Source organism: Mobula birostris, chromosome 4, assembly GCF_030028105.1.
Source record: "Mobula birostris isolate sMobBir1 chromosome 4, sMobBir1.hap1, whole genome shotgun sequence".
NCBI classification, from domain to species: Eukaryota; Metazoa; Chordata; class Chondrichthyes; order Myliobatiformes; family Myliobatidae; genus Mobula; species Mobula birostris.
The window spans coordinates 210,691,404-210,763,492 of NC_092373.1; the positions used below are offsets into that span (position 1 = coordinate 210,691,404).

The window sequence follows — 72,089 nt, forward strand, 5'->3', positions numbered from 1 at the left end:
TCTGACGCCATTATCAGCTCCTTTACTCGGGTTGCTCGGGTTATCCAATTTATACTCCATTAGGTGGGCGATTTCTGCTCTTTTCAATTTTGTGTCTTCATTTCTTCTGCCATTTCCATCTCCGCGTTTCATTTCTCAAAGTTTGATTTCTATAATTGAACGCCTCTAATTTTCAGTCAAGGCACTTCACCGCTGTTAAGGCTGCGCAGAATTTTGTTGTGTGAATTTCTTCGTGTCAAGTTTTCCTAAAAATTGTGTTAATATAATATAGATTAGAGTATTATTTGTTTTCCAATTTTATGACATAATTCGCTTTGGCATGTAAGGTCATTTTCGTGGTCAATGCCCATATTTAGTGTACTGTTTGTGCGGTGTTAAATATTTGGATGATTTTGTCTAGAAGTTCAGCTTCGACATTAGCATTCTGTGAACGCTCTGCATCTGTGTTATTGCTGTAACCGTCCAGTAATGAAGCAGTTCAAATAAATGCTAATTTTTATAATAATTATTGATATCATTAATATTGTTCTCTCTTTTGTATTTACACGGTTTTTCATTTGCACATTGCTTATTTCTCCGTCCTGTTGGATATGGGCTTTAAATGATTTTATTACGGTTCTTGGATATACTGAATGTACTGACGAGAAAAGTGATCTCACGGTTACATAAAGTGGTGCATGTGTACTGCGATAATAATTGCACATAGTGTTTCAAATATTGTACTATACCGTGAATGTTGTTTTTTTTTCATTCCGATGCCATGCAACACCCCTACAGTTTCTGAAAATGGCTTAGCAATTTGTGCGCTCCACGTTGATCTTCCGTTCGTTCACGTCCCTATGCTTAGAGAATATTGATGCAGTGTTCATTTACTACTTCAGTCATCATCGGACCCAAACACAATGCTAATTATTTAGTTGCCGGAGCCGACAAAATGCTTGCCATTTCCTATACTCACTCACACACACACTCACTCTCACTCTCTCTCACTCTCACTCTCACTCTCACTCACTCTCACTCTCTCTCTCTCTCTCTCTCTCTCTCTCTCTCTCTCTCTCTCTCTCTCTCTATATATATATATATATATATATATATATATATATGTCACAGCTAATTTGTGTACTTGCTCATTTCAGGTACTGGGCAACTTCCTTGCCCCATTCAAGTAATGAACATGTAAACAGATTGGGTGTGACATATATATATATGAATAGGGCTTCTTATAATGTCAAGCACTAAACTAAGATGAAAGAAATATATGAATCCCAGAGCTCCACAGAAATTTAGTGACAGTTAAAACATTAACAAGATTATAGCCTATCACTATATTTCAGTGTATAATTGGTACAATAAAACATATAATACTTAATTTAATAATATGACAAAGTATTGCACGGTTGCACTCACTAATTATAAATAAATAAAAATATCAAGCAAGTAAAGAAAAAGACGGTAATCATGTATTTTACCAATTTAAAAGTAATTACCTACTTACCAAATGCCACCAATAAGAAGTTTCACAATACTTTCCACAAAGGGTCAGGCGTAATACATGTTCGGGTGTCTGAAGCTACTCTTGTACTGGTGTTATCTGCTGATCTGTGGTACCGCAGCCATGATTCAGGATTCCACTGAATTAGAGGAGGTCTGTGTAGCTTAACAAACATAAGTGCTGATATATGACTTATGAGAATTCTTGAACGTGTTTTTGATATTATCAAGTTCATGTGACTGAATCCTCTCTCACACTCAGCAGTACTAATAGGAATGACCTGTGAACAGCTCAGTGTTGGACGTAAATCTTGGGGGATGCGGCGTCCACGATCCTCCACATAATATCTGGATTATGATATTGCAGCTTATCCATAATTAGATGGTATTTCAGCAGGCCAGTTGTCTTTATCAAGGACACACATTTCATTTAGCAGGGATTTGGAAGTTTGAGAACCTTTGAAGGATGTTGCCGTGAACATACTGTGCTGCCACTCGTTTATACAACTAGTAAGAAACTGTAGATATTTAATGAAGACAATTTTGTTTTTGCTTGTTAAGGTAATTTCTTCAAACTTCCTCTTTTCAACTGCCTCTTGAGCTTCTAGAGATTTTGTACCACATTGCTCTTTCAGTCCACGCAGTGATCTTATGCTCCATTGGATTTGTTTTTTTTTTCTGCATACACAATCGTAGTAGTGCGTTTCCATAAACACTCTGACAGTAAACCAAGTTCATGAAACGTGTCATACATGAGACTCCAGAGCTAAGTCCAATACAAGCTGTTCTGAAGAAAGTCTTTTCAACAACTCGCGGATACCTCCTCTTATTTACCCCTCGATTGTGACCCCACTAAGGAGCACCAGGCCATTGTCTCCCACACCATCACCGACTTTATCTGCTCAGGGGATCTCCCATCCACTGCTACCAACCTTATAGTTCCCACACCTCACACTTCCCATTTCTGCCTCCCACCCAAGATCCACAAACCTGCCTGTCCTGGCAGACCTATTGTCTCAGCTTCCTCCTGCCACGCTGAACTCATTTCTGCATACCTCAACAGGGTTTTATCCCCCCTTGTTCAATCCCTTCCTACCTATGTTCGTGACACTTCTCACGCTCTTAAACTTTTCGATGATTTTAAGTTCCCTGGCCCCCACCGCTTTATTTTCACCATGGATGTCCAGCCCCTATATACTTCCATCTCCCATCAGGAAGATCTCAAAGCTCTCCGCTTCTTTATGGATTCCAGACCTAATCAGTTTCCCCCTACCACCACTCTGCTCCATCTAGCGAAATTAGTCCTTACTCTTAATAATTTCTCCTTTGGCTCCTCCCACTTCCTCCAAACTAAAGGGTAGCTATGGGCATCCGTATGGGTCCTAACTATGCCTGCCTTTTTGTTGGCTTTGTGGAACAAGCTATGTTCCAAACCTATTCTGGTATCCCCCACTTTTCCTTCGCTACATCGACGACTGCATTGGCACTGCTTCCTTCACATGTGCTGAGCTTGTTGACTTCATTAACTTTGCCTCCAACGTTCACCCTGCCCTCAAGGTTGCCTGGTCCATTTCCGACACCTCCCTCCCCTTTCTAGATCTTTCTGTCTCTATCTCTGGAGACAGCTTATCTACTGATGGCTACTATAAGCCTACTGACTCTCACAGCTATCTGGACTATTCCTCTTCTCACCCTGTCTCTTGCAAAAATGCCATCCCCTTCTCGCAATTCCTCTGTCTCCGCCGCATCTGCTCTCAGGATGAGGCTTTTCATTCCAGGACGAGGGAGATGTCCTCCTTTTTTAAAGAAAGGGGCTTCCCTTCCTCCACCATCATCTATGCCCTCAAACGCATCTCCCCCATTTCACGCACATCTGCTCTCACTCCATCCTCCCGCCACCCCACTAGGAATAGGGTTGCCCTGGTCTTCACCTGCCAGCCCACCAGCCTCCGGGTCCAACATATTATTCTCCGTAACTTCCTCCACCTCCAACGGGATCCCACCACTAAGCACATCTTTCCCTCTGCCCCGCCCCCGCTTTCCGCAGGGATCGCTCCCTACGTGACTCCCTTGTCCATTCATCCCCCCCATCCCTCCCCACTGACCTCCCTCCTGGCACTTATCGTTGTAGGCGGAACAAGTGCTACACATGCCTACACTTCCTCCCTTACCACCATTCAGGGCCCCAGACAGTCCTTCCAGGTGAGGCGACACTTCACCTGTGAGTCGACTGGGGTGATATACTGCGTCCGGTGCTCCCGATGTGGCCTTCTATATATTGGCGAGACCCGACAAAGACTGGGAGATCATTTTGCTGAACACCCACGCTCTGTCTGCCACAGAAAGCAGGATCTCCCAGTGGCCACACATTTTAATTCCACATCCCATTCCCATTCTGATATGTCTATCCACGGCCTCCTCTACTGTAAAGGTGAAGTCACACCCAGGTTGGAGGAACAACACCTTATATTCCGTCTGGGTAGCCTCCAACCTGATGGCATGAACATTGAGTTCTCTAACTTCCGCTAATGCCCCACCTCCCCCTCGTACCCCATCCATTATAGATTTATATACACACATTCTTTCTCTCTCTCTCCTTTTTCTCCCTCTGTCCCTCTGACTATACCCCTTGCTCATCCTCTGGGTTTGCCCCCCCCTTTCCTTCTCCCTGGGCCTCCTGTCCCATGATCCTCTCATATCCCCATTGCCAATCACCTGTCCAGCTCTTGGCTTCATCCCTCCCCCTCCTGCCTTCTCCTATCATTTTGGATCTCCCCCTCCCCCTTTCACTTTCAAATCTCTTACTCGCTCTTCCTTCAGTTAGTCCTGACGAAGGGTCTCGGCCCGAAACGTCGACTGTACCGCTTACTAGAGATGTTGCCTGGCCTGCTGCGTTCACCAGCAACTTTGGTATGTGTGGCTTGAATTTCCAGCATCTGCAGAATTCCTCGTGTTTGCGTTCAACAGACCTTCTTCGGTTTTTCTGTCACTTCCAGATCTTGTTTCACCCTTTATTGCTTTCTCAAAATTAAAACACAGTGTTTCATAATCTTGCCATGCCGCTGAAACTGTTCGAAACGAGCTGGCAACCCACCTGGTGCCCAGAACACGCCCTATTTTGCAAATTTGTTGTTCTTGTTGAGAGGCATATTCAGACAGTTCCTTTTAATTTAGAGGTGATCTACTGTAAACAGAGTACAATTTGTCCATAAATGATTGAAAATGATTTATTCCATCGGCGACTCTCACCGAATCACCTACTGCAAGTTCTAATCTGTGATTAAGACAATGCCAATTATCACATCAAGGTAATGTTCCTTGAGAATTGTAGCAACACCAGATTTGACACCAAGCATTACACTTGCCCCATCGCTAGCAAATACTACAAGGTTCTGTTTCAAGTAAGAATCATTAAACCTATGGTGATTGAGACATTTCAATAGATGCTTAGCAATAGTTGCAGCTTTCTGATCAGGCAGTTCAATTAGATCTAAAAACATAAAATGGCGATCACCTTTCTTATCACTTTTATATTTCAAATAAACTATTCGGACAGTCTTAATGCTCAGGCTTTTTGATTCATCAATAAAAACAGAATATTTGCCATTTATCTGCTTGATACGCTAGCAAATTTTATTTTCATATTAATGGCTCTGTGATTAATTATCTTTGTAGCACTAGTATAGGAATGCAGTCCAATTCCAATGTCAATACCATTTTTTTGAAGTTACAATCAGCTAAAGTGATCAGAGTATGGTCTGTCATTCTGAGCTAAATAATATGCAGAATGAAAAATTGAACAAGTTGCCTTTAGATGTGAAGCATTCATGGTGTTACATAATTTTCCAAGAGCATCTTAACTAGCTATATTTTCAACACTTAGAGCAGCAGTGTGAGGTTTTGATAGTTTGTGATCAACATTTATTTTTCTGAGAGACTTCAGGAGTGTACTTCGATCAGCTCCATAATAGGATACTTGGTACATCTGCCCTGCCGATTCTCCCATGATCTTTAAGTTCGTGAGGCTGTAGCGCTTTACATAGCTAGCCAGCCATCCCTTACTAGCCGTAAATTCCTTCCTCTCGCTCTCCTCAAACCTCTCACAATAGTGCTCATTGAGGCTAAGTGCTTTTACACGCATAATTTTGCCATCAATAGGGATATCCTTCTGTGACATGTCCTCTTGCCACACACTTAATGCTTTCTCAGTCTTTGCCAGCACTTTATCAGGAACCAGAGAGACCATTTTTGCCGTTGTAGGGGTAGCACTAACACTTCCACGAGTTTCAGCTTCTTTCTGCTTTATTGTGTGAATACTTGATTCGTTCTTGCCGACTTCGGCAAGGGACATGCTGCTTACCAAAATATTGATTGGTGCGTGGAATACACTGCCTGAGTCAGTGGTGGAGGCAGATACACTAGTGAAGTTTAAGAGACTACTAGACAGGTATATGGAGGAATTTAAGGTGGGGGCTTATATGGGAGGCAGGGTTGAGGGTCGGCACAACATTGTGGGCCAAAGGGCCTGTACTGTGCTGTACTATTCTATGTTCTATGTTCAATGTTTTCCTTTACCCTACCCGCCAAGACCTTCTCGTGCCCCTTTCTTGCTCTTCTCAGCCCCTTCTTAAGCTCCTTTCTTGCTTCCCTATATTCCTCAATAGACCCATCTGATCGCTGCTTCCTAAACCTCATGTATGCTGCCTTCTTCCACCTGACTAGATTTTCCACCTCACTTGTCACCCATGGTTCCTTCACCTTACCATTCTTTATCTTCCTCACTGGGACAAATTTATCACTAACATCCTGCAAGAGATCTCTAAACATCGACCACATGTCCATAGCACATTTCTTTGCAAAAACATCATCCCAATTCACAACCGCAAGTTCTAGCCTTATAGCCTCATAATTTGCCCTTCCCCAATTAAAAACTTTCCTGTCCTTTCTGATTCTATCCTTTTCCATGATAATGCTAAAGGCCAGGGAGCGGTGGTCACTGTCTCCAGGTGCTCACCCACTGAGAGATCTGTGACCTGACTCAGTTCATTACCTAGTACTAGATCTAGTATGGCATTACCCCTACTCGGCCTGTCCACATACTGTGACAGGAATTCATCCTGGACACACTTAACAAACTCTGCCCCATCTAAACCCTTGGAACTAATCAGGTGCCAATCAATATTAGGGAAGTTAAAGTCACCCATGATAACAACCCTGTCATTTTTGCACCTTTCCAAAATCTGCCTCCCAATCTGCTCCTCTGTATCTCTGCTGCTACCAGGGGGCCTATAGAATACCCCCAATAGAGTAACTGCTCCCTTCCTGTTCCTGACTTCCACCCATACTGACTCAAAAGAGGATCCTGCTCCATTACCCGCCCTTTCTGTAGCTGTAATAGTATCCCTGACCAGTAATGCCACCCCTCCTCCCCTTTTTCACCCCTCTCTACCCCTTTTAAAGCACTGAAATCCGGGATATTGAGAATCCATTCCTGCCCTGGTGCCAGCCAAGTCTCTGTAATGGCCACTACATCATAATTCCATGTATGTATACAAGCTCTCAGTTCATCACTTTCCTCAAAGCCTCTCTATATGTTAGATATGGCTTTACTTCATGCATTTCTTTCATGGCTCTATCGCTCTGGGTCCCATCCCCCTTGAAAATTAGTTTAAACCCTCCCGAACCATGCCAGTGAACCTACCTGCAAGGATATTGCTCCCCCTCGAGTTCAGGTGCACCCATCCAATCTGTACAGGTCCCACCTTCCCCAGAAGAGATCCCAATGATCCAAAAATCTAAAACCCTGCTCCCTGCACCAACTCCTCAGCCACGCATTCAACTGCCATCTCCTCCAATTCTTACCATCACTGTCACGTAGCACTGGCAGCAATCCTGAGAACGCCACCCTTGAGGTCCTGTTCTTCAGCCTTCTGCCTAGTTCCTGAAACTCACACTTCAGGACCTCATCCCTCATCCTGCCTATGTCGTTGGTCCCAACATGTATCACAACTTCTGGTTGCTTTCCCCCTCGTACCAGGATGTCGTGCACCCAGTCAGAGACATCCCAGACCCTGGCACCCGGGAGGCAACAAACCATGCGGGTGTCCTTCTCACGTCCACAAAACCTCCTGTCTGCTCCCCTGACTATAGAGTCCCCACTGACGACAGCTCTCCTCTTCTCCATCCCACCCTTCTGCACCACAGGGTCAGACTCGGTGCCGGAGGCCCTGCCACCGAGGCTTACACCTGGTCGGTCGTCCCCGCCAACAGTATCCAGGACAGTAAACTTATTATTCAGGGGAATGGATACAGGGGTGCTCTGCACTGCCTGTCTGCTCACCTTCGCTTTCCTCCCTCTGACTGTCACGCAACGACCTGCTTCCAACAGCCTATGTGTGACTACCTCCCTGTAGCTCTCATCTATAGCTGCCTCATTCTCCCTTATGAGACGAAGGTCATCCAGCTGCTGCTCCAGATTCCTTACACGGTCTTCCAGATTGCCCAGCCGTATGCACTTCTGGCAGATGTGACTCTGTGGGAGAGGGGAGTTCCCCCAAGACTGCCACATCTCACATGAGAGGCACATCACCGTCTCAGGAGACATTGTAAAGACTAACTGCGCACAAGCTTGTCCTCCGCCTCCTCTTGTCGGAGCCTCTCGAGTCATGGCCTCAAAGCTCCACTCCTTCACTGGCCCACTCACTCACTGGCCGCTTTCCACAAGGGCTGTATAACTAATAATCTCCTTCTACCTTATACCTCCTCCAATCACCCATGCTGTGAACCACATTGTGGAGGTCCAAGACGGCGACTTCTACAAAGAAGGGATCCGTATGCTCCACGACTAACTGTGTAAATATAGGAGGGGACTATGTTGAAAAAAATAAAATAAATGTGCTAGGTTTCCTAAAATTGACTCCTTCTATCTTAGGCCATGAACTTATTAATCACCCCTCGTATCTCTCTTCATAAGTGCCGTGCTATAGCTTTGCATAGTCTGTTGATCGTTTGTGTTGGAAGGCGAATGGTGGGGTGTCCAGTGTACGTGGTTGCATGTTGAAAACTTAGACCTTGACTAGCCTCCAAAAGCATTTGTTTATGATTGAGGTAAGTGCGACAGGACGCCGATGGTCCAAACATGGTACTTTGGTGTTCAAATGTTGTGAAGCTGGAGGGCACGACACAGTGGGAGAGGGAAATATTGAAAATGTCTGTGAACACACCAGCCAGCTGTGCCACATGCACTTTGAGTTCTTGCCCTGAGTGCTGCACAATCATTCGCTAATGAGATGCATGGGATTCAGTGGGTGACTGTGAAACGACGGCGTTCCACAACGCGGTTCCATAGTCTACATTGGGTCTCACCAATGTGAAGGCTGCTGCGGATATAAGCGTCTGACCTGAATTTTACTGAAATTTCAATTAAAGTTTGTTGATAGATTTGGCCATAATACCAGAAGATATAGGGGCAGAATTCGGCCATTCCGTCTATTCCATCATGAATGATATATTATCCCTCTCAATGCCATTCTCCTGCCTTTTCGTTGTCACCTTTGACACACTTCATAATCAAAAACCCGTCAATCTCCGCTTAAAAATGGGATTGGGTTTAAGAGCCTAGAGGTAATGTTACAGCATTAAAGGACCCTGATCAGACCCCAGTTGGAGTACTGTACTCAGTTCTGGTCACCTCACTACAGAAAGGATGTGGAAACTACAGAAAGGGTGCAGATGAGATTTACAGGGAAGTTGCCTGGATTGGGGAGCATGCCTTATGAGAATAGGTTGAGTGAACTCAGCCTTTTCTCCTTGGAGCGACGGAGGATGAGAGGTGACCTGATAGAGGTGTATAAGATAATGACAGGCATTGATTATGAGACTCAGAGGCTTTTTCCCAGGGCTGAAATGGCTATCACAAGAGGGCATAGTTTTAATGTGCTTCGAGGTAGGTACAGAGGAGATGCCAGGTGTATGTTTTTTTTTTACGCAGAGAGTGGTGAGTGCGTGGAATGGGCTGCCGGCGGTGGTGGTGGAGGCAGATATGAAAGGGTCTTTTAAGAGACTCCTGGACAGGAACTTAGAAAAATAGAGGGTTATAGGTAACCCTGGGTAATTTCCAAAGTAGGCACATGTTTGACACAGCTTTGTGGGCTGAAGGGCCTGTATTGTGCTGTAGGTTTTCTACATTGCTAAAAAAAATACCCATTTACTTAGTTCCACAGATATCCTCGCAATGACCTCCACATATAAATAACCTCCTGATAACAAAACGTCCTCCTTATCCCTGTTCTAAAGGACGTCCGAATATTCTGATGTGCCTCCTTGATCCTAAACTCAACCACAATTGGAAACACCCCTCCATGTCCAGTCCTTTCAATATTCAATAGGTTTCAGAGAGAACCCCACCTCCTTCTTCTAAACTCCAACGAGTACAGGGGCAGAGTCACAAAACGATCCTCAGACACTAAAGCTTTCATTCCGGGATCATTCTCGTCACCGTGCTCTTGATCCTTTCCAATGACAGCACAACTGTTCTCAGATTAGGGACCAGACTGTTCATCTTGTTCCAAGCGTGGTCTGACCAATACTTTGTAAAGACTCACCATTACAGTCACGCTTTTGTATTCCAGTTCTCTCCAAATGAATGCTGACATTGTATTTATCGTCCTTACTACCAACTCAGCCTGCACATACTCTTTCGGAAATCCTGCACCGGGTCTTCCGATTCTCCTGGCACTTTGAATATTTGAATTTACTGCCTGTTTGGAACTTAGTCCACGCTTTCAACGAAGTGCACATTCATTCAAATCCCGACAATGACACTGTATTGAGTTAACCCACCTTATGATGCTCCAGTGAGCTCACAATAAATAGAGGCCACATTTCTGTTTGGAGTGAGCAAAGAGTTTTACTCAATCATCCCCGCTGCTGCAACACCAGCAACTTCACATCAGGGAGGAAGTTCAAATCAGCTCTGTGTTAAATGTTTAACCATCATGGCGACTGGAGGCAGCTGCAGGTTCATGGGGGACTGTTACTGTCAGAATCTGCAGTTCTTACGGCTGCTCATCGCACCCAGGACTGAACCCTAGTCACTGAGAATTGGAGGAGTCTGTTCTGCTGATGTTAGCCTTAAACTACACTGGTGTTTAATATCGTGGATCTGTGAAAGATAAATCAGTTCTGTATCAAATCCCGTGTCACAGGTACTTACTGTCTCTACCACACTCAGATTGTACACTAGAGAGGCCAATCGGCCCATCTGGTCCCTGCCCATGTTTCTGTTCCATATCAGTATTTTAAAATCTATCCCTGCTGCTCCCCTCTCACTCTCCCTGTGATGACAGGTTGGAACTAGTCACCATTCCATTGGAGAAGAGATTTCCCTTAAATTTCAAAGAATCATATAAATCTACGACACATTCAGGACCTTCGGCCCACAATGTTGTGCCAACCATGTAACCCACACTAGAAATTGTCTAGAATTACCCTACTGTATAGCCCTCTATTTTTCAAGGCTCCATGTAACAATCTAAGAGTCTCTTAAAATACCCAGTTGTATTCGCCTGCACCACCGTCACCAGCAGTGCATTCCGCACACCCACCACTCTTTGTGTAAAAAAACGTACCTCTGACATTTCCCTTGCAAATACATCTATGCACCTTAAAACCATGTCCGCTCATGTTAGCCATTTCCGTCCTGGGAAAAAAGCCTGTGGCTATCTACACGATCAAAGTCTCTCATCACCTTTTACACCTGATGAATTCCCCGCATGATTTTCTCTGGACTGAATAAGACGATGAGCTCACTGTGGTTTTGACGTTCCCCAGGGCTCTGGAGTAAGATGGTTAAACTCCTTCTTCCCTGCTCTTTTCAATGTTTTGGGTCATTTTCACTAATTTTTAAAGGACTGTGCCTCAGACAAGTGGGTTGTTGCAATGCACCTCCAAAGTCTGACAGCAGACTACCGAGTGAATCTTCGGTGGAGCAGAGTCAGAAACCAAAGAGTTGCCAGCCTGAGTCGGGGTTTTGGGGCTCCAGAAAGAGATAGGGCCTAGAGCAGGAAGAGGATTCAGACCAGCAAGATGTGGCTACAAATGAAAGATCAGAAACATTTGGAAACTGATTGATCCAAAAAAAGTTGGTTAATTTCTGCAAAATATTGGTGGAAATCAACAGATCAGGCAGCAAATGTGAAGAGGAATAAATAGACAACGTTTAGGCCGAGCCCCTTCAGCATGTCTAGACTGTGTACTCCTCTGCTTATTTGCTGCCCGAAATGCAGAGTTCTTGCAGCATTTTGTGTGTGTGCGTCTTTGTATTTCTAGCAGCTGCAGAATCTCTTGTGTTTTATACCTGCATGTGTAAGAGGATTGTACTTTGGCATTAGATAAACGGAATCTCTGTTGATATTGAGTATATTGTTTATGGAAGCCGCTTTCTGCATTAAAACAGCTGCTGAGTTTTCTACACATAAAAAAAAACTGCAGACATGGAACCGGTGCTTGCAGAAACTCTTAATGGCACGGTGATTACCATGAAAGCTCTGCATAACAATTTCCTCTGCCACTGAAGCACCGGTGAAATGCGCAGGCGTCAGGGTTGCGGATGCGCCTGAATATCGCACATGCGCAGTGTACTCAAAAGTTTTCCGGGCAATCGGCGGCAGGTAAGATCGCGTCTCCGGGTCTGATATTTCAACACCGACTGAAGTCAGTTGCCGTGAACCGCGGACACCGTGGCCCGCAATCCCGGGACAGTCCTGCCCTTTTCCCTCTCTCTCAGCCCCACGATCCTTACACGGGCCCCGAGGAGCTTCTGGCTGATGAGGGAATGGGACCCGATGGGTCTCTCAGACAGAGCTGAGCTCCAGCTGTCTAAATGCAAGGATTGGGAACTCGGAGAAAGGGAACAAAATCTTTTACGTCAGCATTTGAGAAAATCACCTTTGTTCTACCTCCAGTTACAAACAAGAGAAAATCTGCAGATGCTGGAAATCCAAGCAACACACACAAAATGCCGGAGGAACTCAGCATTAGTACTCTTTTGCATAGATGCTGCCTGGCCTGCTGAGTTCCTCCAGCATTTTGTGTGTGTTGCTTGTTCTACCTCCTCTTGTTCTGGTACATTCCTACCCATGAGAAAACGTTTTGACCCATTCTGTCTGGGTACATATGATATCAAACACCTTTGCCCTGGTCAACAAGTAGCTTTCACATCACAAATGTGTCAGACTCCAATGAGACAGACTACTGCCCTTCCCTTCATATTCATTGGCATTGCCATCAATGAGTTCACCACCGTTCGTCATATGGGGAGGTTTCAGGGGAAATATTTACGTACAATTCAGAAACTGGTGTTACCTGTGTGTATTGTGGTGATGCAAGAGTTGCTGGAGAATTTGCAAGTGGGAAGAAGTGGAGTGATATTTGGAAATCTGACTTTTTAAAGCATCACTTAGCAACCAAGTCACATATGGACAGTGTGCAATAGCTCTGGTGAGAAAATCCTTCATAACCCACTACAGGCCTGCTACAAAGGCTGTGTGAGAGTGCAGATGAACTCGATCAAACCCAGAGGAGATCGTTTCCTATTAACAATGATTTGCTAGCTGTTGAAATGAATTCCTCTCTATATAAAATTCAGCATGCACATGTTGTTGTCACCATGCAAAAAAAATGCATAGCACAAGATTCTTGTGCCCACGGTCATTACAAATTAGAGGGGACATTCATGGGAAGTTGGGGAGACCTCCAGTGTCCCTGATGCCCTCAACTACAAGATGTGCATCCATCTAGGAAGGATGTGGAAGCATTGGAAAGGGTACAGAGGAGATTTACCAGGATGCTGCCTGGTTTAGAAAGTATGCATTATGATCAGAGGTGAAGGGAGCTAGGGCTTTACTCTTTGGAGAGAAGGAGGATGAGAGGAGACATGATAGAGGTATACAAGATAATAAGAGGAATAGATAGAGTGTATACCCAGCGCCTCTTCCACGAGGCACCACTGCTCAATACAAGAGGACATAGCTTTAAGGTAAGGGGTGGGAAGTTCAAGGGGGATGTTAGAGCAAGGTTTTTTACTCAGAGAGTGGTTGGTGCGTGGAATGCACTGCCTGAGTCAGTGGTGGAGGCAGATGCACTAGTGAAGTTTAAGAGACTACTAGACTGGTATCTGGAGGAATTTAAGGTGGGGGCTTATATGGGAGGCAGGGTTTGAGGGTCGGCACAACATTGTGGGCCGAAGGGCCTGTACTGTGCTGTACTATTCTATGTTCTATGTTCAGCTGCAGCTTGTAACCCTTCACTTCAAGGAGTTGGAGCTGAAAATGGATGAGTTCCTGATCATATGGGAGTCAGAGGGGATGAGAGATATGACATGAAGAGAGGTGAGTTACACCCAAGGTGCAGGACACAGGAAACTAGGTGAGAGTCAGGAAGGGGAATGAGGTTAAATAGCCATCACAGAGTACTCTTGTGGCCATTCCCCACAACAACTGGTAGACCACTTTAGACACTGCTGGGGGTGGGGTTATTACCTGGCAGTAGAAAGTCAAAGGGGTAATACGTGATTCGTTCTTTAGGAGAACAGAACTAGAAGGGGACGAATATCCTTGTGGTAAGGCTTGCTAGTGCCACTCTCGTCATGAATTAATCAGTCTGATGGTCTGGTGGAATAAGCTGTCCCAGACCCTGGTGGTCCTAGCTTTTATGCTGCGGTACCACTTCCTGGATGGTAGCACCTGGAACAGTTTGTGGTTGGGGTGACTCAGGTCCCCAGTGATCCTTTGGGCTCTTTTTATACACCTGTCTTTGTAAATGTCCTGGATAGTGGTAAGTTCACATCTACAGATGTTTTGTTCCCAAAACTAACGAATACTCTATCATCCCTTTGGCTTTCCTCTTCCAGATCAAAAAACACAGAATCAGAATCAGGTTTATTATCACCAATGTGTCGTGAAACTTGTTAACTTAGCAGCAGCAGTTCAATCCAATACATAATATACGTTTGTAGAAAAAAAAATCTTGTTCATTATTCTTTACAGAGTATATGTATATATATTAAATCTCTTGTAAAAAAAAACCCAGAAATAATATACATTAAAAAAGTGAGGTAGTGTCCAGGGTTCAATGTCCATTTAGGAATCAGATGGCAGAGGGGAAGAAGCTGTTCCTGAATTGCTGAGTGTGTGCCGTCAGGCTTCTGTACCTCCTACCTGATGGTAACAGTGAGAAAGGGGCTTTCCCTGGGTGCTGGAGGTCCTTAATAAAGGATGCTGCCTTTCTGAGACACAGCTCCCTAAAGTTGTCCTGAGTACTTTGTAGGCTAGTACCCAAGATGGAGCTAACTAAATTTACAACCGTTTTTACAAACAAGGAGGTGCATACAAGTTACAGAGAGATAGGAATAAATGGGGTAGTTACAAAGTACATGAAATTCAAATGAACACTTATGAAAGAAATAAAAGAAGGCATGAGGTTGCCCCAGCAGACAAGGTGAAGGAGAATCCTCAGGGATTCTGCAGATATGTTAAGAGCAAAAAGATTGTAAGGGAGAAAATTAATCCTCTGGAAGATCAGAATGGTAATCCATACGAGGAGACAAAATAGATGGGGGAGATTTTAAATCCCCGGGGCCTGACAAGTTGTTCCCTGGGACCCTGCAGAAGACAAGTGCAGAATATGTCGAGGCACAAGCACAGACAGTTAAATCATCCTTAGTGACAGGTGAGGTACTGGAGGATTGGAGGACAGCTAATATTGTTCTGCTGTTCAATAAAGGTTCTAAAATAAACTAAGAAATTATACATTGGTGAGCTTGACAGCAGTAGGGAGAAAGTTATTGGAACATATGTGCAGAGACCAGATATATAAGTATTTGGATAGATGTGAACTGATTAAGAATAGACAGCTTGGCTTTGTGCATGGTAGGTCATGTCTAACAAATCTTATGAGTTTCTTGAAGAAGTTATAAGTAAAGTGGATGAAGGCAAGACAGTGGATTTTGTCTACATGGACTTTAGCAAGGCACTTGACAAAGTCTCAAATGGGAGGTTGGTCAAGAAGGTTCTGTCACTCAGCATTCAAGATGCGATAGTAAATTGGATGAGACACTGGCTTTGGGAGAAGCCAGAGTGTGGTAGCAGATGGTTGCCTCTCTGACTGCAGGCCGGTGACTAGTGGTTGCCACAGGGATCAGTGCCGGATCTGTTGTTGTTTGTCATCTGTATCAGTAATCTGGATGTTAACATGGTTAGCTGGATCAGCAAATTTGTGGATGACACCAAGATTGGTGGTGTAGTGGACAGTGAGGAAGACTGTCATGGCTTGCAGTGTGATCTGGACCAGCTGATGAGAAATGGAAAATGGAATTTAATGCAGACAAGTGCGAGGTGTTTCACTTTGGGAGGACCTACCAGGGTAAGTCTTACACAGTGACTAGTAGTGCACTGAGAAGTGTTGTTGAAGAAAGGGATCTGGGAATACAGGTCTATAATTCAATGGAAGTGGTGTTACAGTTAGATAGGGACAGATAGAAAGATTTTGGCACATTGGCCTTCATAAACCAAAGTACTGAGTACAGGAGATGGATGTTATGTTGCCTTTCTACAAGACATTGGTGAACCTAATTTGGAGTATTGTGTGCAGTTTTGGTCACCAACCTACAGGAAAGTTGTAAAAGTGGTTGAAAGAGTTCAGAGAAAATTCACAAGCATGTTGCCAGGTCTGGAGGACTTGGGTTATAAGGAGAGATTGAACTGGACTTTATTCCTTGGAATGTAGAAGATTGGGGAGAGATTTGATGGAGGTGTACCACAATTATGAGGGTTATAGATAAGGTCAATGTAAGCTGGCTTTTACCACTGAGATTGGGTGGGACTATAACCAGAGGCCATGGGTTAAGGGTGAAAGGTGAGACATTAAGGGGAACATGAGGTCTCTTCACACAGATGGTCTTCCGGGTATGGAACGAGCAGCCAGCATAACTGGTGCATGCAAGCTCAATTTCAACATTTAAGAGGTTCCGAAAGGTTCCTGAATGGTAGGGGTATGGGACAAGACAGTTTAAATAGCTCGGCACAAACTAGATGAGCCAAAGGGTCTGTTTCTGTGTTGTACTTTTCTATGACTGTGACAAGAACCTGAAATAAAACGAATATTCACTCAAATTCAATTTAACAGCTGTGCAGACCAATCTGAGTAGGAGATTGGCTATATTTAAGCGGGAGTTAGATATGGCCCTTGTGGCTAAAGGGATCAGGGGGTATGGAGAGAAGGCAGGTACAGGGTTCTGAGTTGGATGATCAACCATGATCATACTGAATGGTGGTGCAGGCTCAAAGGGCCAAATGACCTACTCCTGCACCTATCTTCTATGTTTCTATGAGATATTTACATGGCGTTAAAACTGTGGCACTTTAAATTAACAGTACATAAAAGAAAGTCCCAGCTGCACATTAACAAAGGCTATTTACTTGAGAGTGATTCAGTTACTGTGGGGCCAGGCACCCATGCAGCTCAGTGGGAACAGGGAATAATACTAATGGAGAGAGTCAAACTGAGCCAGGTCACAGATTGGAGATGGCAGAAATGTCCCATTCTTCCAGAGACAGGAAGAGCATCAGAGAGTTTGATGGTCATTTCAGATACCAGCACTTTGCCCAGTTACAGGATAATTTCTCTCTCTAACTTGGGTTGAACTTCACTGTAACAGTGTGATGCCAGATCACATCCTGGCAACTAAAGTGATCTCATCTGAAATGTTGTCCTTCACCCATTGATGGATTTTGTAAATCTTTTTACAGGTAAAAAATAACAAGGAATTTGTCTATGGGAATTCAAACACAACACACCAGTTTTGCTGTCTCTGTCTAGATATTTAAGAAGTGGAGCAAGAGATTCAATCAACCATCCTTCCTGCTCAGACTGTGGGGAGGGATTCACTCAATTATCTGATCGACTGGCACGCCCGTCATTTTACCCAGGGAAAAGGCCGTTCACCAGCTCAGACAGTGGGAATGGATTCACTCGGTCATCTCAACTGAACGTACATCAGCAAGTTCACTCTGGGCCAAGGCCATTCATCTGTTCTGTGTATGAGAAGCGATTCAGTTCATCTTCCCACCTGTGGTCACACCAGTCAGTTCACACTGGGCAGAGGGTGGTTATCTGCTGATTTGTGGGGAAGGATTCACTTGGTCATCTGACCTAATGGCTCACCAGCAAGTTCACACTGGGGAGCAGCCGTTCACCTGCTCAGACTGCGGAAAGGGATTCACTAAATCATCTAAATTGAAGGTACATCAGCGAGTTCATACTGGGGAGAGGCCGTTCACCTGCTCAGAGTGTGGGAAAGGATTCACTCAGTCATCCAACCTTCAAGCACACCGTTCAGTTCACACTGTGGAGAGGCCGTTCACCTGCTCAGACTGTGGCAAGGGATTCACTCGGTCATCATCCCTACAGAGACACCAGTCAGTTCACACTGGGGAGTTGCGGTTCACCTGCTCAGACTGTGGAAAGGGATTCAATCAGTCATCCTCCCTATTGGTACACCAGCAAGTTCACTCCGGGGAGCGGCCGTTCACCTGCTTAGTCTGTGGGAAGGGATTCATTTGCTCATCTAAACTGAAGGTACATCAGCGAGTTCACACCGGAGAGAGGCCGTTCGCCTGTTTAGACTGTGGGAAGGGATTCACTCGGTCATCTCAACTGAAGGAACATCAGCGAGTTCACAGTGGGGAGAGGCCGTTTAAATGCTCAGACTGTGGGATGGGATTCACTCGGTCATCCGACCTATTGGTACACCAGCGAGTTCACACTGGGGAGAGGCCATTCACCTGCTCACTCTGTGGGAAAGGATTCACTTTATTATCTCACCTACTGAGACACCAGTCAGTTCACACTGGGGAGAGGCCATTCACCTGCTCATTCTGCGGGAAGACTTTCACTCAGTCATCTGACCTGCAGAGTCACCAACGAGTTCACACTGGGGAGAAGCCATTCACCTGCTCAGACTGTGGGAAAGGATTCACTTTATTATCTTCTCTACGGAGACACCAGTTAATTCAGACCGGGGAGAGGCCGTTCACCTGCTCAGTCTGTGGGAAGGGCTTCACTCGGTCATCCGACCTACAGAGTCACCAACGAATTCACACTGGGGAGAGGCCATTCACCTGCTCAGTCTGTGGGAAGACTTTCACTCAGTCATCCACCCTACAGAGACATCAACGAGTTCACACTGGGGAGAAGCCATTCACCTGCTCAGACTGTGGAAAAGGATTCACTCAATCATCCAACCTATTGGCACACCAGTCACTTCACACTGGGGAGAGGCCATTCATCTGCTCAGAATGTGGAAAGGGATTCACTCAGTCATCTCATCTACTGAAACACCAGCGAGTTCACACTGGGTAGAGGCAGATCACCTGTTCAGACTTTGGGAAGAGATTCTCTCAGCCATCTCCACCAAATGTGCATCATTGGGTTCACAATGGGGAGAGGCCGTTGGCCTGCCATGAATGTGGGAAGGATTCACTTAGTAATCTAACCTTGTGACACATACCAGGTTCACAATGGGTAGAAAGTTTCAATAAGCTGCCTGCTAGATATTTGTCCATCACCATTGCTAAATGTAATTTCGAGAGTGACTGTCAGTGCTGAACTCTGCAATTATTACTGCTGTTCACCACACCCAGTTCTGGGAGGAATTTCTTCTGCTGCACATTCACCTTTAATGGGACTGGGTTTTAATATCCTGGTTCTGAGACAAATAAATCCGTTCTATTTTAAACTCTGTCTTCAGTACTTAGTGAATTTATAACACACCTAGTAGAGAGTCAACTCAGGCCGGCTGGACCCTGCCAGTGATTCTGTTCCACAACAATCCTTTAAAATCCTCCCCTGTTGTTTACCTCTTGCATTCCCTGTGGTGATGGATTCCATACAGTCACCACTCTGTGGGTGAAGAGGTTTCCCTTGAATTTTCTGCACACTGAAGAAGTTGATCTGACTGCAGTTCTGTCTGAGATGTTCTTCACCCCTCTAATCTCTGGGCTGAGGAAGAATGACATTGGCAGTTAACCTCCTTAATCACGACTCATTTCCACATTATGGGTCCTTTTCCCTGCTTCTAAATGGTTGTTAGAAAACACCACTGTTCTCTCAAGACTGAAAGCAGAATGGAAAACCATTAGTTAGATGTTCAGCAGAGCAGGGTCAGAAACCAGAGGTGGAAAACACAGGGCAGAGTTTGGGGCTCTGGATGATGGTCGAGGTAAGAACGTATGATGAGGAGAAGGAATCAGCTGCGAGACGTGGCAACGAATGACAGAGTAGCAATATTTGGAAGCTGATTGACAGAGAAAATCTTTCGGTTGTCTGACTGATGACACAAACAATACCTGTGGTGAGGTGCTCCACTGGTCGAGGAGCGTGTGTGTTGGGAATGGTTTTATCTATTGAGGGAGTTGTTCCCGCTTGTTTATCCTGTAATATTATATCCGGATGGTTATTATTGGTTGTCCTATCTGAACTAACATATTGCTTATCATATAAATTGTAATATTTTGACTCTGCAACTGTATCAGGCTTGAATTTATGGCGCCTTTATGAAGTGATGGAGGGCATTCATGAGTTTGTATTTTAAAGCAAGATTTGAGTTAAACTGCTGCAGGATCCTGGAATGTGTTGGATTGTGTCTGGTTTCTCTTGGCATTTTCTGCACATTGCCTTGTTTGTTTGTATTTCATGTATTTTTGATTTTTTTTCCCCTTTTGTTAACCACCTTGTCCTGTATTTCTGCAAGGAACCCTCTGTTTCTGGGAAGAGGTCTCCAACTCTTAGTCAGGTGCTCGATGCTTCCTTGTCACCATCTCATCTGCTCAGATCATTGGGATGTCTCCCATGGAGGGTCATACTCATTCCACTGGTTAATGTTTTCTTCCATAGTGATGATTCATTTTTCTGAGTTGGCCTCTCATTTAAGTTTTCTGGTCTGTATTTCTCATCACCATTGCATATACACATGGCGTGCTGAATCCTGTTCATTTTTGATGAAAATATATACTTCAAAACTTTATCTGACTGTTGTGATTTTTTTTCATGTCTGTTATTTCTCTTCCTCCTTCTGTCCAAGGTAGCGTTAATCTAAGTGGGTTTGAGTGTAAATAGTCTTTTCTAAAGTTTTCCAAAGTTCTTATTTATCTTTATAAATTTTACTGATTGTAATGGGACCAATATATTTTTATTTTAAAAAAGTCAATATCGGTATTGATGAAAGTGTTTCTTGCCTTTGTTGTATTTGTTAACTATTGAGGTCGGTTTGGCAAGTTTTTTTAAGACTTGAACTCAATTTTGTCAAAGGTTTCCCTATTTCACACTACTTTCTATTTTCTTTGCTTGTTGATATTCCAGATACGTGGATATCAAGATTCCCGATTAAGTGTCTTGGCCTGAAATGCTGATTCCCATCCATAGATGCTGCCTGACATGCTGAGCTCCTCCAGCACTTTGTGTGTAGTTCTCTAGATTTCTAGCGTCTGCAGGTGCTCTTGTCTCCCGGATACTTAGTTGTTTCTTGAAAGAACAAGCCAAGAACAAGCTGGTAGTGGGGTTGAAGCAACACTCACACCACGCTGGAGGAACTCAGCAGGTCGGGCAGCATCCATGGAAAAGATCGGTCAACGTTTCGGGCCGGAACCCTTCGTCAGGACTGTAGAGGGAAGGGGCAGAGACCCTATAAAGAAGGTGGGGGGAGGGTGGGAAGGAGAAGGCTGGTAGGTTCCAGGTGAAAAACCAGTAAGGGGAAAGATAAAGGAGTGGGGGAGGGGAAGCAGGGAGGTGATGGGCAGGAAAGGTGAAGAAAGAATGGTAGTGGGGTTGTGTGGCTCTGTTGGTAAAATATTAAATAAAATTATTAAATAGAGGTGGCATAAGGTTGGAAGGTGTAGAATGTGTTGGTAGAATTAAGGAACAGCAAATGTTAAAAAAAAATCCCTGATGGGAATTGTATAGAAACCTCCAAACAGTAGTAAGTATGTGGTCCACAAATTACGATGGAAGATAGAAAATGTGCCAAAAGGGCAATGTTACTATAGTCATGGGGGATTGTCATACTGGTGACTTGGAAAATTAGGATGGTGTTGGTCTCAAGAAGATGAATTCCCTGAGTGCCTGCAAGATGCTTTTTTAGAGCAGCTCGTGGTTGAGCCCAGTTGGGGATCAGCTAATCTGGATTGGGTGTTGTAATGAACCGGAATTAATTAGGTCACTTCAATTCAAAGATCCCTTCGGGGCAAGAGAAGCTAAAGTCAGATGTGGAATAAAGCAAATTAGAGAGACATGAGAGAAGAATTGGTCAAAATTGATTTGAAAAGAACACGGGCAGGGATGAAAACAGAGCAGCAATGGCTGGAATTTCTGGAACAATTCGGAAGGCACAGGATATAGACATCACAAAGAGGAATTAGTATTCTAAAGGTAAGGTGACAAAACCGTGGCTGATAAGAGAAACCAAAGACAACATAAAAACGAAAGAGAGGGCATAGAGCAAAAATTACTGGGAAGTTAGAGGATTGGGAAGCTTTTAAAAACCAATGGAATGCAACTAAAATAATTAAGAAGGAACAGATGGAATACGTAGGTGAGCTAGCCAGTAATATTAAAGAGGATACCAAATTTTTATTCAGGTAGATATAGTGTAAAAGAGGGGCAGAAGTGGATATCGGACCAGTGAAAAATGATGCTGGAGAGGTAGTAAGGGGGTGTTAGGGATCTGGAGCTGCAGCTTGATGACCTACTGCTTATCAGGGAAAGTGAAGAGGTGATAGACAGGAGCTCCAGGGAGGTAGTCATCCCTAGGCTACAGGGGTCAGAAAACTGGGTCACTGTCAAGAGAGGGAAGGGAAATCCCCGGATAGTGGAGAGCACATCTGTGGCTGCCCCCTCAGCAACAAATATCTTGTTCTGGATGCTGTTGAGGGGGTTGACCTGACGGGGAACACCCACGGTGACCAGGTCTCTGGCACTGAGCTTGGCGCTGTTGTGCAGGAGGGAAGGAGGGAGAAGTGGAATGCGGTACTCATAGGGGATTCCATAGTTAGGGGAATGGACAGGAGATTCTGTGAGCCTGATAGAGATACCTGCATGGTGTGTTGCCTCGCAGGTGCCAGGGTCAGGGATGTCTCGGATCTGGTCCAGAATATTCTGAAGGGAGAAGGTGAGCTGCCAGTTGTCTTGGGACATGTTGGCACCGATGACATAGATAGGAGAAGGGAAGAGGTCCTGTAGAGAGATTTCTGAGAGTTAGGAAGGAAGCTGAGAAGCAGGACCTCCAGGGTAGTGATCTCGGGATTGCTACCTGTGCCACAGGCTATCGAAGGCAAGAATAGTAGGATCAGGCAGACGAATGTGTGGCTGAGAGACTGGTGCAGGGGGCAGGGCTTCAGATTCTTGAATTATTGGGATCTCTTCTGGGGGAAGTATGACCTGAACCTGAAGGGGACCAATATCCTGGTGGGAAGGTTTAATAGAGCTGTTACGGAGGGTTTAAATTAATTTGGCAGGGGGATGGGAACAGGAATGATGGAACGGAGGAAGGGGAAAACAAACTGAAATAGTGAGCAGTAAAGATGTCAGGAAGACAGGCAGGTGATGGGGCAAATTTGTAGCCATTAGGATGAGTTGCAGTGCAATAAAGTTGCAGTGAAATCAGAGCGAAAAGTATCAAATACTGGTCTTAAGGTGTTGTACTTAAATGCACGCAGCATAAGGAATAAGGTGGATGATCTTGTTGTACAGCTACGGATTGGCAGGTATGATATTGTGGCCATCACTGAGACGTGGCTGAAGGATGCATGTCTCTGGGAGCTGAACGTCCAAGGTTACACGGTGTATCGGAAGGATAGGAAGGTAGGCAGAGGGGGAAGCATGGCTTTATTGGTAAGAAATGATATTAAATCATTAGAAAGAGGTGATATAGGATCGGAAGGTGCAGAATCTTTATGGGTTGAGCTAAGAAATCGCAGGGGTAAAAGGACCCTGATGGCAGTTATTTATAGGCCTGCAAACAGCTGGAGTGATGTGGACTACAAATTACAACAGGAAATAGAAAAGGCTTGTCAGAAGGGCAGTGTTATAATAATAGTGGGGGATTTTAACATGCGAGCGGATTAGGAAAATCAGGTCGGCACTGCATCTCATGAGAGAGAATTTGTAGAATGTCTACGAGATGGGTTTTTAGAACAGCTTGTTGTTGAGCCCACAAGGGGATCGGCTGTACTAGATTGGGTATTGTGTAATGAACCAGAGGTGATTATAGAGATTGAGGTGAAGGAACCCTTAGAAGGCAGTTATCATAACATAGATTGAGTTCACTGTGAAAATTGAAAAAGAGAAGCCAAAATCCGATGTGTTGGTATTTCAGTGGAGTAAAGGAAATTACAGTGGCATGAGAGAGGAACTGGCCAAAGTTGACTGGAAAGGGACACTAGTGGGAAGGACGGCAGAGCAGCAGTGGCTGGAGATTATGCAAGAAGTGAGGAAGGTGCAAGACAGGTATATTCCAAAAAAGAAGAAATTTTCAAATGGAGAAAGGATGCAACCATGGCTGACAGATGAAGTCAAAACCAAAGTTAAAGCAAAGGAGAGGGCATACAAGGAAGCAAAAATTAGTGTGAAGACAGAGGATTGGGAAGTTTTTAACAGCTTACAAAAGGAAACTAAGAAGGTCATTAAGATGGAAAAGATGAACTATGAAAGGAAGCTAGCAGATAATATCAAAGAGGATACTAAAAGGTTTTTCTAGTATATAAAGAGTAAAAGACAGGTGAAAGTAGATATAGGACCGATATAAAATGATGCTGGAGAAATTGTAATGGGAGATAAGGAGATGGCGGAGGAACTGAACGAGTATTTTGCATCAGTCTTCACTGAGGAAGACATCAGCAGTATACCGGACACTCAAGGGTGGCAGGGAAGAGAAGTGTGCGCAGTCACAATTACGACAGAGACAGTATTCAGGAAGCTGAGTAGTCTAAAGGTAGATAAATCTCCTGGACGAGATGGAATGCACCCACGTGTTCTGAAAGAAGTAGCTGTGGAGATTGCAGAGGCATTAGCGATGATCTTTCAAAAGTCAATAGATTCTGGCCTGCTTCCAGAGGACTGGAAGATTGCAAATGTCACTCTGCTATTTAAGAAGGGGCAAGGAAGCAAAAAGGAAATTATAGACCTGTTAGCTTGACATCGGTGGTTGGGAAGTTGGAGTCAATTGTCAAGGATGAGGTTACCGAGTACCTGGAGGCGTATAACAAGATACTCAAAATGCAGCATGGTTTCCTGAAAGGAAAATCCTTCCTGACAAACCTATTACAATTTTTTGAGGAAATTACAAATAGGATAGACAAGGGAGATACACCCGTCATAGCCATTAGCCAATGGCGGTTCGAGTCCCTCGTGTGTGGGCTGCCACAAGACAATGCTTAAGCCAAGCCCCTTCAGCATACCTGGACTGTGTACTCCTCTGCTTAGTTTCTGCCTGAACTGCAGAGTTCCTCCAGCATTTTGTGTGTGTGTGTGTGTGTGTGTGTGCGTGTGCGCGCGTGCGTCTCTGTATTTCCAGAAACTGCAGAATCTCTGGTGTTTTATATCTACATTTGTAAGAGGATCGTACTTTGGCATTAGATACATGTTGATATTGAGTATATTGTTTTTGGGAGCTGCTTTCTGCATTAAAACAGCTGCTGAACTTTCTATACACATAAATAAAAAACTGAGGTGTCGACGTGGAACATAGAACATAGAATAGTACAGCACCATACAGGCCCTTCGGCCCACAATGTTGTGCCGACCCTCAAAACCTGCCTCCCATATAACCTCCCACCTTAAATTCCTCCATGTACCTGTCTAGTAGTCTCTTAAACTTCACTAGCGTATCTGCCTCCACCACTGACTCAGGCAGTGCATTACACGCACCAACCATTCTCTGAGTAAAAAACCTTCCTCTAATATCCCCCTTGAACTTCCCACCCTTTCCCTTAAAGCCATGTCCTCTTGTATTGAGCAGTGGTGCCCTGGGGAACAGGCGCTGGCTATCCACTCTATCTATTCCTCTTATTCTCTTGTACACCTCTATCATGTCTCCTCTCATCCTCCTTCTCTCCAAAGAGTAAAGCCCTAGCTCCCTTAATCTCTGATCATAATGTATACTCTCTAAACCAGGCAGCATCCTGGTAAATCTCCTCTGTACCCTTTCCAATGATTCCACATCCTTCCTATAGTGAGGCGACCAGAACTGGACACAGTACTCCAAGTGTGGCCAAACCAGAGGTCTACAGAGCTGCAACATTACATCACGACTCGCATTAGGGTTAACTCTTTCCCCCGACTTATGAATGCTAACACCCCATAAGCTTTCTTAACTACCCTATCAACCTGTGAGGCAACTTTCAGGGATCTGTGGACATGTACCCCCAGGTCCCTCTGCTCCTCCACACTACCAAGTATCCTGCCATTTACTTTGTCGTCTGCCTTGGAGTTTGTCCTTCCAGAGTGTACCACCTCACACTTCTCCAGGTTGAACTCCATCTGCCACTTCTCAGCCCACTTCTGCATCCTATCAATATCTCTCTGCAATCTTCGACAATCCTCTACACTATCTACAACACCACCAACCTTTGTGTCATCTGCAAACTTGCCATCCCACCCTTCTACCCCCACATCCAGGTCATTAATAAAAATCACGAAAAGTAGAGGTCCCAGAACAGATCGTTGTGGGACACCATTAGTCACAATCCTCCAATCTGAATGTACTCCCTCCACCATGACCCTCTGCCTTCTGCAGGCAAGCCAATTCTGTATCCACCTGGCCAAACTTCCTTGGATCCCATGCCTTCTGACTTTCTGAATAAGCCTACTGTGTGGAACCTTGTCAAATGCCTTACTAAAATCCATATAGATCACATCCACTGCACTACCCTCATCTATATGCCTGGTCACCTCCTCAAAGAACTCTATCAGGCTTGCTAGACACGATCTGCCCTTCACAAAGCTATGCTGGCTGTCCCTGATCAGACCATGATCCTCTAAATGCCCATAGATCCTATTTCTAAGAAACTTTTCCAACAGCTTTCCCACCATAGATGTAATGCTCACTGATCTATAATTACCCGGACTATCCCTACTACCTTTGTTGAACAAGGGGACAACATTCGCCTCCCTCCAACCCTCTGGTACCATTCCCGTAGACAACAAGGACATAAAGATCCTAGCCAGAGGCTCAGCAATCTCTTCCCTCGCCTCGTGGAGCAGCCTGGGGAAAATTCTGTCAGGCCCCGGGGACTTATCCATCCTAATGTATTCTAACAATTCCAACACCACCTCTCCCTTAATATCAACATGTTCTAGAGCATCAACCTCACTCATATTGTTCTCACCATCATCAAGTTCCCTCCCATTGGTGAATACCGAGGAGAAGTTGAGGACCCGCTCACTTCCACAGCCTCCAGGCACATCTTCCCACCTTTATCTCTAATCGGTCCTCCCTTCACTCCTGTCATCCTTTATTTCTTCACATAATTGAAGAATGCCTTGGGGTTTTCCTTTACCCTGCTCTCCAAGGCCTTCTCATGCCCCCTTCTTGCTCTTCTCAGCCACTTCCTAAGCTCCTTTCTTGCTTCCCTATATTCCTCAATAGACCTATCTGATCCTTGCTTCCTAAACCTGACTTGCTGCCTTCTTCCACCTGACTAGATTTTCCACCTCACTGGTCACCCATGGTTCCTTCACCCTACCATTCTTTATCTTCCTCACCGTGACAAATTTATCCCTAACATCCTGCAAGAGATCTCTGTCCATAGTACATTTCCCTGCAAAAATATCATCCCAATTCACACCCACAACTTCTGGCCTTATAGCCTCATAATTTTCCCTTCCCCAATTAAAAATTTTCCTGTCCTGCCCGATTCTATCCTTTTCCATGATAATACTAAAGGAACTGATGCTTGCGGAACCATTTAATGGCACCGCGATTACCCATAAATCCCTGCGTTGATAATTTCGCCGTCGCCGAAGTACCGATCTAATGCGCAGGGGTCAGGGTTGTGACGTTGCCGAATATCACACATGCGCGCAGCACGCAATAGGCCTCAGGACATTGGCTGCGGTAAGAGCGGTTCTCCGGGGTAAGGGAGAAGGGCAGGGGGTTTGAACACCGACTTAGGGACACGGGACAATTGCTGTGAGCTCTGGACACCGTGACCCGCAATTCCGGGACAGTCCTGTTCTCTTCCCTCTCTCTCAGCCCCGGGGAGCTTCCGGCTGATGAGGGAATGGGAAGCGATGGATCTCTCAGACAGAGCTGAGCTCCCAGCTGTCTAAATGCAAGGATGGGAACTCGGAGAAAGGGAACAAAATCTTTTACATCAGCTGTTGAGAAAATCACCTTTGTTCTACCTCCAGTTACAAACAAGAGAAAATCTGTAGAGAGGGCACAGTTTTAAGGTGCTTGGAAGCAGGTACGAAGGAGATGTCAGGGATGTTGTGTTCTTTGTACGTGCCGTGGATTACTAATAACGAACCATATTCTGTCAGAATTGAACTTTTATTTAACAGCAACAAAACCAAGTTTTACACTGCCATGCTTCTCGATCATTCTTCTGTCACGTACCCCGTGACGGGGATAAAGAAACCAGCCCAAATAGAAACCACTTTGGAGTCTCGTATTACGATAATCTAATAATATTTATTAGTAACTACGCAATACAGTAATATCAAAGTACATAAATCACACAGGTTAGCAATGATTATATATAAAAGTAAGTGTGGACTATATATGTATGAAAAAAACAAGCTTCTTTAAGTCTAGGGGTAAAAAGATACAGTCTTACGATGTCGAGTAAATTTCAGTTCAGTTCGTGGTATTGAGTTGAGTAGTGATGGAGAGAGAGAGAGAGAGTGAGTTGAGTCTGCAGGTGAGCTGATGCCGTCCATCTTCTCGTCGTTCTCCAAAATCCTTTACAAGTCACCGACTGTGACTTTAACCAGGAGGACCAGTCTTCCTGTGGTGGAGCTATCATCCCGGCAAGGGTGGACACATAGACAACTCCCCACCAGTCAACTCCTTCTCACAGGTGGAATAGCAATTTGGATCCATCCGCCTAATCAAACCTCCAAAACCCACTTTCTCTGCGGCCACAACGATGCTCATTCAGTGTCCAGATCATGTGTCTGAGGTCTGTATCATCTGACCTCCCATTTATTTCACCAGGCTGAGCATCACCTGTCATTCAAAGAGCCCCTCCCTCCTTTGTCTGTAGAGAAATGCACAAGCAGGCAAGAAGTTCTTGAAGAAATATCAACAACCTGCTGAAAATCATAACATCGAGTGTCCATGAAATAACACCGCCTTCGGTCACCATAGCAACTTACGAGCTGCTCGGTGCTGTCTCCAAATCCAAACTCAGTAAAAATCCAAAGTTACTTCCGATGCATTAAAGTGACAGTCCAACCGTTAATCTTCGTCTCTGTCTCTCTCTCTCTTTTCAAAAGCAACACATCGGTGGTAAATAACTCTGTCTCTCTGTCCTTTCCAAACAAACCATCAATGATGAATGTCTCTCTCTGTCTCTCTTCAAGCAGTTAATAGGGGCACTCCTGGATCCCCTTGCACTTCATTTCTGCGCATGCTGGGAACACTGTTCAGTCACATCCTGACACGTGATATCACCACAAGAGGTAAGTTTTTTACGCAGAGTGGTGAGTGCGTGGAATGGGCTGCTGGCGGATACAATAGGGTTTTTTAAGAGGCTGCTGGACAGTTACATGGCGTGTAGTAAATCCGAGAGCTGTGGGGAAATCCAGGTAATGTCTAAAGTCAGTAATGTTTGGCACAGCATTGTGGGCCGAAGGGCCTGTATTGTATTATGTTGTATAAATGAGGAGTCACTTACCCATGACCTCTGGTTGTCGTCCCACCCAACATCAGTGGAAAAAACTGCTTGTATTTGCCCAATCTATACCCTCATACTTTTGTATACTTCCAACAAATCCTCAAGGCAATGTATATTTATGCTTAGAGCCTTTTTTAGGTGGATAAGATGATGAGGGGCATTGATCGTGTGGATAGCCAGAGGCTTTTCCCAGGGCTGAAATGGCTAACATGAGGGGCATAGTTTTAAGCTGCTTGGAAATAGGTACCGAGGGGATGTCAGGGGTAGGTTTTTTTACACAGAGCGGTGGGTGCGTGGTATGCACTGCCAGCAGCGGTGGTCGAGGCAGATACAATAGGCTCTTTTAACAGCCTCTTGGATAGGTACTTGGAGCTGAGAAAAATAGAGGTCTATGCGCTATGGAATTTCTAGGCAGTTTCTGGAGTTAGTTACATGGTTGGCACAACATTGTGGGCTGAATGGCCTGGAATATGCTGTAGATATCTATGTTCTGTGTTGAACAGCGAAATAACTTTGGCTATCCTACAATCCTCTGATAACTCCCCCGTCACTAAGGATGCTTTAATTATCTCTGCTAGGGTTCCGACAATATTTGCACTTGCCTCCCGTAGGGTCCGAGGGAGCACCTTGTCATGCCCTGGGATTTATCCACCCTAATCTGCCTCAGGAAGCCAAACATCTCCTCTTCTTTAATTTGTACAGGGTCCACGATTTTAATGCCGCTTTTCCACACTCTCATTGATCCTGTGTCCATCTCCTGAGTAAATGAGATGAAAAAAATATTTACCATCTCCCCCATCTGCTTTGCTTCCACACGTGGATTACCATTCCGGTCTTCCAGAGCATAGGTCCCCAACCACCAGGCCGCAAAGCATGTGCTACCGGGTCGCGAGGAAACGATACGATCTAGCGATATGAAACAATATGAGTCAGCTGCACATTTCCTCATTCCCTGTCATGCCCACTGTTGAACTTTAATGCACACGAGGTCATCAGTGACCCAAGACGTGCAAAGGAATGTGTCCGTGACCCATTTGTGAATGTCCCCAGTGCATCTTCCATGTCAGTGCGGGAAAAAGATGAACTCCTCGACTGACAAATGACGGTGGGCTGAAAAATATGTTTGACATAACATCTCTGCCGGCATTCTGGATCAAAGTCCAGGCTGAATATCCTGAGATAGCCACGAAAGCACTGAATACGTTGCTTCCATTTCCAACAACATATCGCTGTGAAGCGGAGTTTTCTGCAATGAATGCAACGAAAACTAAATTGCGGAATAGACTGGACATAAGGAACCCCCTTCGAGTATCGCTGTCTCCCATCACCCCTCGATAGGACCGTGTTGTTGCAGGAAAACAAGCCCAGGGCTTCCACTGATTCAGCGATATTGGTGTGTTGCAATGATTTTATATGTTCCTGCAGGGAAAATATGCACTGTGTGTTTAATATTCAAACATTACTTATAATGTTATGATGCTATTGACTTATAATTCAGTGGTCCCCAACCTCTAGGCTGCGAAGAATGCCGTGGTACAACGGTAGCTGGAACACACCCAGCACATCTTTAAGAAAAAAGCTGAAATAAACAAGCTAATTAATTAGGTGCCGCCTGGCATGTAAATGTCGGCCCAGATCCAATTGCATCGCCTCTGATCTGGGCCGACATTTACGTGCCAGGCGGCACCTAATTAATTAGCTTCTTTATTTTGGGTTTTTTCTTAAAGATATGCTGGGTGCGTTCCAGCTACCGCTGTACCGTGGCATTCTTCGTGGCAATGTATCAGGTTGGGAACCACTGTTATAATTGACATCACTACATTAATGCGAGGGAAAATGTGCACTGTGTGTTTAGTATTAATTCCGTTACATAAACCCCTTTAGAAACAAAATTGTGTGTATTAGCCACTTATAAGTGACTTATCACCTATATTCCAGTCGTGATTAACACCCCCCCGATCCGGTCGGCCGGTCCATAGTGCAAAAACGGTTGGGGAACCCTGTTCCAAAGGACCAACTTTGTGCCTTGCAATCCTTTTGCTCTTAACCTAGCTCTAGAATCCCTTACGATTATCCTGCATCTTTTCTGCGAGGGAAATCTCATGCCTTCTTTTAGCCATCCTGATTTATTTCCTATGTGTTCTCTTGCATTTCTTATACTCCATAAGAACCTACCTGCCTATCCCTGTTATGCAACTCCATTTTGTGCTTCACCAGGGTCTCAATATCTCTTGAAAACCAAGGTTCACGACAGTTTCTATCTTTACCTTTTATTCTGACAGGCACATACCCGCTTTGTACTTTCCAAATTTCGATTTGAAGGCCTCAATTTACCAAGCACACCTTTGACATAAAGAGCCTGTCCCAGTCCACAGTTGCCAGATCCTAGTGTCAGAATTCCAGGTGTTGATCCATGCCCTGAACACATCCACCCTTCCTACTCTGCTCCTTGTATTGAAATATACAGAGCTCAGCATATTCACTGCACCATGCTCAACTTTTTCATTCCTGACTTTGACTGAGATCTGAACAACATCTGTCTCCACAACCCCTCCACTATCTGTCCTGTTATTCAGGCTCCCATTCCCCCTGCAACTTCAGCTTAACCCTCCCCTACCCCCTCCTCCCACCATGCAGCTCTATCACCCCTTTGGCTTTCATCTCCCAGATCAATAAAAAGGAAGTGCATACCAGGTACAGGCAGATGGGAACAAATCGTGTTGAGTGTTGCTTTGACCCCACATCTGCAGATTATTTTGTGTTTTACGATTCGCTACTTCGCTGCGAAGTCTCTTCGAGGTATGCCTACCCTGAAGAAGTTTAAATCTTATCTTCGACGGGAGTTCAGTGAGACCCTCTCTCACTTCTCCCCCTCTGCAAACTCCGCCTGTCTCCTACTCTTCGACCAGATCCTCACCCAGACCCGCTACCACAGCCAAGTCTCCTTCCTGGGAACATGTCTCCGTCGCCATCTGTTACCGCAGGGATTCCAGCTCTGGTACCAAGCTTCCCAGTTAGGACCCAGCGTGGATCCCAGGTACCTCCATTTCATTGACGGCTGCTCCCGCCGGATTCTCCGCGCCACGCTGACTGCCATGCGGAGATACTACGGGCCCTGTACCTCTCTCTGCCACCACTCCGGGCCGCGCTCTCCACCGTCTGCCATGGACCTCTCCTACACATCATTCTCTGCTGGATTCACGCCTCCATCCGCCGTTTCTTCTCCTTTCTCGCATCCAAGAAGGACCACAAGCTTACCCGCCTGGAGCCCACGACGACAACCGGCTCCAGCCCGGACCCCAACCACTGGGACCTTGACTTTTCAGGCCTTCGGCAGGCTGAAGACCCATCCGCCTCTGACTCTGACTGGAACTACTGCCTCCCAGACATGGGCACCAGCCCCCGGCGGGTCATGGACTCACTCGCCTCCGACTCGGACCTCAGTTCTGGGGCCCTGCAGGCTCCAGGCTCCGCCAGCCCCAGCTCCAGATCCAGCTCGGACTATGATCCCGACCCTCTCCAGACCGGGACCCCTCTTACTGCTGCTGGGTCCTACCGCCCGACTTATTCTCTCACTACCCTCTTTCCTCCCCGCGACTCCCAACCTTCCCTCTACCCCTATCACCCCTCCATTCTTCTGATACCCCATCCTCCCCTAACCCTGCTGTTCCTGAACATCCCAACCCCCCTCTCCCTCCTGAGACCTCCCACTCTTCACCCTCCTCCGACCCCAGCCCCAGCACTTACCGTGTCTTCACCATCCCTTCTGACCATCCCCTCTCTGAGGCAGAAAGTTCTGTTCTTAGGAAGGGCCTCACTTTTGTCCCCCTCTGTCCACACCTCAGTGAGTTCCATGCCCGCCATGACGCTGAACTCTCCTTCCGTCGCCTACGTCTCTGAGCCTACTTCTTTGGCAGAAATTCCCGTCCCCCTACTGATGACACCTTCTCCTGTCTTCAACCCTCCTCCTCCTCCTGGACACCCCGCCCGGGCCTTCGACCTGCACTCGATCTCTTCATCTCTAACTGTCGCCGAGACATCAACCGTTGCAACTTCACCACTCCTCTGTCCTGTTGCATCCTCACTCCCTCTGAACGCACTGCCCTCCACTCTCCGCGCACTAATCCCAACCTCACCATCAAACCCGCTGACAAAGGTGATGCCGTGGTAGTCTGGCGGATGGACCTCTACCTCACTGAGGCCAAATGGCAGCTCTCTGACACCTCCTCTTACTTACCCCTGGAACAGGACCCCACCAAAAAACATCAAACCATTGTCTCCGGTACCATCACCGCTCTTATCAACTCCGGAGACCTTCCATCCTCAGCAGCTAAATTCATAATTCCCACACCCCGTACCGCTCGGTTTTACCTCCTCCCCAAGATCCACAAGCCTGACTGTCCCAGTAGACCCATAGTTTCTGCCTGCTCCTGTCCCACCGAACTTGTATCTGCCTACCTGGACTCCATTTTGTCACCCATAGTTCAGTCCCTCCCCACCTACATCCGGGATACATCCCATGCCCTCCACCTCTTCAATAACTTCCAGTTTCACGGTCCCAACCTCTTCATTTTCACTGAGGTTGTCCAATTCCTATACACCTCCATTCCCAATGAAGAAGGCCTCAAAGCCCTCCGCTACTTTCTGGATAATAGACCTCACCAGTTCCCCACCACCACTACCCTCCTCCGGTTGGCAGAACTGGTTCTCACATTTAATAACTTCTCTTTTGGCTCTTCCCACTTTCTTCAGACTAAGGGTGTAGCTATGGGAACTCACATGGGCCCCAGCTATACCTGCCTCTTTGTTGGTTATATGGAACAATCTGTGCTCCAAACCTATTCTGGTACTGCTCCCCAACTTTTCCTTTGGTACATTGACGACTATATTGGTGCTGCTTCCTGCACCCATGCTGAGCTCGTCAATTTCATCGACTTTACTTCTAAGTACCACCCAGCCCTCAAATTCACTTGGTCTATCTCGGACACTTCTCTCCCCTTTCTCGATCTCTCGGTCTTCATCTCTGGAGACAGACGGTCCACTGACATCTCCTACAAGCCCACTGACTCTCATAACTACCTCGACTATACCTCTTCCCACCCCGCCACATGCAAAAATGCCATTCCCTATTCCCAGTTCCTCTGTCTCCGCCGCATCTGCTCCCAGGATGAGGCTTTCTGTTCCAGGACATCTCAAATGTCCTCTTTCTTTAAGGATTGTGGTTTCCCTTCTGCTGTCATCAATGATGCCCTCACCCGCATCTCCTCCATTTCCTGCACTTCAGTCCTCACCCCATCCTCCCACCACCACAACAGGGACAGAGTTCCCCTTGTCCTCACCTACCAGCCCAGCACCCTCCGGATCCAGCACATTATCCTCCGCAACTTCCGCCACCTTCAACAGGACCCCATCACTAAGTGCATCTTTCCCTCCCATCCCCTCTCGCTTTCAGCAGAGATCTGTCCCTCCACGACTCCCTGGTCCACACGTCCCTCCCCACGGATCTCCCACCCGGCACTTATCCCTGTAAGCATAAGTGCTACACCTGTCCCTACACCTCCTCTCTTGCCACCATTCAGGGCCCCAAACAGTTCTTCCAAGTGAGGCAACACTTCACTTCTGAGTCTGTTGGGGTCATCTATTGCATTCGGTGCTCCCGGTACGGCCTCCTCTACATCGGTGAAACCCGACGCAGATTGGGGGACCGCTTCGTCGAGCACCTCCGCTCCGTCTGCCACAACGGACAGGAACTCCCAGTAGCCACCCACTTCAACTCTGCTTCCCACTCCCATTCAGATATGTCCATACATGGCCTCCTCTACTGTCCTGATGAGGCTAAGCTCAGGTTGGAGGAGCAACACCTCATACACCGCCTAGGTAGTCTCCAGCCCCTTGGTATGAACATAAAATTCTCCAACTTCCGGTAAATTCCCTCCCCCTCCCTTCCTCTATCCCTATGTCACTCAGCCCCCTCCCCCAATTGCCTATCACCTCCCTGCTTCTGCCTCCTTCTACTACCCATTGTGTCTTTCCCTATTCCTTCTTCACCTTTCCTGCCTATCACCTCCCTGCTTCCCCTCCCCCACCCCCACCCCTTTCCCCTTACTGGTTTTTCACCTAGAACCTACCAGCCTTCTCCTTCCCACCCTCCCCCGACCTTCTTTATAGGGCCTCTGCCCCTTCCCTCTTCAGTCCTGATGAAGGGTTCCGGCCCGAAACGTCGACTCATTGTTTCCACAGATGCTGCCTGACCTGCTGAGTTCCTCCAGCGTGTTGTGAGTGTTGCTTTGACCCCAGCATCTGTAGATTATTTTGTGTTTATGGAGTAAATGGGGTACTTATGAAGTACAGGAAATTCAAGTGAACACTTACGAAAGAAATAAAGGAAGGTATGAGGTTGCCCCAGCAGACAAGGTGAAGGAGAAAATTAAAAAGATTGCAAGGGAAGAAATTAATCCTCTGCAAGATCAGAATGGTAGTCCATATGAGGAGACAAAATAGACGTGGGAGATTTTTTTTGCATCCTTATTTACTCAGGAGATGCACACAGAGTCTATAGAAGTGAGGCAAAGCTGCATCAACTTTATGGACCCTGTACAGATTACAGAGGTGGAGGTGTTTGCTGTCTTAAGGTAAATTAGTGTGGATAAATCCCCAGGGACTGACAAGTTGTTCCCTGGGACTCTGCGGAAGACAAGTGCAGAAATTGTCGGGGCACAAGCACAGATATTTAAATCATCCTCAGTGACCGGTGAGGTACTGGAGGATTGGAGGACAGCCAATGTTGTTCCGCTGTTCAAGAAAGGCTCTAAAAATAAACTAAGAAATTATACGTTGGTGAGCTTGACATCAGTAGGGGGGAAGTTATTGGAACGGATGTGCAGGATCCGGATATATAAGTATTTGGAAAGATGTGAACTGATTAAGGATAGGCAGCATGGCTTTGTGCATGGTAGGTCATGTCTAACCAATCTTACAGAGTTTCTCGAGGAAGTTATCAGGAAAGTGGATGAAGGCAAGGCAGTAGATGTTGTCTACAGGGATTTTAGCAAGGCACTTGACAAAGTCTCATCTGGGAGGTTGGTCAAGAAGGTTCAGTCACTCAGCATTCAAGATGAGATAGTAAATTGGATGAGACACTGGCTTTGGGAGAAGCCAGAGTGTGGTAGCAGATGATTGTCTCTCTGACTGCAGGCCGGTGACTAGTGGTTGCCATAGGGATCAGTGCCGGATCTGTTGTTGTTTGTCATCTACATCAGTAATCTAGATGATAGGGTTGTGAACTGGATCAGCAAATTTGTGGATGACACCAAGACTGGGGATTTAGCAGACTGCGAGAAGTCTATCATGGCTTGCAGTGCAAGCTGGACCAGCTGGAAAAATGGCTTGAGAAGTGGAAAATGGAACTTAATGCCGACAAGTGTGAGGTGTTGCACTTTGGTAGGACCTACCAGGGTAGGTCTTTCACAATGACTGGTGGGGCATGGAGGAGTGTTGTTGAAGAAAGGGATCTGGGAATGCAGGTCTATAATTCACTGAAAATGGTGTCACAGTTAGATAAGGACGGAAAGAAAGATTTTGGCATATTGGCCTTCATAAACCAAAGTACTGAGTACAGGAGATGAATGTTATGTTGACTTTGTACAAGACATCGGTGAAGCCTAATTTGGAGTATTGTGTGTAGTTTTGATCGCCAACCGACAGGAAAGAAGTAAAAGAGTTGGAAAGAGTTCAGAGAAAAATCACAAAGATGTTGTCAGGTCTGGAGGACTTGGGTTATAAGGAGAGACTGAACAGATCAGAGCTTTGTTCCTTGGAATGTGGAAGATTAAGGGGAGATTTGATGGAGGCGTACCACAATTATGAAGGGTACAGATAGGGTAAATGGGAGCTGGCTTTAACCACTGAGATGGGGTGGGACTACAACCAGAGACCATGGGTTAAGGGTGAAAGGTGAAACGTTAAGGGGAACATGAGGGGAAACTTCTTCACACAGATGATCATCTGGGTGTGAAATGAGCAGCCAGCACAAGTGGTGCATGCAAGCTCAATTTCAACATTTAAGAGGTTCGTATAGGTACCTGGATGGTAGGGATATGGGAATAGAAAGTTTAAATAGTTCAACACAAACTAGATGGGCCAAAGGGCCTGTTTCTGTGTTGTACTTTTCCATGACTGTGACAAGAACCTTAAATAATACTGACGTTCCCTTGAATTCCCTTTCACAGCTGTGCAGACCAACCATTCATCTGAGTAGGAGATATTTACATGGCATTAAAACTTTAAATTGGCACTTTAAAAGAAAATCCCAGCTGCACGTCAACAAAGGTTATTTGCGTGAGACTGTTTTAGTTACTGTGGAGCCAGGCACCTATGCAGCTCAGTGGGAACGGAGAATAATGCTAATGGAGAGAGTCAAACTGAGCCAGGTAACAGATTGGAGATGGCAGAAATGCGCCATTCTTACAGAGCCGGGAAGAGCATCAGAGAGTTTGATGGTCATTCCAGATACCAGCTCTGTGCCCAGTTAGAAAATAATTTCTGTCTCCAACTTGGATTGAACTTCACTGTAACTGTGTGATGTCAGATCACAGCTTGATAACTCAAGTGATCTCATCTGAAATGTTGTCCTTCACCCATTGATGGATTTTCTAAATCTTTTTACAGGTTAAAAACGACAAGGAATTTGCCTATGGGAGTTCAAACACAACACACCAGTTTTGCTGTCTCTATCCAGATATTTAAGAAGTGGAGCAAGGGATTCAATCGACCATCCTTCCTGCTCAGACAGTGGGAATGGATTCACTCGATCATCTCAACTGAAGGTACTTGAGCAAGTTCACACTGGGACAAGGCCATTCACCTGTTCTGTGTATGAGAAGGGATTCAGTCAGTCTTTCCTCCTGTGGACGCACCAGTCAGTTCACACTGGGCAGACGCTGGTCATCTGCTGAATTTGTGGGGAGGGATTAACTCGGTCATCTGACCTAATGGGTCACCGGCGAGTTCACACTGGGGAGCGGACGTTCACCTGCTCAGACTGTGGGAAGAGATTCACTTGCTCATCTAAACTGAAAGTACATCAGCGAGTTCACACCGGAGAGAGGCCGTTCACCTGCTCAGAATGTGGGAAAGGATTTACTCAGTCATCCAAACTGCTGGTACACCAGTCAGTTCATACTGGGGAGAGGCCATTCACGTGCTCAGACTGTGGAAAGGGATTCACTCAGGCATCTAACCTACAGAGACACCAGTCAGTTCACACTGCTGAGAGGGATTTCACCTGCTTAGACTGTGGGAAGAGATTCCCTCACTCTTCCTCTCTACATAGACACCAGCGACTTCACACTGGAGAGAGGCCGTTCACCTGCTCAGACTGTGGAAAGACATTCACTCAGTCATCCAACCTACAGAGTCACCAACGAGTTCACACTGGGGAGAGGCCATTCACCTGCTCAGTCTGTGGGAAGGGATTCACTCAGTCATCTCACCTGAAGCTACATCAGAGAGTTCACACTGGAGAGAGGCCATTCACCTGCTCAGACTGTGGAAAGAGATTCACACACTCTTCCACCTTACAGAAACACCAGCGAGTTCACACTGGGGAAAAGCCGTTCACCTGCTCAGACTGTGGGAAGAGATTCACTCAGTCATCCAACCTACTGATACACCAGCGAGTTCACACTGGGGAGAAGCATTTCAGCTGCTCAGACTGTGGAAAGGGATTCGCTCAGACATCCACCCTACTAAGACACCAGCGAGTTCACACTGGGGAAAGGGATTTCTCTTGCTCAGATTGTGGGAAGAGATTCACTCACTCTTCCACCCTACAGAGACATCAGCGACTTCACACTGGGGAGAGGCCATTCACCTGCTCAGACTGTGGGAAGACATTCACTCAGTCATCCCACCTACAGAGTCACCAACGAGTTCACACTGGGGTGAAGCCATTCACCTGCTCAGACTGTGGAAACAGATTCACTTGCTCATCCTCCCTATTGACACACCAGTCAGTTCACACTGGGGAGTGGCGGTTCACCTGCTCAGAATGTGGGAAAGGATGCACTCAGTCATCCAAACTACCGGCACATCAGACAGTTCACACTGGGGAGTGGCCATTCACCTGCTCAGATTGTGGGAAGGGATTCGCCCGGTCATCTCATCTACTGAAACGCCAGTGAGTTCACACTGGGCAGAGGCCCATCACCTGTTCAGACCTTGGGAAGAGATTCTCTCAGCCATCTCCACCAAATGTGCATCATTGTGTTCACACTGGGGTGAGGCTGTTCACCTGTTGTGAATGTGGGAAGGGATTCACTCAGTAATCTAACCTTGTGACATACTATCGGGTTCACACTGGGGAGAAAGTTTCAGTAAGCTGCATGCTGGATATTTGTCCATCACCATTGCTGAATGCAGTTTCGAGAGTGACTGTCGATGCTGAACTCTGCAATTATTGCTGCTGCTCACCACACCCAGTTCTGCGCTGTGGTCACTGGGCATGGGCTGCACATTCACCTTTAATGGGACTGGAGTTTAATATTCTGCATCTGAGACAAATAAATCAGTTCTATTTTGAACTCTGTCTCCAGTACTTAGTGAATATATAACACAACTAGTGTACAGTAGAGAGTCATCTTAGGCCGGCTGGACCCTGCCAGTGATTCTGTTCCTCCACAGTCCTTTTAAATCCTCCCCTGTTGTTCCCCTCTCGCTCTCCCTGTGCTATTGGGTTCCAAACAGTTACCACTTTGTGGGTGAAGAGGCTTCCCTTGAATTTTTTGCAGACTGAAGAAGTCGAGCTGACTGCAATTCTATCTGACATGTTCTTCGCCCCTCAAATCTCTGAGCTGAGGAAGAATGACATTGGTACTTAACCTCATTCACAGCTCATTTCCACATTATGGGTCATTTTCCCTGCTTCTAAAGACTGAAATCGGAAAGGGAATCCATTAGTTGGATGTTCAATGGAGCATGGTCAGAATCCAGAGGCATTTCTGCACAGGGCAGAGTTTGGGGCTCTGGACAATGGGGTAAGAATGTATGATGCGGAGAAGGGAATCAGCGGGGCGTGGCAATGTATGATAGAGTAGCAACATTTGGAAACTGATTGACAGAGAAAATAATTTGGTTGTCTGACTGATGACGCAAACAACGCCTGTTGAGGTGCTCCATTTGTCGAGGAACGCGTGTGTGTTGGGAATGGTTATATCTATTGAGGGAGTTGTTCCTGCTTGCTTATCCTGTAATATTATATCCGGATGGTTATTATGGATTGTCCTATCTGTAACAATGTATTGATTATCATATAATTTGTAAGATTTTGACTTTAAAACTGGATCAGGCTTGAATTTATGGTGCCTTTAAGAAGTGACGGAGATCATTCATGAATTTGTATTTTAAAGTAAGATTATGGTGAATGATATTTGCTACTTGATTGTGCCTGTGTAGGTAATCAGATTGAGTTAAGCTCCTGCAGGATCCTGGAATGTGTTGGATTGTGTCCGGTTTCTCTTGGCATTTTCTGCATTTATCGTCCTGTTTGTTTGTCTTTTATGTATTTTTGATATTTTTTATGTTAACCTTGTCCTATATTTCCACGAGGAGTATGTGTTTCTGAGTTCGACGCTTCCATGTCAACATCTAGCCTGCTCAGATCATTGGGATGTCTCCCGTGGAGGGTCATACTCATTCCACTGGTTAATGTTTTCTTCCATAGTGATGATTCATTTTCTGAGTTGGCCTCTCATTTCAGTTTTCTAGTGTGCATTTCTTATCAGAATTGCATATACCTGCCTGGTGTGCTGAATCTTGTTTATTTTGTATGAAAATATATACTTCAGAAATCTTATCAGACTGTTGGGTGATTTTTAAAAAAATGTTTGTTATCACTCTTCCTGCTTCTGTCCTCGGTAGTTTTAATCTAAGTAGTAAATAGTGTTTTCTAAATTTGTCATTTTCGTTCTTATTTTTCATTGTGAAGTTTCCAGATCGGAATGGGACCAAGGTATTTTGCTGAAAGAATGTGCTAATATGGGTATAAAGATAGGTGTTTATTGCCTTTGTTGTATTCGCTATACCATGAAGATCTGCTTGACAAATCTTATTCAATATTTTGAAATAAATTGAGCTCTTTGATAATCGGATGCTTTTAAGGTCTGCTATGTCTAAGAATGGAAAAAACGGGAAGGATGGCAAACCTCCGGTTAGACCGAAAGGTACCGATTTTCCTCCGACTGAACCACCGGTGACTTTGAAAGCTATATCGGATCTAATTCAAAGGGAAATTTCAACCTCCATTACGGAGCTGATTCGTGCGGAAATTTCAATTAATTTCCAGAAAATTGCCGATTCAATCGATAAGATTCAAACTTCTACTACAGAACATCAGTCGGCTATATCTGATCTTCAAAAATCCACACAACAAAATGAACTCAAGATGGAGAAAATCGAAGAAACAATTAAGGTAATGAAGAAGAAACTTGACTTTCTGACTTTTAAAAACTCTGACTTAGAATCCAGAATGCAACGGCAGAATCTTCGAATGATTGGGGTGTGTGAAGCTGTCAAATCTGATAACCCTATGAAGTATTTTTCTCAACTTTTAAAAGATGCATTTCCTACTGTATTTCCTGACCAACCACCGTTATTGGATCGTGTTCACAGAGTTCCATCATACTTGTCTAAGTCAGATAAACCTCGACATGTCATCTTACGTTTTCATTACTTTCAAGACAAGGAGAAACTGTTTCGTTTCGTTCGATCTAAAGGTTACATTGATTTTTTGGATCTTAAGTTCCGATTCGTGGAGGATTTCAGTAAACCAATTCGGGATCAACGGATTCGTTACAGATCTGTGATGTCGGAACTCTACAAGATGGATTTGAAACCAGCGCTGCTTTACCCAGCACGTCTAAGGATTCGTACGTTGGATGGAGCCCTTGGTTTTTTTGAATCTCCATCGGATGCCCAGAGTTATCTGGATCAATTTTCACCTTCAACATCTTAATCGTAATTTTTAACTATCTCCGTTTGATCAGAGGTTGTGAATCTGTCGGCCTTAATTTTTTTTTTGCCTTATATGGGCAGAAAAGTTTATTTTTGATTAATTAATATGGTTGCTAAACTTTCTTTCTATCTGCGTCATTCCTTTCTTTTTCCCAGGGGATTCTGGGTGGTTATTCCCTCAGCGTCATTCCACATATTTCCTTTGAGACCTTAAATTTTGTAGTTTTTAAATCTTTTTTTTGTAGGTTTTCATAACTAGTTTATGTTAATAATTTTATTTCTTTTTTTGTTTATTCATAGGGTCTGGGGTTTGTTGTGGTTTTTTTTATATCTTCTGGCTTTTTCTCTGTTATATTAAGTGTTTGTTTTAATTGACTTACTTTTTTTTATTCTTTTACTGTTTTATAACTAGCTGATCTTTTTTATATTTACACTTTTTTTTAGGGAGCGTCTATCGGAAGTCATGGGGGTAGTTTTAGTGCTTGCTTCTTTCTGGCTGGTCTGTGTTAGATTTAGCCTTGGGGTCATGGGTGGGTGGTGGGAGGGGCTTCACGTTTTAGTTTTTTTCTTCTTGGGCTATGTATACTATTGAAGTATTGGTTGCGTTCTCTTTCCCGGTATCTCTTATTCTGTTCCCTTTCTGGGGTCGTGGATCGAGCCTATCGTCAATCCTCCTTGTTGCGGGTTGACTTTAGGGTTTATGGAGTCTATTATTAATTTCATCTCCTAGAATACTAATGGTCTTAACCATCCTATTAAAAGGAAAAAAGTTTTTAAAGTGTTCCGGAGACTTAAAGCACAAATTTTATTTTTACAAGAGACCCATGTGCGGAGGGGGGACAGACTACGTTTTTTTAAATTCTGGAAGGAACAACAGTTCCATTCGAACTCTAATACTAAGATTCGAGGCGTCTCTATTTTTATAGACTCCTCAGTTACTTTTATACAACAAGATATTATTTCTGATCCGAATGGTAGATTTCTACTGGTTAGTGGTCTACTATTAAATAAAAAGGTAGTTTTGGTTAATGTTTATGCTCCCAATATGGACTGTCTGGAATTTTATAAATCATTTTTTAATCAGTTCCCGAATTTGAATGAGTTTTCATTGATCTGGGGCGGAGATCTTAATACCAGTTTATCTCCAGCTTTGGACCGTTTGGCTCCTCTACGGACCTTACCTAATAAATCTGCAACTTTGATTAATTCATTCCTCTCTGATTCTGGGTCGACGGACATTTGGCGTTTTCTGCATCCTCAGGAAAAGGATTTTTCTTTTTTTTCACATGTTCACCATTCCTATTCAAGAATTGATTATTTCTTTATTGACTCTCGTCTTATTTCTTCAGTGATTAAATGTGATTATGACTCTATAACCATTTCGGATCATGCTCCACTTAAGCTTTCTATTAAAATTCAGGCCAATACACAAAATAATAGACAATGGCATTTTAATTCGCTGTTGCTTCAGGACTCGGACTTTGTTAACTTTATGAATGAACAGATTGATCTCTTTTTTACAATCAACTATACAGAGGATATTTCTGTGAACATTTTTTGGGATATTTTTAAAGTTTATATTCGTGGTCAGATTATCTCGTATTCTGCTGCTTTGAGGAAGAAGCTGAAGCAGGAGGAGTTGGTAATTGTAGATAAGATTAAGGAAATTGATAAGAAATATGTTACAGCTCCCTCTGGGGAGTTATATAAACAAAGAACTGAACTTCAAATGGAACACAGTTTATTACTTTCGTCCTCGATTGTAAACCAATTAAAGAAAACAAGAAGTGAATTTTATGTACACAGTGACAAAATTGGCAAACTGTTGGCTAACCAATTGAAGTCTAATTATGCTAAATCTCAAATTAATCAGATTTATAATCAAAATGATCGACTGATACTTGATCATGCGGGGATTAATCAAACTTCCTTTGATTTTTATTCTTCCTGATATCAATCAGAGTCTCCTCGAGACTCTAAATATATGAATGATTTTTTAGATAACCTAGACTTCCCTGAGATTTCACAGGATATGTCTTCTATGCTAGATACTCCCATTACTACTGATGAGATTAAGAATGTTATTTCCTCTACGAACCTGGGGAAAGCTCCTGGCCCTGATGGGTTTACTGTAGAATTTTATAAATGTTTTGCACCTTCATTAATCCCTTGGTTCTGTAGGGTTTTCGAGGCTTCATTAAATCTTGGTAAACTTCCCGAATCTTTCAATAGAGCATCAATCTCTCTAATATTAAAGAAGGATAAAGATCCTGCTCAATGTGCATTTTATAGACCAATATCTTTATTAAATGTTGACTCTAAAATTTTTTCTAAGTTATTAGCAAACAGATTAGAAAAAGTACTTCCTTTTATTATTTCGGAAGACCAAACGGGTTTTATTAAAGGTCGTTACTCTTTTTACAACATTTGCACACTGTTAAATATTGTTTATATCCCCTCACAAAATGTTCCTGAGTGTGTTATCTCTTTAGATGCTGAGAAAGCTTTTGATAGAGTAGAATGGCCTTACTTATTTAAGGTGCTTGAAATGTTTAATTTTAGCTCGAAATTTATATCCTGGATTAAACAGTTATATCATTCTCCTGTGGCCTTGGTCCGTACTAACTCTCTAAGCTCACCTTTTTTCCCTCTTTTTCGAGGTACTCGACAAGGTTGTCCTCTTAGTCCTTTATTATTTGATATTGCATTAGAACCTCTTGCAATTGCCATTCGAGAATCTCCAAATACTACTGGGATAACTCGGGGCTTAAAGTCCCATAAAATATCACTCTATGCTGATGACTTACTTTTATATATTTCTAATCCTCAAAAATCCATCCCTGCTGTTTTAGAGTTATTAGCACAATTTAGTCTCTTTTCAGGTTATAAAGTAAATCTTAGTAAGAGTGAACTTTTCCCAATTAATAAACAACTTCCCTTATACCATAACTTTCTGTTTAAATTGATTAATAATTATTTTTCATATCTTGGGATTAAAATTACTTGTAAACACAAAGATTTATTTCAGATTAACTTTTTACCCTTAATTGACCATATTATTCAACTTTCATCTAAATGGTTTCCTTTATATTTAACTTTGATTGGTCGTATTAATGCAGTTAAGATGTTCTTTCTGCCAAAATTTCTATATATATTTCAGGCATTACCGATTTTTGTTCCAAAATCTTTTTTTGATAAAGTTGACTCAAAAATTTCTTCATTTATTTGGCAAAATAAAAACCCGAGACTGGGTAAAATACATTTACAGAAAGCTAAGAGAGATGGAGGTTTAGCATTACCTAACTTTAGATTCTATTATTGGGCAATCAGTATTCGACATATGAAATTTTGGTTACTTGACCAGGATATACTATCCATTCCTAAATGGGTAGCATTGGAATTACAATCTGTTCAGGGCTATACAGTTGGCTCTATTTTAGGTTCCTCTCTTCCTTTTGATTTGAAACGCCTTAAACAGGTATCTAACCCGATAGTTAAATATACCTTACGTATTTGGTTCCAATTCAGAAAATTTTTTGATCTTAACCAATTTGGGCTAGCGATTCCTATTTTAGGTAGCATATTTTTTCCTCCCTCTTTTACGGATCGTGCTTTTCAAATCTGGAAGACTAAGGGTATTTCACGGTTTTTGGATTTATTTTTAGATGGTTCCCTTATGTCTTTTGAACAATTATCTAATAAATATAATTTATCAAGAATACATTTTTTTAGATATCTACAAGTTAGAAATTTCCTAAGTACTATACTTTCTTCTTTTCCAATGCTTCCTCCTACATACATTTTAGATACTATAATTAACCTTAATCCATGTCAGAAAGGTGCATCGGCTATGATTTATAATATTATTATGAAACTTAGGAAAGCTCCATTTGATAAGATTAGGGTAGATTGGGAACAGGAATTGGGGTCTATCATTTCCGTGGATGACTGGGGGCAGATTTTACAATTAGTCAATACTTCCTCTATCTGTGCTAAACATTCTCTAATTCAATTTAAAGTTGTTCATAGAGCACATATGTCCAAAGATAAATTAGCTTGCTTTTATTCTCATATTAATCCTTTTTGTGATAGATGTCCAGGGCAGATAGCCTCTTTAACTCATATGTTTTGGTCTTGTCCTACTCTGGAAACTTTTTGGACATTTTTAATATTATTTCAAAGGTATTGAATATAGCTATCTCTCCTCACCCTATTACTGCTATCTTTGGACTACCTAAAATTTCCAGTAATCTTTCTCCTTCAGCCCGTAGAATGATTGCATTTCTTACTTTAATGGCGAAAAGATGTATCTTACAACATTGGAAAGAGCTTAATGCTCCAACCACCTTTTTTTGGTTTTCTCAGACGATATTATGCTTGAATTTGGAGAAAATTAGAAGCAATCTTTATGATTCCTCATTTAAATTTGAACAGACCTGGAGATCTTTTATTCAATATTTTCATTTAATGTAATTTTTTTTCTTCTCTTTTTTGCTCCATATTTATTTACCCCTCTTGTGTTTTTTTTTTACTGTTTTTAATGGAGGTTGGGTTTGAGGACATGATTTTAAGTTCTTTAACTCTATTTGGTTCCAAGTTAGCCCATTGCTTTGCTTTGCTTTTAGTTTAGTTGCACGGTGGGTTTTTTTGGGTTTTTTTTTTCCTTTTCTCTATTGATATATATATATATATATATATATATAAAAATTAGTATACTATTATGTTACCTTAGTATGTTATGTTTAAATTACATTGTTTGTATCACTTTTTTTTCTGTATTCATATTTCCTGTAATTTTATTATATTCTAACAGTGTATTAGTGCCTGTATGGCTTACCCTTTTGTATACTTATTCAATAAAAAGATTTAAAAAGAAAGAAAGAAAGACAAATCTTATTAAGCCCTGAAGTAAATTGTCATTTTTTTTTGTTTCTGCACTATTTTCTTTGCCTGTTAATATTACAGATACCTGGGCCAAAACGTTGATTGCCACTGATGGATGCTGCCTAACCTGCTGATCTCCTCCAGCGCTTTGTGTGTATGGCTCTAGACTTCCAGCATCTGCAGTATCTCTTGTGTCCCGTAGACTTGTGTGTTTCTGGAAAGGAGACGCAGGTAGGCAGAGAGGGTGCTGTGGCTCTGTTGGTAAAAAATCAAATCAAATCATCAGAAAGGTGACATGAGGTTGGAAGGTGTTGAGTCATTGTGGGAAGAACTAAGGAACAGCAAGGATGAAAAGACTCTGATGGGAGTTATCTAGAGACCCCAAACAGTAGTATGTATGTCGTCCACAACTTACAACAGGAGGTGGAAAATGCTGGCCGAAAGGGCAGTGCAACAATAGTCATGGAAGATAGTCATTCAGATATTTTGGGAAAATCAGGATCCCAAGAGGGAGAATCCCTCAAATCCCCACAAGGTGGCTTTTTAGAGCAGCTCCTGGTTGAGCCCAGATGGGGATCAACTCTTCTTGATTTGGTGTGGTGCAATGAACAGGAGTTAATTAGAGCACTGAAGGTAAAAGAACCCATGGGGCAAGGAGCAGAGAGTTGTCCTTTTTGGAACAAAGATAAGATTAGGCAGAGGGTGGTGAATCTGTGGAATTCATTGCCACGGGCAGTTCTGGAGGCAAGACATTATGACTAGTGATCATCCATCTATAGAGAGTTTAATAATTGTTTCTCAGCTCCAGCTGGTAAAACTTGAGGTGCAGGCATCGCAAGGCATAATCATTTCTCGGTTTGTGAGGAACTTGTCTGCTCTGGTCCCTGGATGTTTCTATGAAGGGACACGAGTGGTAAACTTGATCTTCCATAGTGACTATTTCTTCATTTTTCTCATTTGTGTTTTCATTTAAGTTTAGTGGTGCGTACTTATTAGTTTTACACATGTCGGCATGGAGTGCTGAATCCTGGTTTCGTTACAGAAAATATATCCTGAGGAGATATTTTACTTCACCCTACACCACCCCTCCTATCTCCAGTTTCACCCTTGACCTCCCACCTTGTACTTCTTCTTCCGCAATCCCCCCTACGTTCCTTACCCTGACTTCGCACTTTTCTTTTCTGACAAAAGTGCCAATCGTTAAAAAGCATCGGGGGCAGAAGTGACTATTGATGCTATTACTAAGAAGAAAATGTCCTTTGGAAACTGAAAGGTCTGAAGGTAGATAAGACTCCCAGACAAATGGTGTGCACCCCAGGCTTCAGAAAGAGTTAGCTGAAGAGTTTGTGCAGACATTAGAGTCAGAGAGCACTACAGCATGGAATAATGCCATTCAGCCAATCTAGTCTGTGCCAACCCATCAGTCTGCCGAGTTCCAGCAACCTCCACCGGGAACATATCCCCATACCCCTGGCATCCATGTACCCATGACCGGTTGCCATGCTAGTTTAGTGGAATTTATGAAAATGAAATTGTAAGTCTATTGTGTCATTTAACGTCAACATCCCACAGCTACCGTGCAGGAGGCAGGTGCTGTGAAATCTAGGTTTAAGGACAAATAAGAAGTTAAAGCAGAATGTTTTTCTCATGTTAGCATATGGTAGCTGTGTTTTTACATTGCGGGGCAATGGAGAGTATACTGGGCCTAAGAGAGGTGTTGGAAAGTATGAAGGTGCTTCAGGAGGGCTATGGGCTAAAAAGGTTGGCAAACACTGCTATAGAAGAAAGAGTTAGCCAACGGGTGAGCATAACTGTCCATGGATGAAATTCCCACGATCTGAGCAGACTAGGTGTTAACGAGAAAGCGTCCAAAGACTGGCTCAAAGTTGGAGACGTCTTCCCAGGAACAGAACTTTTCATTGTAGTAATACATACATGGAATTATGATGTAGCGGCCGTTACAGAGACTTGGCTGTCACCAGTGCAGGAATGGATTTTCAATATTCCTGGATTTCAGTGCTTTAAAAGGGATAGAGAGGGCGGAAAAAGGGGAGGAGGGGTGGCATTACTGGTCAGGGATACTATTGCAGCAACAGAAAGGGTGGGTAATGCAGCAGGATCCTCTTTTGAGTCAATATGGGTGGAAGTCAGGAACAGGAAGGGAGCAGTTACTCTACTGGAGGTATTCTATAGGCCCCCTGGTAGCAGCAGAGATACAGAGGAGCAGATGGGGAGGCAGATTTTGGAAAGGTGCAAAAAAAAAAAACAGGGTTGTTATCATGGGTGAGTTTAACTTCCCTAATATTGATTGGCACCTGATTAGTTCCAAGGGTTTAGATGGGGCAGAATTTGTTAAGTGTGTCCAGGATGGATTCCTGTCACAGTATGTTGTCAGGCCGACCAGGGGGAATGCCATACTAGATCTAGTACTAGGTAATGAACCGGGTCAGGTCACAGATCTCTCAGTGGGTGAGCATCTGGGGGGCAGTGACCACCGCTCCCTGGCCTTTATAATTATCATGGAAAAGGATAAAATCAAAGAGGACAGGAAAATTTTTAATTGGGGAAAGGCAAATTATGAGGCTATAAGGCTAGAACTGGCGGTTGTGAATTGGGATGATGTTTTTGCAGGGAAATGTACTATGAACATGTGGTCGATGTTTAGGGATCTCTTGCGGGATGTAAGGGATAAATTTGTCCCGGTGAGGAAGATAAAGAATGGTAGGGTGAAGGAACCATGGGTGACAAATGAGGTGGAAAATCTAGTCAGGAGGAAGAAGGCAGCATACATGAGGTTTAGGAAGCAAGGATCAGCTGGGTCTATTGTGGAATATAGGGAAGCAAGAAAGGAGCTTAAGAAGGGGCTGAGAAGAGCAAGAAGGGGGCATGAGAAGGCCTTGGCGAGTAGGGTAAAGGAAAACCCCAAGACATTCTTCATTTATGTGAAGAAAAAAAGGATGACAGGAGTGAAGGTAGGACCGATTAGAGATAATGTTGGGAAGATGTGCCTGGAGGCTGTGGAAGTGAGTGAAGTCCTCAATGATAACTTCTCTTCGGGATTCACCAGTGAGAGGGAACTTGATGATGGTGAGGACAATATGAGTAAGGTTGATGTTCTGGAGCATGCTGATATTAAGGGAGAGGAGGTGTTGGAGTTGTTAAAATACATTAGGACAGATAAGTCCCCGGGGCCTGATGGAATATTCCCCAGGCTGCTCCACAAGGCGAGAGAAGAGATTGCTGAGCCTCTGGCTAGGATCTTCATGTCCTCGTTGTCCACGGGAAAGGTACCGGAGGATTGGAGGGAGGCGAATGTTGTTCCCTTGTTCAAAAAAGGTAGTAGGGATAGTCTGGGTAACTGTAGACCAGTGAGCCTTACGTCTGTGGTGGGAAAGCTGTCGGAAAAGATTCTCAGAGATAGAATCTATAGGCATTTAGAGAATGATGGTCTGATCAGGGACAGTCAGCATGGCTTTATGAAGGGCAGGTTGTGTCTAACAAGCCTGATAGCGTTCTTTGAGGAGGTGACAAGGCATATAGATGAGGGTAGTGCAGTGGATGTGATCTATATGGATTTTAGTAAGGCATTTGACAAGGTTCCACACGGTAGGCTTATGCGGAAAGTTAGAAGGCATGGGATCCAGGGAAGTTTGGCCAGGTGGATTCAGAATTGGCTTGCCTGCAGAAGGCAGAGGGTGGTGGTGGCGGGAGTACATCCAGATTGGAGGATTGTGACTAGTGGTGTCCCACAAGGATCTGTTCTGGGACCTCTATTTTTCGTGATTTTTATTAACGAGCTGGATGTGGGGGTAGAAGAGTGGGTTGGCAAGTTTGCAGACGACACAAAGGTTGGTAGTGTTGTAGATAGTGTAGAGGATTGTCAAAGATTGCAGAGAGACATTGATAGGATGCAGAAGTGGACTGAGAAGTGGCAGATGGAGTTCAACTCGGAGAAGTGTGAGGTGGTACACTTTGGAAGGACAAACTCCAAGGCAGAGTGCAAAGTAAATGGCAGGATACTTGGTAGTGTGGAGGAGCAGAGAGATTTCGGGGTACATATCCACAGACCCCTGAAAGTTGCCTCACAGGTGGATAGGGTAGTTAAGAAAGCTTATGGGGTGTTAGCTTTTATAAGTCGAGGGATAGAGTTTAAGAGTCGTGATGTAATGATGCAGCTCTATAAAACTCTGGTTAGGCCACACTTGGAGTATTGTGTCCAGTTCTGGTCACCTCACTATAGGAAGGATGTGGAAGCATTGGAAAGGGTGCAAAGGAGATTTACCAGGATGCTGCCTGGTTTAGAAAGTATGCATTATGCTCAGAGATTAAGGGAGCTAGGGCTTTACTCTTTGAAGAGAAGGAGGATGAGAGCAGATATGATAGAGGTGTACAAGAAATAAGAGGAATAGATAAGAGTGGATAGCCAGCACCTCTTCCCCAGGGCACCACTGCTCAATACAAGAGGACATAGCTTTAAGGTAAGGGGTGGGAAGTTCAAGGGGGATATTAGAGGAAGGTTTTTTACTCAGAGAGTGGTTGGTGCGTGGAATGCACTGCCTGAGTCAGTGGTGGAGGTGGACACACTAGTGAAGTTTAAGAGACTACTAGACAGGTATATGGAGGAATCTAAGGTGGGGGCTTATATGGGAGGCAGGGTTTGAGGGTCGGCACAACATTGTGGGCCGAAGGGTCTGTACTGTGCTGTACTATTCTATATTCTATGTAATACAGGACCAGGTGGTTAAGACATGACATCAAAAAATGCACAATAAAAAACTAACAAATTCAAGACGATAAAAGTAGAATATGCCATGTGAAACCAGAAAATATCCCACACATTACAGTATCCTGCAGCAGTTTATTTCAGTCTTACACAGGTACAATCAAGTGACAAACATCTTTCACCAAAATCTTGCTTTAACATGCAAAATCATGAAACATTATTATAAATACAATCCTAATCCAGTTTTGGAGTCTATTACGACCAATCCACTAATTGAGTTGGGGCAATACCTCGTACCCGTCCGGATCTAATATTACAGGATAATAGGTATGGCCATTCTGAACACACATGTAAGGCTCAGGTCTATCGGCTCGTGTTTATCTAGGGGAAACCCCAGCCACCCGCCAAACCGTGTTGCTGTAGGTGCTGTGTAATGCCACCTGGTATGAACTCACACATCAAACATCCAGACAGCACACAATGTACGGTTTGCAGATTACACTTTATAAATCTTACTGGAACTCTAATTAATAGAGATACAATATAAAAGGGAAAGTAAAAGGCGCCAAACTTAACAGACTTCAACCACTTCGTGCACAACTGTTGGAGCTCAATTAACGGGGTCCTCTTTTTCCACGAGGCTAATTCCCTCCGACCCCCTCGACTCGCTGTTCAGGATCAACCATGGTGGTCGACCAGAGCGCATCCAGCATGTCCTTCTTCTCCTGATCTCTTCCCGAAAACCCCGCCAAACCACACGGTTCCCAGCCATATGAGACAGACTATCACCCACAAAATGAATAACATGGACACTCATTATTTCGTTCCCTCTCTTATCAATAATATAACCCAAACAAGCAGAGAGAGAACTCCTTACATCGCAGTTATTATTATAGAATAGCCATTTTTATTATAACATAACAAAGAAGCCATTTTCACAGTAACATAAAAGAAGAAACTCCTTACACTCTCCCCCCACCAAATAAAGTCATGTCCTTATGACATTAAAGGAGTTCACCAATGCTCCATGCAAAACACAAAACCCAACCCAGGTGCATAAAGCAATGACATAACTTCCCAGGGCGGTAGAGATCACACCCTGTTCTCCCGGCGCTACATAGGTCAACCTCTCCGGGGCGGGGGGGGGGGGTTCTTCTCTGAGACCTCTGTAGCTCCTCTAATGACCCTTCCGGCTCACACCCCGAGTCTACCTGTCGAACCCTCACCCGCTCCCTCACTGGGACCCCTCGTCAACTTGGTGCCCTCTGTCTTGGGTTCTGGTTCCACCCTTTCTCCCTCCAAGGTTGGCTGTATCCCAGACTGCCCCCCAACACCCTCCCTCCTCTCACCTAACTCAGTGGGGGAAGGGTCAGGAGCCTTTTCTGGTACTGGGGAATTAATGAACGGAAGCAGGTACCACACATCCGAATCATCCTTTTCCAAATCAGTATCCCTTTCCGGGGCAGGACCCAGCCCCGTCTCTGTCGTGGTGGGCTCTTCCCTCGCCCACACCTCTGCAGCGTCCTTGAATTAGGTGTAAACCCCAATTCGGTCTCTTGGTTTACCTGCACCTCTTGCCCTGGGGCAATACGTGGTTCTGATGGTGTACCTCGACAGGCCCTTCCCCGTCCTCTGGTCTCACCTGGTAAACAGGTAGGTTCAGCATCTGGCTCTCTACCACATAGGGGGTGGCTGCCCAGCGATCTACCAACTTGTGCTTACCAGGTAGTCCTAAATTCCGTTTGAGGACCCGGTCGCCCAGCATAAGTTTGAGAGAGCCATGCTTTTCAAGGGTTATTGGAAACTTGGTTCGGAAAAAGAGAGGGATCTGCAGTAAATATAGGCAACCTCACAGTACACTGGAGGAGCAGGTCAGACAGCATCAGTGGAAATGATGAGTCGACGTTTTGGGCCAGAACCCTTCGTCAGGACTGAACAAAGAAGGAGGGGTAAGGATTTGACGAATGCTTGTAGGTTCAGTTGAAAGACCAGTAATTTGAAAGACAAAGGGGTGGGGGAGGGGAAGCAGGGAGGTGACAGGCAGGAACGGTGAAGAAGGAATAGGGGAAACACAATGGGTAGCACAAGGAGGCAGAACCATGAGGGAGGTGATAGGCAGCTGGGGGAGGGGAGAGAGTGAAATAGGGATAGAGGAAGGGAGGGGGAGGGAATTACTGGAAGTTGGAGAATTTTATGTTCATACCAAGGGGCTGGAGACTACCTAGACAGTATATGAGGTGTTGCTCATCCAGCCTGAGTTTGGCCTCATCATGGCAGTAGAGGAGGCCATGTATGGAGATATCTGAACGGGAATGGGAAACAGAGTTGAAGTGGGTGGCTACCGGGAGATCCTGTCTGTTGTGGCAGACGGAGTGGAGGTGCTTGATGAAGCAGTCCCCCAATCTGTGTCGGGTTTTACCGATGTAGAGGAGGCCGAACCAGGAGCACCGGATGCAATAGATGACCCCAACAGACTCACAAGTGAAGTGTTGCCTCACCTGGAAGGATTGTCTGGGGCCCTGAATGGTGGCAAGAGAAGAGGTGTAGGGACAGGTGTAGCACTTACGCTTACAGGGATAAGTGCCGGGTGGGAGATCCGTGGGGATGGACGTGTGGACCAGGGAGTCGCGGAGGGACCGATCCCCGCAGAAGGCGGAGAGGGGTGGAGAGGGAAAGATGTGCTTAGTGGTGCGGTCCTGTTGAAAGTGGCGGAAGTTGCGGAGGATAATGTGCTGGATCCGGAGGCTGGTGGGGTGATGGATAAGGACAAGTGGAACTCTATCTCTGTTGTTGCAGGAGGATGGGGTGAGGGCCAAGGTGCAGGAAATGGAGCAGATATGGGTGAGGGCATCATTGATGACAGCAGAAGGGAAACCACGATCCTTAAAGAAAGAGAACATTTGAGATGTCCTGGAATGGAAAGCCTCATCCTCGGAGCATATGCGGCAGCGACGGAGGAACTGGGAATAGGGAATGGCATGTTTGCATGTGGCGGGTTGGGAAGAGGTATAGTCGAGGTAGTTATGAGAGTCAGTGGGCTTGTAGAAGATGTCAGTGGACAGTCTGTTTCCAGATATGGAGACCGAGAGATCGAGAAAGGGGAGAGAAGTGTCCGAGATAGACCAAGTGAATTTGAGGGCTGGGTGGAAGTTTGAAGTAAAGTCAATGAAATTGACGAGCTCAGCATGGGTGCAGGAAGCAGCACCAATGTAGTCGTCAATGTACCAAAGGAAAAGTTGGGGAGCAGTACCAGAATAGGTTTGCAGCAGACTGTTCCACATAACCAATGAAGAGTCAGGCGTAGCTGGGTCCCATGCGAGTTCCCATAGCTACACCCTTAGTCTGAAGAAAGTGGGAAGAGCCAAAAGAGAAGTTATTAAGTGTGAGAACCAGTTCCGCCAACCGGAAGAGAGTAGTGGTGGTGGGGAGCTGGTGAGGTCTATTATCCAGGAAGTAGCGGAGGGCTTTGAGCCCTTCTTGATGGGGAATGGATGACGGTAGAAGGGAAACCATGATCCTTAAAGAAAGAGGACATTTGAGATGTCCTGGAACGGAAAGCCTCATCCTCGGAGCAGATGTGGCAGAGACGGAGGAACTGGGAATAGGGACGGGATCTTTGCATGTGTTAAGGTGGGAAAAGGTATAGTCTGAGACTGTTGGGGTCAACTATTGCATCCAGTGCTCCCGGTGCGGCCTCCTCCACATCGGTGAAACCCGACGCAGATTGGGAGACCACCTTGTCAAGCACCTCCACTCCGTCCTCCACAACAGACAGGATCTCCCGGTAGCCACCCACTTAAACTCTGCTTCCCATTCCCATTCAGATATGTCTATACATGGCCTCATCTACTGCCAAGACAAGGCTAAACTCAGGTTGGAGGAGCAACACCTCATATACCGTCTAGGTAGTCTCCAGCCCCTTGGTATGACATAGAATTCTCCAACTTCCAGTAATTCCCTCCCCCTCCCTTCCTCTATCCCTACTTCACTCTGCCCACTCCCCCAGCTGCCTATCACCTCCCTCATGGTTCCGCCTCCTCCTTCTAGTACCCATTGTTTTCCTGCCAATGACGTCCCTGCTTCCCCTCCCCCACCCCTTTGTCTTTCAAATTACTGGTCTTTCAACTGAACCTACAAGCATTCTTCAAGTCCTTCTCCCTCCTTCCTTGTTCAGTCCTGACACAGGGTTCCGGCCCGAAACGTCGACTGATGACACTGATGCTGCCTGATCTGCTGAGTTCCTCCAGCGTACCCTGAGTGTTGCTTTGATCCCAGCATCAGCAGATTATTTTGTGTTTAATACATATAGGCAGCTTGGAAGAATTGAGGTGCTTGAGGACTATAAAGAATGTGAAAAGAATCTCAAGAAAGAAATTAGAAAAGCTAAAAGAAGATATGATGCTGCTACAGCAAGTAAGGTGAAAATAAATAAAGGGTTTCTAGAGTTATATTAATAGCAAAAGGTAAGTGAGGGATAAAATGGGTCCCTTAGAGAATCAGAGTGGACGGTTATGTGCGGAGACAAAAGAGATGAGGGAGGTAGAACATAGAACATAAAATAGTACAGCACAGTGCAGGCCTTTCATCCCACAATGTTGTGCCGACCCTCAAACCCTGCCTCCCATATAAGACCCGACCTTAAATTCCTCCATATACCTGTCTAGTAGTCTGTTAAAATTCACTAGTGTATCTGCTTCCACCACTGACTCAGGCAGTGCATTCCACACACCAACCACTCTCTGAGTAAAAAACCTTCCTCTAATATCCCCCTTGAACTTCCCACCCCTTCCCTTAAAGCCATATCCTCTTGTATTGAGCAGTGGTGCCCTGGGGAAGAGGCGCTGGCTATCCACTCTATCTATTCCTCTTATTATCTTGTACACCTCTATCATATCTGCTCTCATTCTCCTTATCTTCAAAGAGTAAAGCCCTAGCTCCCTTAATCTCTGATCATAATGCATACTCTCTGTGGCCTAACCAGAGTTTTATAGCGCTGCATCATTACATCGCGACTCTTAAACTCTATCCCTCGACTTATGAACGCTAACACCCCATAAGCTTTCTTAACTACCGTATCCACCTGTGAGGCAACTTTCAGGGATGTGTGAATATGTACCCCCAGATCCCTCTGCTCCTCCATACTACCAAGTATCCTGCCATTTACTTTGTACTCTGCCTTGGAGTTTGACCTTCCAAAGTGTACCACCTCACACCTCTCGGGGTTGAACTCCATCTGCCACTTCTCAGCCCACTTCTGTATCCTATCAATGTCTCTCTGCAATATTTGACAATCGTCTACACTACCTACAACACCACCAACCTTTGTGTCATCTGCAAACTTGCCAACGCACCCTTCTACCCCCACATCCAAGTCGTTAATAGCAATCACGAAAAGTAGAGGTCCTAGAACAGATCCTTGTGGGAGACCACTAGTCACAATTCTCCAATCTGAATGTACTCACTCCACGACGACCTTCTGCAGGCAAGCCAATTCTGAATCCACCTGGCCAAACCTCCCTAGATCCCATAACTTCTGACTTTCTGAATAAGCCTACTATGTGGAACTTTGTTAAATGCCTTACTAAAATCCATATAGATCACATCCACTGCACTACCCTCATCTATATGCCTGGTCACCTCCTCAAAGAACTCTATCAGGCTTGTTAGACATGATCTGCCCTTCACAAAGCCATGCTTGCTGTCCCTGATCAGACCATGATTCTCTAAATGCCCAGAGATCCTATCCCTGAGAATCTTTTCCAACAGCTTTCCCACCACAGACGTAAAGCTCACTGGTCTATAATTAGCCGGACTATCCCTACTACCTTTTTTTGAACAAGGTGACAACATTTGCCTCCCTCTAATCCTCCGGTACCATTCCCGTGGACAACGAGGACATAAAGATCCTAGCCAGAGGCTCAGCAATCTCTTTCCTCGCCTCGTGGAGCAGCCTGGGTGAATATTCCATCAGGCTCTGGGGAGTTATCTGTCCTAATGTATTTTAACAACTCCAACACCTCCTCTCCCTTAATATCAACATGCTCCAGAACATCAACCTCACTCATATTGTCCTCACCATCATCAAGTTTTCTCTCATTGGTGAATACCAACCTTGCTCACTTGCACAGCCTCCAGGCACATCTTCCCACCTTTATCTTTAATCGGTCCTACCTTCATTTCTGTCATCCTTTTTTTCTTCACATCATTGAAGAATGCCTTGGGGTTTTCCTTTACCCTACTCGCTAAGGCCTTTTCATGCCCCCTTCTTGCTCTTCTCAGCCCCTTCTGAAGCTCCTTTCTTGCTTCCCTATATTCCTCAATAAACCCATCTGATCCTTGCTTCCTAAATCTCATGTATGCTGCCTTCTTCCACCTGACTAGATTTCCCACCTCACTTGTCACCCATGATTCTTTAACCCTACTGTTCTTTATCTTCCTCACCGGGACAAATTTATTCATAACGTCGTGCAAGAGATCTCTAAACATCGACCACATGTCCATAGTACATTTCCCTGCAAAAGCATCATCCCAATTCACACCCGCAAGTTCTAGCCTTATAGCCTCATAATTTGACCTTCCCCAATTAAAAATTTTCTTGTCCTCTCTGATTCTATCCTTTTCCATGATAATGCTAAAGGCCAGGGAGCGGTGGTCACTGTCTCCCAGATGCTCACCCACTGAGAGATCTGTGACCTGACCCGGTTCATTACCTAGTACTAGGTCTAGTATGGCATTCCCCCAGTCGGCCTGTCCACATACTGTGACAGGAATCCGTCCTGGACACACTTAACAAACTCTGCCCCATCTAAACCTCTGGAACTAATCAGATGCCAATGAATACTAGGGAAGTTAAAGTCACCCGTGATAACAACCCTGTTATTTTTGCACCTTTCCAATACCTGCCTCCCAGTCTACTTCTCTGTATCTCTGCTGCTACCAGGGGGCCTATAGAATACCTCCAGTAGATTTTGGACAATTTCTTTTCTTCGGTATTCACTAAGGAGAAGGATATTGAATTGATTGTGTAAGTGACAGAAACAAGAAGGGTAGCTATGGAAAGTATGATGATTAAGGAAGAGGTAGTACAGGCGCTTATAAGGAATATAAAAGTGGATTAGTCTCTGGGTCCGGACAGGATATTCCCTAGGACCTTGAGGGTAGTTAGTGTGGAAATAGCAGGGGCTCTGACAGAATTATTTCAAATGTCATTAGAAACGGGGATGGTGCCGGAGGGTTGGCGTATTGCTCATGTGGTTCCCTTGTTTAAAAAGGGTTCTAAGAGTAAACCTAGCAATTATTGGCCTGTGAGTTTGACGTCAGTGGTGGGTAAATTGATGGAAAGTATTCTTAGAGATGGTATATATAATTATCTGGATAGACAGGGTCTGATGGGAACAATCAACATGGATTGTGCGTGGAAGGTCATATTTGACAAATCTTACTCAACTTTTTGATGAGGTTAGCAGGAAAGTTGACGAGGGTAAAGCGGTGGATGTTGTCTGTGTGGACTTCAGTAGGGCCTTTGACAAGGTTCTACACGAAAGGTTAGTTAGGAAGGTTCAATCGAAGTAGTAAAATAGATTCAGCAGTTTGTCAGGCATGATTTTCCTTTAAGGAATCCATGCTGAGTTCTGCCTATCTTGTCATATGTCTCCAGGTACTCTGTAACCTCATCTTTGACAATCGACTCCAACAACTTCCCAACCACCGATGTCAAGCTAACAGGTCTATAATTTCCTTTTTGCTTCCTTGTCCCCTTCTTAAATAGCGGAGTGACATTTGCAATCTTCCAGTCCTCCGGAAGCAGGCTAGAATCTATCGACTTTTGAAAGATCATCGCTAATGCCTCCGCAATCTCCACAGCTACTTCCCTCAGAACACGCGGGTGCATTCCATCTGGTCCAGGAGGTTTATCAACCTTTAGACTATTCAGCTTCCTGAGTACTTTCTCTGTCGTAATTGTGACTGCGCACACTTCTCTTCCCTGCCACCCTTGAGTGTCCGGTATACTGCTGATGTCTTCCTCAGTGAAGACTTATGCAAAATACTCGTTCAGTACCTCTGCCATCTCCTTATCTCCTATTACAATTTCTCCAGCATCATTTTCTATCAGTCCTCTATCTATTCTCACCTGTCTTTTACTCTTTATATACTTGAAAAAGCTTTTAGTATCCTCTTTGATATTATTTGCTGGCTTCTTTTCATAGTTCATCTTTTCCCTCTTAATGACCTTCTTGGTTTCCTTTTGTAAGGTTTTAAAAACTTCCCAATCCTCTGTCTTCCCACTAATTTTTGCTTCCTTGTATGCCCTCTCTTTTGCTTTAACTTTGGCTTTGACTTCTCTTACCAACCACAGTTGCATCCTTTTTCCACTTGAAAACCTCTTCTTTTTTGGAATATACCTGTCTTGCACCTTCCTGATTTCTCACATAAACTCCAGCCACTGCTGCTCTGCTTTCATTCCCGCTAGTGTCCCTTTCCAGTCAACTTTGGCCAGTTCCTCTCTCATGCCACTGTAATTTCCTTTACTCCACCGAAACACCGACACATCAGATTTCGACTTCTCTTTTTCAAATTTCACAGTGAACTCAATCATGTCATGATCACTGTCTCCTAAGGGTTCCTTCACCTCAATCTCTCTAATCACCTCCGGTTCATTACACAATACCCAATCCATTACAGCCGATCCGCTAGTGGGCTCAACAACAAGCTGTTCTAAAAAGCCATCTCGCAGACATTCTACAAATTCACTCTCTTGAGATCCAGTGCCGACCTGATTTTCCCAATCCACTCGCATGTTAAAGTCCCCCACAATTATCATAACACTGCCCTTCTGACAAGCTTTTTCAATATCCAGTTGTAATTTGTAGTCCACATCCCTGCAGCTGTTTGGAGGCCTATAAATAACTGCCATCAGGATCCTTTTACCCCTGCTATTTCTTAGCTCAACCCATAAAGATTCTGCACCTTCCGATCCTATATCACCTCTTTCTAATGATTTAATATTATTTCTTACTAATAAGGCCACGCCTCCCCCTCTGCCTACCTTCCTATCCTTCCGATACACCGTGTATCCTTGGACGTTCATCTCCCAGAGACATGCATCCTTTAGCCAGGTCTCAGTGATGGCCACAATATCATACCTGCCAATCTGTAGCTGTACAACAAGATCATCCACCTTATTCCTTATGCTGCGTGCATTTAAGTACAACACCTTAAGACCAGTATTTGATATTTTTCGCTCTGATTTCACTGCCACTTTATTGCACTGCAACTCATCCCAATGGCTACAAATTTGCCCCATCACCTGCCTGTCTTTCCTGACATCTTTACTGCTCACTATCTTTGATTTATTTCTATTTTCCCCTTCCTCCGCTCTGTCATTCCAGTTCCCATCCCTCTGCCAAATTAGTTTAAGTCCTCCCTAACAGGTCTATTAAACTTTCCCGCCAGGATATTGGTCCCCTTCGGGTTCAGGTGTAACCTGTCCTTTTTGAACAGGTCATACTTCCCCCAGAAGAGAGCCCAATTATCCAAGAATCTGAAGCCCTGCCCCCTACACCAGTCTCTCAGCCACGTATTCATCTGCCTGATCCTACTATTCTTGCCCTCGCTAGCACTGCACAGGTAGCAATCCTGAGATTACTACCCTGGAGGTCCTGCTTCTCAGCTTCCTACCTAACTCCTGGAAATCTCTCTTCAGGACCTCCTCCTTTGTCCTATCTATGTCATTGGTACCAACATATACCAAGACAACTGGCTGCTCACCCTCCCCCTTTACAATATTCAGGACCCGATCTGAGACATCCCGTACCCTGGCACATGCGAGGCAACACACCATGCGGGTATCTCTATCAGGCTCACAGAATCTCCTGTCTGTTCTTTTGACTATGGAATCCCTTCTGACTACCACATTTCTCTTCTCCCTCCTTCTCTCCTGCACAACAGCGCCAGGCTCAGTGCCAGAGACCCAGTCACCGTGGGCGTCCCCTGTCAGGGCATCCCCCTCAACAGCATCCAGAACAAGATATTCGTTGCTGAGTGGGACAGCCACAGGTGTGTGGGACAGCCACAGGTGTGCTCTCCACTATCCGGGCATTTCCCTTCCCTCTCTTGACAGTGACCCAGTTTTCTGACCCCTGTAGCCTAGGCATAACTACCTCCCTGTAGCTCCTATCTATCACCTCTTCACTTTCCCTAATAAGCAGTAGGTCATCAAGCTGCAGCTCCAGATCCCTAACACGGTCTCTGATGAGCTGCATCTCGATGCACCTGGCGCAGATAGAAACATAGAAAATAGGTGCAGGAGTAGGCCATTTGGCCCTTCGAACCTGCACTGCCATTCAGTATGATCATGGCTGATCATCCAACTCAGAACCCTGCACCAGCCTTCCCTCCCCTGATCCCTTTAGCCACAAGGGCCATATCTAACTCCCTCTTAAATATAGCCAATGAACTGGCCTCAACTGTTTCCTGTGGTAGAGAATTCCACAGATTCACCACTCTCTGTGTGAAGAAGTTTTTCCTAATCTCGGTCCTAAAAGGCTTCCCCTTTATCCTCACACTGTGACCCCTCATTCTGGACTTCCCCACCATCGGGAAGAATCTTCCTGCATCTAGCCTGTCCAATCCCTTTAGGATTTTATACGTTTCAATCAGATCCCCCCTCAATCTTCTAAATTCCAACGAGTATAAGCCTAGTTCATCCAGTCTTTCATCATATGAAAGTCCTGCCATCCCAGGAATCAATCTGGTGAACCTTCTTTGTACTCCCTCTATGGCAAGGATGTCTTTCCTCAGATTAGGGGACCAAAACTGCACACAATACTCCAGGTGTGGTCTCACCAAGGCCTTGTACAACTGCAGTAGTACCTCCCTGCTCCTGTACTCGAATCCTCTCGCTATAAATGCCAGCATACCATTCGCCTTTTTCACCACCTGCTGTACCTGCATGCTTACTTTCAATGACTGGTGTATAATGATACCCAGGCCTCGTTGCACCTCCCCTTTTCCTAATCGGCCACCATTCAGATAATAATCTGTTTTCCTGTTTTTGCCCCCAAAGTGGATAACTTCACATTTATCCACATTAAATTGCATCTGCCATGAATTTGCCCACTCACCCAACCTATCCAAATCACCCTGCATCCTCTTAGCATCCTCCTCACAGCTAACACTGCCGCCCAGCTTCGTGTCATCCGCAAACTTGGAGATGCTGCATTTAATTCCCTCATCCAAGTCATTAATATATATTGTAAACAACTGGGGTCCCAGTACTGAGCCTTGTAGTACCCCACTAGTCACTGCTTGCCATTCTGAAAAGGTCCTGTTTATTCCCACACTTTGTTTCCTGTCTGCCAACCAATTCTCTATCCACATCAATACCTTACCCCCAATACCGTGTGCTTTAAGTTTGCACACTAATCTCGTGTGTGGGACCTTGTCAAAAGCCTTTTGACAATCCAAATATACCACATCCACAGGTTCTCCCCTATCCACTCTACTAGTTACATCCTCAAAAAATTCTATGAGATTCGTCAGACATGATTTTCCTTTCACAAATCTATGCTGACTTTGTCTGATGATTTCACCGCTTTCCAAATGTGCTGTTATCACATCTTTGATAACTGACTCTAGCAGTTTCCCCACCACCGATGTTAGGCTAACCGGTCTATAATTCCCTGGTTTCTCTCTCCCTCCTTTTTTAAAAAGTGGGTTTACATTAGCCACCCTCCAATCCTCAGGAACTAGTCCAGAATCCAAAGAGTTTTGAAAAATTATCTCTAATGCATCCACTATTTCTTGGGCTACTTCCTTAAGCACTCTGGGATGCAGACCATCTGGCCCTGAGGATTTATCTGCCTTTAATCCCTTCAATTTACCTAACACCACTTCCCTACTAACATGTATTTCCCTCAGTTCCTCCATCTCACTGGACCCTCTGTCCCCTACTATTTCCGGAAGATTATTTATGTCCTCCTTAGCCATCAGAGAGGCTGGAGGTCTCCCAGGATTCCCACATCTGACACCCTGAACAAAGCACTAACCTTGCAGGCATGCTATCTAATTCTACAGGAAAAATAAGTCTACTCATCCACTTACCTCGCCAAACAGACGAACTTTTTAAACCGTTAGCTCGTACCATTAACTGTGACAGCTCTGCTGTTCCTGTCTGTCCAGGCCGATTCGCAAAAGGGGTGGGGGGAGAGAAAAAAAAGTTGGTGCTTCGCTCTCGCCTCTTCCTGTTTACCACCGAAGCTCGTCAAAGCCAAAGCCCTACACTGTGCTCCACTCACTCTGCTGCCCGCTGTATAGGGTGGTCTCCTTTTTAAACTCTCCGCGCGGTCCTGTTGATGTCACGCGCCTGCACAGTCTCGCCCTTCTTGCACTCAAAGAAGTTTTTAAAAAATCTGCCTTCCTTCAGAATTCAGCTGCCACGACGCTCTGTAGTCCCAATCCAAAAGGTGTAACCCATCTATTTTGAACAGGTCATACTTCCCTCAGAAGAGATACCAATTATCGAAGAATCTGAAGCCCTGCCCCCTACACCAGTCTCTCAGCCACGCATTCATCTGCCTGATCCTACTATTCTTGCCCTCGCTAGCATGTGGCACAGGTAGCAATCCTGAGATTACTACCCTGGAGGTCCTGGTTCTCAGCTTCTTTCCTAACTCCCAGAAATCTCTCTTCAGGACCTCCTCCTTTGTCCTATGTATGTCATTGGTACCAACACATACCAAGACAACTGGCTGCTCACCCTCTCCCTTCAGAATATTCTGGACCCGATCTGAGACATCCCGTACCATAGAACCATAGAAACTACAACACAGAAACAGGACCTTTGGCCCTTCTTGGCTGTGCCGAACCATTTTCTGCCTAGTCCCACTGACCTGCACACGGACCATATCCCTCCATACAACTCCCATCCATGTATTTGTCCAATTTATTCTTAAATGTTAAAAAAGAACCCGTATTTACCACCTCGTCTGGCAGCTCATTCCATACTCCCGCTACTCTCTGTGTGAAGAAGCCCCCTCCTAATGTTCCCTTTAAACTTTTCCCCCCTCACCCTTAACCCATGTCCTCTGGTTTTTTTCTCCCCTTGCCTCAGTGGAAAAAGCCTGCTTGCATTCACTCTATCTATACCCATCATAATTTTATATACCTCTATCAAATCTCCCCTCATTCTTCTACGGTCCAGGGAATAAAGTCCTAACCTATTCAACCTTTCTCTGTAACTGAGTTTCTCAAGTCCCGGCAACATCCTTGTAAACCTTCTCTGCACCCTTTCATCCTTATTTATATCCTTCCTGTAATTTGGTGACCAAAACTGAACACAATACTCCAGATTCGGCCTCACCAATGCCTTATACAACCTCATCATAACATTCCAGCTCTTATACTCAATACTTTGATTAATAAGGGCCAATGTACCAAAAGCTCTCTTTACGACCCTATCTACCTGTGACGACACTTTTAGGGAATTTTGTATCTGTATTCCCAGATCCCTCTGTTCCACTGCACTCCTCAGTGCCTTACCATTAACCCTGTATGTTCTACGTTGCTTTGTCCTTCCAACGTGCAATACCTCACACTTGTCAGTATTAAACTCCATATGCCATTTTTCAGCCCATTTTTCCAGCTGGTCCAAGTCCCTCTGCAGGCTCTGAAAACCTTCCTCACTGTCTACTACACCTCCAATCTTTGTATCATCAACAAATTTGCTAATCCAATTTACCACATTATCATCCAGATCATTGATATAGATGACAAATAACAATGGACCCAGCACTGATCCCTGTGGCACACCACTAGTCACAGGCCTCCACTCAGAGAAGCAATTCTCTACCACCACTCTCTGGCTTCTTCCATCGAGCCAATGTGTAATCCAATTTACCACCTCTCCATGTATACCTAGCGATTGAATTTTCCTAACTAACCTCCCATGCGGGACCTTGTCAAAGGCCTTCCTGAAGTCCATGTAGACAATATCCACTGCCTTCCCTTCATCCACTTTCCTGGTAACCTCCTCGAAAACTCCAACAGATTGGTCAAACATGACCTACCACGCACAAAGCCATGTTGACTCTCCTTAATAAGCCCCTGTCTATCCAAATGCTTGTAGATCCTGTCTCTTAGTACTCCCTCCAATAACTTACCTACTACTGACGTTAAACTCACCGGCCTATAATTTCCCGGATTACTTTTCGATCCTTTTTTAAACAACGGAACAACATGAGCCACTCTCCAATCCTCCGGCACTTCACCCGTAGACAGCGACATTTTAAATATTTCTGCCAGGGCCCCCGCAATTTCAACACTAGTCTCCTTCAAGGTCCGAGGGAACACTCTGTCAGGTTCCAGGGATTTATCCACTTTAATTTTCCTCAAGACAGCAAGCACCTCCTCCTTTTCAATCTGTACAGTTTCCATGATCTCACTATTTGATTCCTTCAATTCCATAGATTTCATGCCAGCTTCCTTAGTAAATACAGACACAAAAAACCTATTTAAGATCTCCCTCATTTCCTTTGGTTCCGCACAAAGCCAACCACTCTGATCTTCAAGAGGACCAATTTTATCCCTTACAATCCTTTTGCTCTTACACTTTGACTGCCAAGGCAACCTCATGTCTTCTTTTCAGCCCTCCTGATTTCTTTCTTAAGTATTTTCTTGCACTTCTTATACTCCTCAAGCACCTGATTTACCCCCTGTTTCCTATACATTTCATACAACTCCCTTTTCTTCTTTATCAGAGTTGCAATATCCCTTGAGAACCAAGGTTCCTTATTCCTATTCAATTTGCCTTTAATCCTGACAGGAACATACAAACTCTGCACTCTCAAAATTTCCCCTTTGAAGGCTTCCCACCTACCAATCACATCTTTGCCAGAGAACAACCTGTCCCAATCCACGCTTTTTAAATCCTTTCTCATTTCTTCAAATTTGGCCTTCTTCCAGTTCAGAACCTCAACCCCAGGACCAGATCTATCCTTGTCCATGATCAAATTGAAACTAATGGTGTTATGATCACTGGAACCAAAGTGCTCCCCTACACAGACTTCTGTCACTTGCCCTAATTCGTTACCCAACAGGAGATCCAATATTGCATCCCCTCTAGTTGGTCCCTCTATATATTGATTTAGAAGACTTTCCTGAACACATTTTACAAACTCTAACCCATCTAGACCCCTAACAGTATGGGAGTCCCAATCAATGTATGGAAAATTAAAATCCCCTACCACCACAACTTTATGTTTCCTGCAGTTGCCTGCTATCTCTCTGCAGATTTGCTCTTCCAAGTCTCGTTGACTATTGGGTGGTCTGTAATACAATCCCACTAATGTGGCCATACCTTTCCTGTTTCTCAGCTCCACCCATAAGGACTCAGTACACAAGCCCTCTAATCTGTCCTGCCTGAGCACTGCTGTAATATTTTCCCTAACAAGCAATGCTACTCCCCCACCTTTCATTCCTCTGCCTCGATCACATCTGAAACATCGGAACCCTGGAATATTAAGCTGCCACTGCCTGTAGCCAAGTTTCACTAATTGCTGCAACATCATAATTCCACGTGTCAATCCACGCCCTCAACTCATCTGCCTTCCCCGCAATGCTCCTAGCATTGAAATATATACACCTCAGAAGATTTTTACCACCACTCACAACCTTCCTATCAGCGAATTTGCTTAAACTTTCAACATCATTTATTTTCACCCCAGCCACACTGTCAGCTCTGGCACTCTGGTTCCCATCCCCCTGCAAATCTAGTTTAAAGCCTCCCCAATAGCACTAACAAACCTTCCTGAAAGGATATTGGTCCCCCTGTGGTTCAAGTGTAACCCGTCTCTCTTGTACAGGTCCCAACTGCCCCAGAAGAGGTCCCAATGATCCTGAAATCTGAAACCCTGCCCCCTGCACCAGTTCCTCAGCCACTTGTTCCTCCTCCAGAGCATCCTATTCCTACCCTCACTGGCACCTAGCACAGGTAGCAATCCTGAGATTACCACCCCTGAGGTCCTGCTTTTCAACTTCCTACCAAGCTCTCTATACTCACTGTCCAGGACCTCTTCACTCTTCCTTGCTATGTCATTGGTACTGATGTGCACCACGACATCTGGCTGGTCACCCTCCCACTTCAGAATGTCATGCAATCGATCAGAGACATCCTTGACCCTGCCACCCGGGAGGCAACAAACCATCCTGGATTCTCTGTCACGACCACAGAACCTTCTATCTGCACCTCTAACTATCGAGTCCCCTATCACTACCCTGGCACCTGGGAGGCAACACACCATGCGGGTATCTCTATTAGGGTCACAGAATCTCCTGTCCGTTCCCCTGACTATGGAATCCCCTATGACTACCACATTCCTCTTCTCCCTCCTTCCCTCCTGCACAACAGCACCAGAGATCCTGTCACCGTGGGCATCCCGTCAGGTCATTCCCCTGAACAGCATCCAGAACAAGGTATTTGTTACTGAGGGGGACAGCCACAGGTGTGTCTCCACTATCCAGGCATTTTCCTTCCCTCTCCTGACAGTGACCCAATTTTCTGACCCCTGTAGCCTAGAGATGACTACCTCCCTGTAGCTCCTGTCTATTACCTCTTCACTTTCTCTAATAAGTAGTAGGTCATCAAGCTGCAGCTCCAGATCCCTAACACGGATGGAGGCCGGTGGCGTTTGTCAGGCGAAGTTTCTCTCCTTCAGAGAGAAAATATCCACTCACAAGTTGGAGTTTCTGGCGCTGAAATGGGCGGCGGTGGACAAGTTGAGGTGAGGATGGACAACAATCCTCTCACTTATATTCTGACCTCGGCAAAACTGGACGCTACAGGGCATTGTTGGTTAGCGGCCTTGTCTGCCTATGAGTTCAGCCTAAAGTACCGGCCAGGGAGCTGGAGCATCCATGCAGACATTTTATCTCGTCGGGCGCATGAGGGATCGGGCACGGACGAGGAGTGAGAGAGCGGGCCTGTCCTGGGAATGAAGGCCATGTGTCAATTTGCGAGCGACGCTAAAGCATAAGACCCGATGGGGCCGGATTGGGCAGTGGATCAATTGGGGGTTGATGATGACGCGCTACCCACTGATGACGCGCTACCCACTGTTTACTGTAATTTGACTGCTCTGAAGAACAAGCAGTTGCCGGAGTTGGGCCCCCAGGAAGTGGGGGCAGTTCAGCGAGATAACCCGGGCACTGGTACTATCCGGTACTCAGCTAAGAAGGAGGATATGGCTCAGGCTGAGAAGACGAAACACGCCTCACTGCCCTTACTACTGAACGAGTGGCCTCGGTTGAAGGTGAAGAACCAAATCTTATACCGGGTCACGTCGCCCCCGGACCGTCCCCGGCATTGCCAGTTGGTCCTGTCATGGACCCCATGACGGGGATAAAGAACCAGCAGAGATGGAAAACACTTTGGAGTCTCGTATTGCTATAAACTAATAATATTTATGAGTAACTACGCAATACAGTAATATAAATGTGAATAAATCAAACAGGTTAGCGATATAAAAGTAAGTGTGCAAAATACATGTATGAAAAAACCAAGCTTCGTTAAGTCTAGGGGTAAAAAGATACAGTCTTACGATGTTGAGTAAAGTTCAGTTCGTGGTACTTAGTTGAGGAGGGGGGGAGAAAGAGGGGGGAAGAGAGAGGGGAAGAGAGAGAGAGGGGAGGAGAGAGAGAGAGAGAGGGGAGAGAGACACGAGTCGAGTCGAGTCGAGTCTTCAGGTGAGCTGATGCTGTCGATCTTCTCGTTGTCCTCCGAAATCCTTTGCAAGTCACCAACTGTGACTTTAACCAGGGGGACCGATCTTCTGTGGTGGAGCTATCACCCAGGCGAGGGTGGACACATAGACAACTCCCCACCAGTCAACCCCTTCTTCACCGATGGAATAGCAATTTTGGATTGATCCGCCTGATCAATCCTCCAAAACCCACTTTCTCTGCGGGCACAACAATGCTCCTTCAGTGTGCAGACCATGTGTCCTGAGGTCTGTATCATCTGACCTCCCATTTATTTCACCAGACTGAGCATTACCTGTCATTCAAAGAGCCCCTCCCTCCTTTGTCTGTAAAGGAGTGCAAGCAGGCAACATGTCCTTGAAAGTAACATTAACAACCAGCCTTTGGTCATTATAGCAACCTTCGAGCTGCTCGGTGCTGTCTCTAACTCCAAGCTCAGTAAAAATCCGAAGTTACTTCCAATGCCTTAAAGTGACAGTTCAACCGTTAATCTTCGTCTTTCTCTCTCTCTCTTTTCAAACAAACCATCAATGATGAATGTCTCTCCCTGTCTCTCTTCGAACAGTTAATAGGGGTACTCCAGGATCCCCTCACAGTCCTGCCTGAGAAGTATCAGAAGACTGTGCTCAAGTCACTACATGATGATTCCAGGCATTTGGGGGTGGAAAGGACCTATGGATTACTCGAGGACTGGTTTTACTGGCCCCGGATGAGGGGGGAGGTTGAAGAATACTGTAAGAAATGCAGTTGTTGCGTCAGGAGGAAGACCCTGCCTGCGCAGGCGGCTCCATTATCCCACTTGCAGAGTGCGGGACCCATGGACCTGGTGTGTATGGATTTCCTGTCTATTGAGCCAGACACCAGCAATACCGCGAATGTCTTGGTCATCACGGATCACTACACTAGCTATGCTCAGGCGGTTCCCACTAAGGACTAGAAAGCGACTACAGTGGCGAAGGTGTTATGGGAGACGTACATTTTTCATTATGGCCTCCCCAGGCAGATCCATAGTGATCACGGACGGGGCTTCGAGAGCAGGCTTATATGCTTGAGGTCGAGAAATCCAGGACCACGCCCTACCACCCGCAGGGTGATCCTCACCCCGAGAGGTTTAATCGGACCCTGTTAGACATGTTCGGGACTCTGGAGATCAGTCAGAAGAGTAAGTGGAGTCAGCACATCGGGCATTTGCTTCACTGCTGAATTGTTCACTGCACAATTGAACAAAGCATCTTGTGAATCTACTCATGGTAGTGAGAAACGAGAGATTACATAATCTGGGTCCAGGAGGAAATGCAGACTCCCGAAGAGAAACTCAAGATGCATATAAAAGCGGGGAGAGCCAACGTCGTGTACTCTCATAATGAAGGATATTTGGAGAAGTTTCTTAACCATTATACGGTCTGTCAGGGCATGGGATACAGTAGTTCAACTGTTTGATGACGAGATCCTAACCCCTGGTCTCGACTCGAAATGTCCACAGCCATTTAACCATATAACCATTACTACACGGAAACAGGCCATCTCGGCCCTTCTAGTTCAGGCCGAACGCTTACTCTCACCTAGTCCCACCGACCTGCACTCAGCCCATAACCCTCCATTCCTTTCCTGTCCATATATCTATCCAATTTAACTTTAAATGACAACATCAAACCTGCCTCAACCACTTCTACTGGAAGCTTGTTCCACACAGCTACCACTCTCTGAGTAGAGAAGTTCCCCCTTGTGTTACCCCTAAACTTTTGCCCTTTAACTCTCATCTCATGTCTTCTCGTTTGAATCTCCCCCACTCCCAATGGAAAAAGCCTATCCACGTCAACTCCATCTATCCCCCTCATAATTTTAAATACCACTATCAAGTACCCCCTCAACCTTCTACACTCCAAAGAATAAAGACCTAACTTGATCAACCTTTCTCTGTAACTTAGGAGGTGAAAACCAGGCAACATTTTAGTAAATCTCCTCTGTACTCTCAATTTTATTGACATCTTTCCTATAATTCGGTGACCAGAGCTGTGCACTATACTTCAAATTTGGCCTCACCAATGCCTTATACAATTTCAACATTACATCCCAGCTCCTATACTCAATGCTCTGATTTATAAAGGCCAGCATACCAAAAGCTTTCTGCACCACCCTATCCACATGAGATTCCACCTTCAGGGAACTATGCACCATTATTCCTAGATCCCTCTGTTCTACTGCATTCTTCAATGCCCAACCATTTACCATGTATGTCCTATTTTGATTAGTTCTACCAAAATGTAACACCTCACATT

General features: G+C 44.9%; 1 pseudogene; it reads left to right on the forward strand.

Moving 5' to 3' along the window:
* Positions 1 to 12,133: 12,133 nt before the first annotated feature.
* LOC140197115 (uncharacterized) lies at positions 12,134 to 41,582 on the forward strand (annotated as a pseudogene).
* Positions 41,583 to 72,089: the final 30,507 nt, after the last annotated feature.